At 33.4% G+C, this 72089-nt stretch overlaps 4 protein-coding genes and 1 long non-coding RNA gene across 5 annotated transcripts in view; 4 read left to right on the top strand and 1 right to left on the bottom strand.

Annotated features, from left to right (window-relative positions):
- Positions 1-1757: 1757 nt before the first annotated feature.
- Positions 1758-4098, bottom strand: LOC105952670 (uncharacterized). The gene is made up of 2 exons (XM_012976251.2): positions 3661-4098; positions 1758-2362 (listed from the first exon to the last, which is right to left on the bottom strand). The coding sequence occupies exons 1-2, from the start codon at positions 4035-4037 to the stop codon at positions 2122-2124; spliced, it is 618 nt and encodes a 205-aa protein (XP_012831705.2). The 5' UTR covers positions 4038-4098; the 3' UTR covers positions 1758-2121.
- A 4328-nt stretch (positions 4099-8426) lies between these two features.
- LOC148765686 (uncharacterized) lies at positions 8427-10553 on the top strand. Its single transcript, XR_016029066.1, has 7 exons — positions 8427-8605; positions 9064-9131; positions 9199-9372; positions 9495-9713; positions 9796-9888; positions 10007-10093; positions 10174-10553. It is a non-coding gene; the product is annotated as an uncharacterized LOC148765686 (long non-coding RNA).
- A 25554-nt stretch (positions 10554-36107) lies between these two features.
- On the top strand, positions 36108-43038 carry LOC105952669 (protein kinase and Mad3-BUB1-I domain-containing protein). The gene is made up of 15 exons (XM_012976250.2): positions 36108-36363; positions 36470-36620; positions 36933-37090; positions 37212-37302; positions 38324-38434; positions 38524-38611; positions 38979-39082; positions 39179-39250; positions 39346-39435; positions 39531-39688; positions 40584-40644; positions 40732-40866; positions 40958-41079; positions 41265-41494; positions 42859-43038. Exons 1-14 carry the CDS (start codon positions 36281-36283, stop codon positions 41452-41454), a joined length of 1614 nt encoding a protein of 537 aa, XP_012831704.1. The 5' UTR covers positions 36108-36280; the 3' UTR covers positions 41455-41494; positions 42859-43038.
- An 18251-nt stretch (positions 43039-61289) lies between these two features.
- LOC148765685 (uncharacterized) lies at positions 61290-62288 on the top strand. Its single transcript, XM_088812299.1, has one exon. It carries the CDS (start codon positions 61290-61292, stop codon positions 62286-62288), a length of 999 nt encoding a protein of 332 aa, XP_088668425.1.
- Positions 62289-71605: 9317 nt separating this feature from the next.
- The window catches only part of LOC105952607 (ADP/ATP translocase 1, mitochondrial), a 7079-nt gene continuing 6595 nt past the window's right edge, over positions 71606-72089 (top strand). The window contains exon 1 of the mRNA XM_088811982.1: positions 71606-71666. The gene's annotated coding sequence lies outside the window, so the exon portion shown is untranslated. The remainder of the gene's footprint in view (positions 71667-72089) is intronic.

The following is a 72089-nucleotide window of genomic DNA, read 5'->3' as shown; positions in this document are numbered from 1 at the left end:
TTATTATTATTATTATTATTATTATTATTATTATTATTATTATTATTATTATTATTATTATTATTATTATTATTATTATTATTATTATTATTATTATTATTATTATTATTATTATTATTATCATTGTTATCATTGTTATCATTGTTATCATTATTATGATCATTATTATGATCATTATTATTATTATTATTGTTATTATTGTTATTATTGTTATTATTATTATCATTGTTATCATTGTTATTATTATTATTATTGTTATTGTTATTATTATTATTATTATTATTATTATTATTATTATTATTATTATTATTATTAGTAGTAGTAGTAGTAGTAGTAGTAGTAGTAGTAGTAGTAGTAGTAGTAGTAGTAGTAGTAGTAGTAGTAGTAGTGGTAGATAGAGAAATTGAGAGGAAAGAGAGTGTAGATATTAATGAAGAGAGATAAATGAGAGAAGAGAGAGTGTGAATATTAATGAGGAGAGAGAAATGAGTTGATGGAATAAAATATATATGTTAGTAATAGGTTTTAGTAGGTTTGAAAATTGAAAAAAAATATGAATAGTGTATTTTCAATAGAAATTTGATACGAAAAAATGGGATTTTCTGGATAATATTATGAAACAAACATAATCTCGATTTTATGAATAGTATAGAACTGGAAATTGGTTTTGGAAATGAAACCAAACATCCCAGTATCTCTCAAGCTAAAAAAACACACATCCATTTGGTGGGAGCACCTGAAAAAGCAACATGCCCGAGACGGCAAGAGCCAGATTGTCACTTGGGAAAAAGTGAGAAAAAAAAAATTATGCCGGATAATATCGGCAAGATACCTTCCTCAAGTATCACAACTTGAGACAAAATGAGTTGTCAGTGGAAGAGTTTACAATAGAATTTGATAATGTTCGAATTCTATGTGACCACATCGAGCCAGAAGAACAAACAGTTGCTCAATATCTAGCAAGATTACGCCTGGAGATTAGTGATATTGTCCAATTGCAACCACATTGAACTTACAACGATGTAGTGCTGCTCGAGGTCATGGGCGCGTGAGGAAAACAAACCTCGAGGAGTTGTTTCTTCACCTAATTCAAGTTCAACTAGCAATTACTACAACTTCAAAACCCACAAGGCAAGAGGGATCATCTGGTGCAAATTAGATTCTCTAATACATGTTGTTTCAAATGTCAGGGCCTAGGCCATATTGCTTCCGATTGCCCAAATAGAATGATTGTGACCCTGGTAGAAGAGTCAAATGATTTTTTTGTGCAAGAAGACGCTCCAGATGATAGTGGGCCTATTTTTTATGAAGAAGTAACTTATGGTGATGAATGAGAAAGCTTAATCATTTGACGACAAAGCTTAAATGCTATCCACTTAGAAGAAGATAAATGGCTTCGCAATAATATTTTCCATACCAGGTGTACTTTCCTAGGAAAAGTGTGTAACGTAATAATTGATAGCAATCCCGAACCTTTCAAAAGGATGAGGAAACAACAATTTACTATCAAAGACATAATTTTTTGCCGCCGTAGACGAAATAAAAGAAGCTTATGTTCTGGTTGGTAGTTATTGAAGAGAATAAAGAAAGACTTCAATTCCATCCACTGGTACAACCTCTACTTTAAGAATTCGGAGATGTTGTGCCAAATGATAGAACACTGGATTTGGAAACCAAACGAGGCCTTAGGATTAGAATCGACTCAAGTATTTCATATCTACGTAGTCATATCCCTCATATCAAACGAGACTTATAAGTTATACTTATCGACGAGAGGACGCACCCAACCCTATATATATACGATGAAGTTTAGACCACATCAACTAGAATACTTGACAACATTTTTTGGCAAACTAGCTAGCTAGGTAACAATATTACAATCAAATTATGCCAAAATAAGAGATGGCTTATTGGAGAATGTTTATATATGACCAAGTCAATAAACACAAGGAGTACTTGTAGCTACAAATGCTCCAATTTTTTTTATTTTTTTTTTTTTGCATGGCCTTAAATAGATATGCTACTAACTAAATATACTTTAGCATATATATATAAATTGCCAATGAGGATGACAGAAGAGAGGGAGCTTAATTCCACTTAGCCATAATTAATCGATTGTAGTCATCTGATATGGAAGTGTTTGTTGTAATTATTTGCATTTTCTTGGACGTGACCGCTGCTCGTGTTACTACTGCCGCCTTTGATCCGGCTGGTGGTGGTGGTGGAGGAGGAGGAGCCGCCACCTTCTGCTGCTGCTTGTGAATAACTGTCGGCGGGGTTTTTCCTTCGCCTCTCATTGTGACCTGCCAAACGCCTTCTGCAGCTTCTTTTGCTTTCGTCGAATTCCAAAATGTCATGAAACCTGCAGTACATGCATATCCAAGTATTTATTCTAATATAAAGTATCAAGAGACAATTAGCTAGACAAACAAATTAAAAGAATCCATCCAAATAATTGAAGTGTTTCGTTTTTTTAATTTCAAGACTCGAAGATTAGTTGTCGTTACGACGGCCCTCATGAAACTAATGTTAGTTGAATTCAAAACAATCAGGCACTAATAGAAAAATGGTTTTTTACTACAACCAATATTAACCGTTGCAAAAGGTAACAATTCGTAGTAAAAAAAAATTTGCTACGAATTTGCCCCGTAGCATATACGGGCGTGACAAAAACTTTGCTACGGTAAATAACTGTAGCAAATACTTTTTTTGCAACGATAAATCCTAGCATTTACTACGACTCCAAGTTGTTCAGTAGTAAAAGATACCTTTCAATATTACTGCTTTTTACCATAGCAAAAAAAATTCGTAGTAAAAAATCATTTTTCTACTAATAATGGTTTATTGCATTCCAGTAACCTTTGTGTTATATCGAATTGCTAAAAGCATAAAACACTACTCGTGTTATATCTAATATTAGCGCAAAAAAAATCAAAAACAAAACTTATGATGTATTTTTTACCACAAGTACCCCTTAAATGGTGAGTTTATAGGGATACCAGAAAAATTGAGTGTGTGTGACTTTTGCTAATATTGAAAACATACGGGGTTTTTTTCCAATTAGAATAAATAGAGGGTAGTACATGCAATAAACCAAAAAAGACAATAATGTTTAGTTGGGCATCATGATATATTTAGTTAAATCTTGTCTTTTCCTTTAGCATTTTTGTGTCATTTTCTTTTTGGTTTTGGGGGGGACTGTGAAATATACTGAGTGATTTTGAACACTTAATCTAAACAATAGTACATAATCATGAATATGTGTGTTTGGCCGATAGTTATTTACTTATTTATATAGATATACGGTTCAAAATCAGCCGATATGTTACATCAGGTGCAGCATCTTATAAATTCGATCGAGACAGAAACAATAATTTAACTATTTATAATATGAAACTTTATTTGTGAACACTAATTTTTTAATTAAAGTAAAAAAAGAGAGCCGATTCAAAGGATCACGTGTGTATATAAAAAAAAAAAAATGGACCAATCATCAACTCGACTAGATCCAAACAAGAAAAATAGAATAAGAATAATCAAAATAATAATTATTTTTCAAAATAATAATTATTTATATACTAAAGATCAAGAAATTAAATCAAACAGTAGTCAACTAACACACTCAAAAAACAAAAATATATAATTAATATATTTTAAAACCTGCTGCATTGCTGGCAGAACCTCTGGCGGATTCCGGCGACAACCACCACCTGGGCCTTGGCGTGGTGTTCGCAGACCTTGTGCCGCCGGTGGTAAGTCTTTGCATCGCTCAGGTCGGCGGAGCACTTCTCAGCCTGGCAGCTCTTCATCGTCGAGCTCGCACCGCCGCCGCCGGAGCTTTTCTTCGTATTAGTGGCGCCGCCGCCGCTCGCCGCTCTCTTTCTCTTGTCTTCCTGATCAGGCGCACCACCACCGCCAAACAGGTCATGGTCTTGGGACTGATGATCTGCGGCGGTTTTCTTCATATTTTCGTTATTAATAATGGGGTTTTGCTGAATCTTCAGTTGGTTGTTAGCTCTATTAATACTGATTTCCATGACAGTGATGAAGAAAACGAGAGGGGAGAATATATATATATATAAAGTGGTGGTGGAGTGGTGGGGTGAGAAGAATTTTGAGAGAGGTGGAAAGGTGGAGAGGGATATATTGTATGACTATGAGGACCACATTTTAATTTCTTTCTTTCTTTCTTTCTTTCTTCTTTTTTTTTTTTTACATATATTTTGTTTTAAATATAGAAGGATATCTTATTTTTATTATTTAATTTCATTTAATATAATCAAGGTTAATAAATCCATGAAGTATTCATATTTTTTTACCCCAAATTCAGGTATCTTATCTTATTAATAAAAAAAGTAAGGTTACACCTGCTAAATCCGAGGAAATTTTTTCCCGCTCATTTGATAGTTAATTATAATTTTCATTTATTTATTTAATTATTTATTTTTATTATTTAATTTCATTTAATATAATCAAGGTTAATAAATCCACTAAATATTCATATTTTTTTATCCCAAATTCACGTATCTTATCTTAGTAATAAAAGTAAAGTTGTTGCTGATAAACTCTTGAGATTTAATGGTATCATTGATTTACAGTAAATTTACTGAGGCCTGTTATGGGTGATAAAGAAGAAGATTCGTCAAAATTCAACATTAACTTAGATAAGATAAATATACAACCATATTACATCAAAAATATACAGTTAAATTAATAAATATGGCAAAACAAGTGGATGGGGGATTATCATCAATATATATAGCAAAATATCAAAAACAAATTGAAACTTCAATTTGTATTAATTTTACTTTAATCCCGTGCATCGCATGGGCCAAAAATCTAGTGAGATTATAATAATGAACTTATTTTACATAGCCCTAGGTACCAAATAAACTAGGGATAAACCCAAGCCAAAATCATCCGTTGACATACCCCTGGAAAAGTAAAAGTGCTATACTACCCTTATATGTAATTTTCGGCCAAACTGCATTCAACATTTCTGGTCATGCATTTAACATTTTTGCAGATATATTTATTATTATTATTCTTTTTTTTTTCTTTTTTTTTTATATATATATAAACTTGTTTCTTTAATTTATATATATTTTTATTAATTAGTTTTTTTTTAAATCAATATGTTTACTGTGTTGAAAATAACTACATGTAATTATATGTAACTGTGGTAAACTATAGTAATTCGTAGTTATGTTTTTTTTTACCCCATATTTTTAGTCGATCAATTATATATACACATGAATATTGTCTTACACAAAAGAAATTCATAACCCCAACAACAAAAATTTACAAATTTCAATATTTGTATTATAAATCACCTCAGAACCAATAAAATACAAATCGAAAATACACAGATTTATGCATATGTAACTACATGTTACTATATGTAACTTGTAATGTATACAGTCTGTTGAATACTGTAACTTGAAGCAGATGTAACTTCAACCAATTTTTTCACACCTTCAAGGAAAGGATCAATGACTTTCATTTAGATGCAATTGCAAAATCAAAACAAAAAAAAATATTTTAGTGCAAAAAATAAAAATTGAAGGAAAATCAAAACACTCAAAAGTTAACAAACACTAAGAAAGAGAGAGAGAGAGAGAGAGAGAGAGAGAGAGAGAGAGAGAGAGAGAGAGAGAGAGAGAGAGAGAGAGAGAGAGAGAGAGCCATAGCTGCAAAATGCTACGAATTTTAGACCAGACCGCCAATGACTCCTCACCCCAATCGCCTCTTACCAAAACACTAGCCGCCGCTAACCACCCAAGGTTACGCGCTCACAAATGAAAAAAATATAGAAATAAATCTGACAATATAAAAATGAATAAAATTGCCATCAAAATATAGATCTCGACGAGAGGAATCCAATGGTGGGTAGCCCGTCAAATTCCGACTGGCGGAACACAAAATACACCGACGGCAAGACCTACCGTCATCGAAATACGCGCCGACTGAAAAAAAATTGCACAAACAGATCCAGCGCACCAAACTGAATGAAATCACCACCAAAAGAAAGAGCTCGACGAGAGGAATCTAACGGTAGGTAAACCATCGAATTCCGACCACCGGAGAGAGAGTTATGACTTCGGGAAGCAACTTTGCCGGTTGGAAATCTATGGGGGCGGGATTTGAATCTGAGAGTTGAGAGAGGAAGAGAGAGACGACTGTGAATGACTAGGGTTTAAAACTGATTTTAAAAGGGCATTTTAGGTACTTTAGGATGGGCTAGGGGGTCTGTGAAATTAATTTTAAAATAGAAGGGATATGCACAAGGATGTAATTAACTTGGAGTTATATATAATTTCCATATGAGGGAGGTCTCTAAAATAATCCCTGTAATAACCATGAGATTATGACATAAATATGATTTGTATTATCCTGCAATGGATGGTATGATGGTTGAAGCAAATGAGCACGTGACAATTGATTCGGATTCGAATTTTCTTACTAATTAACAGCCGCTTGGTCGAGTTTGTTATACATGGTTAACCTAGTATAGTTTACATCTCTCGTATGGTTTGTAAGCTATTATACGAGAGTGCAGGTGTATGTATAAATTTTAGGTTAAATTACATCTACACCTCTGAGGTATGCTAAAATATATTTAAGATCCATATAGTATTGGTAATTACAGCCGTACCCCTAAAACAATTACCGGAGCCAAGATTTCATCTCACTACAAAAAAAAGCATCTTTTGTGACAAGTTGTTATGACGAACAAAAATATCGTCACAATACATGCTAGATAGTGTGACAACATACAATTTTGTCACATATTTTTGAGTTTTATGCGACAATCTTAATTTTATCGTACAAATATAGTTTTATGGGACAAAAGTATTTAATCGTCATATAAACAAACGCGGGCTTGAACAGGGGATAGGCGCGCACTGTGTCGTGACAATATATATTTATTCGAGACAAAATAATTGCGTCGCAATTAAATTTTACGTGTGACAAAACTTATATCGTCACTATAAAACAAAATTATATAAAAATAATTATTTTCGATAATTATTGTATTCCCTCCAGAATTTCCCTCTAATTTTTCCTCTTTTTTTTGTGATAAATTTATTTTTGTCTTTTAAAATTCAAAACTTCGTAGTTTTAATAGTTATAGACTTCTAGGCAAATTATACCTCCACTTTCACGCATAAATCCTAATATTATATTTCCAAAAGTTTTTCTCCCAAATCAAAATACTTTTCCCCCAAATCAAAAGACCTTTCCACAGTAGAATTTGGAAGACGAAAAGGAGGACTCCACCCTGCTAATAGCCGTCGACAATCTATGCCGTAAGTTTACACTGTAACACGACCCTCGTCGTTTTTTCTCTTTCTTCACTGCCAGTGTTGATTGTTCGGCATATTTTTTTCCACAGAGTTTTGAGAACGTCGATTAAAGAGTGACGAAATAGCTGGGAATTTTTTCCCGAGAGTTCTGGATTTTAAGGTAAAGTTTGAGAAATTTGGGAATTATAATTGTTTGTTTTCTTTTACTCGCCCTATTCTTTTATGTTGGTGCGTCTCTAGGTTATTGATTGGGTTTTTTTTTTCCGATACAATTTTTCATAGTGATATTAATGCTTTTTTTTTCCTAATTAACTTCGTGGCTTGCGGATTTGTAATTCTATATCCATGCCTAAGATGTTTTTTCATATTTTAGAAAAATCATGTTTATCTTAAATGATTACTTGATTAGTTTATGAGCCTTGAAATTTGTGTTCTGTTAAATGGCTGAGTACTAGGATTTATATGGAGAATGAGATTTTTTTAGTTTTATTTCCTTCCTAATTCACATCTGTAACAGTGTGAAAAAAATATTTCTAACAGTCTATAAATAATTTGTTTGAAGCCTGCCATCTGCAAATGTTCTATTTTCTATGTTTTTAATAAAGTAATATATTAATACTCATATACTTGTTTATGCAACTTTCTAGTTATATTATATTATTCAATAAGAAGTTGAAGAAGAAGAAGAAGAAGAAGAAGAAGAAGAAGATTAAGAATTCATTTGCAAGGAAGTATTTAGATCCTGATTTATAACTTTATCTTTGTTGCAATTCATGTCCTATACTCTTGCTTTGGTTCTTATTTGATTTTCATATTGCTGCAATGTGTTAATGTGCATGTCTATTTCCTTTACTTTTTTTGGCATTATATATTCTTTTTTTAATTACGAAATATTAAATGCATGTCAACTGTATTTAATTTCTTATATTATGCTTTTCAGATGTCGTCAGCAACAAAATTTAAGAAGGTCCGTAAGGCACAAGGGCTCGGCAGGGTTGACTGTGCAAAAAAGACTACTACAAATGGTAGGGCGTCAACAAGTTCAATGCCAACCACTATAAATAGAAGTGCATCGAAGAGCAACGCATCTGCAAATGCAAATCCACCTGCATGAGCTCTACAAGTTTCATCTCGTTCAGGTTCAACCTCAGGGAATGGTTCAACATCAGCAACTTCAGCATTGAATCATAATTCAGAAGGACTTATGAGCCCTACTAATAATACACCACCACATACTGAAGCAATACCTGATTGTGAGGCATCCGAACCTAACTTTGAAGCATCAACAGCTATTCCTGGTAATCATTTCCTTACTTTTTTTTAAGAGTAACATCATAGTTGTTTTATTTTTTTACCTTACTTTTATTCCTATTATTGAGTTACTGTTTAGGTAATCTTTGTATGCATAACAACCTTTTGATCTGTTTATGTTATTTGAAGTGCATTGTTTGATTGGAATTAACTTAACTTTGATGAAAATTTAACAAAAGACTGTATAATTTGTTGTTTATTCACTTTTTGTGTGAATACAGAGTTCCAAAATATTCACGGCTGGCTAATCTCTGCTATTTTGTGCGTGGAATTTGTTAAATGCATTGGTGTTGATCATGAACTAATGAAGCTCAAAATGTTGTTTTTTTTCAATTTTCTGCTTTTTTGGTTTTTAATTGGAAAATATTCATATAACTTTTCATTTAACTATTGTATCACTATTTTCTATATGATATTTTTATTTCTCATTTATTTCCTTGGTTAGGAACCATTGTTAAACGAAGTGGTCGTGGTGTAAGCAGAGGCTTAAATCTGGGCAAGATAGTGAAACAGGTAAGGCTTTATAATGTTGTCAAACTTGTAATAATAAGTTCTTGAAATGCATGATCTTTTTTTACAGAGCGGAAAGATGAAGATTGTGTTCAATCCTCATGAGAAAATACCATCTCAATATGAGGAAAAATTTTCTGAGGGTATATGAATTGCAGTAAGAACATGTGCAGAACTTGAAGGCGTATCTAGGTGGAGACAAATTCAAGACACAAACAAAGAAGTTTGTCGTAGAAGATTGTTGGTAAATCTTTATTATTACTTCATTTCTTTAAGGTTTAATGGAAAAATATATCTGTTTTTAATAATTATTTATTTTTGTTCAAGTATAATGAACTTTATCTTTTTTTTTTTTTTTCTTTTAAGCAATGGTTTGAAATTGAGGAATGGAACTCGGACCGTGTTCAAAGAATTGTTGATCAAATGTTTCAAACTGCATATCGACATTGGAGAAACAGATTGAGTGGATGCTACAAGAATTTGGTAGAAGAAGGAAAAAATTCAAGGGATATGAGTCCACGTGAGGAAGTACTAATAGCAAAATGGCATGCAATATGTGATTGACTTGAATCCGATGAATATGAGGTTAATCATCTGATTAAACAAAACAATAGTGTGTACTTGCACATTGGGTAAATTAGTGAACTATATATACATATTAATGCAGGAACGATCGTTGATCAATATAAATAGTAGAAGTTGTTTGCCTTTCAACCATACTTCAGGGAAGATTAGATACCTTTCTCGCTATAGGAAAATGGTATGAATTTTTTTATTCTCAATATTATAAGCCTGCTTCATACTTCAAATATGTAATTATATAATAATGTGTTATTTTACTATTGTTTATGAGCTAATTATTGTTTAATTTCGTACAGGCTACTCCGAGCAAGATTGAACTATGGAGGAAAACTCATGTTGACAAAGCTGGTCAATTTGTTAACTCTGAAGCGGCAAAGAAATTTGTAAGATAATTTACAATTATGTTATATATTATTTCTATACAATATATTTTATATATTTGATATATATGTTAACGTTGTAGGATAAAATGATGGAATTAGAAGAAACATCTATGGACGAAGGAGAAACTTCCATGTCTGAGGATCAAATTCTTGTAACAACACTTGGTCGTAGATCAGGATATCAAAAAGGCATGGGATATGGGGTAGATTGTGATTGTGATGGTGTTCAGGCAAAGTAGATGGTTCCACGTATTGGATTTTTTATTTATTTTTTTTGTTTCAATCAGAAATTTAAATTTGTTTTGAATGGTTTTTAGTTATGCACTTGGATATATAGTTTATTCATTTCAGATGTAGATTTGAACCTAGTATTCAAGTATTTTTAGTTTCAGAATGACTCTTGATTTCAATGGAATAGAATTTTTAATTTTTATATGTTTTTGACGAAGCGATTGTGTCAATAAATCATTTTGTTGAAGTGACAAATATTTCTTCATAAGACTTTCTTATTATGACAACTTATTTAATCTTTGGGGACGAAGCAATTGTCAGATAGATTATTTAGTTGACGAGACAAACTATTTCGTCACATAAATAACTTATTGAGACATCCTATTAAAGATGTTGGGACAAAATGAATTGTCTCAAGAAATCATTTAGTTTACGTGACAAAACATTTTGTCATATGAACTCTCTTATCGTGCCAATCTGTTGGATATATTGGGACGAAATATATGTCTCAACAGATTGCTCAGTTCATGTGACAAAAACGTTTGTCACAACAACGAAGCAAGAGACCGATGTGTTGTGACGAATTCAGCTTGTACGACAACATTTATGAGTTTATATGACACAACTGTCGTCACGAAAGCATGCACTGTCGCGACGAATTGAGGTTTTGTCACAGTCATTCGTGACGAACGTACAATTCGTCACTTCACACCTTTCGTGACAGGCCTTATGCGACAACCACTGTGACGAATTATTTTGTCACAACAAAGTGTTGTGACGAAATTGAGACTTTATATGACGATTTTCTGTGTCACATAAGATACATTTTTTTGTAGTGTCTCCTAGGGACCGATATGTACTATATTTGTTTTCCGTGGGCCCGTTAATGCTACCATACATGAAATTTATAAATATTATATAAAATAGTAAAGATTTAAATTTTTTTAGGAGAGTCATGTCATCCCTTAGCTCTATGTTGTCTCAACCACTGTATGAAACTAATAGTTCGTTAGAACCCTAACCGAATAACTTATCCAATGCATTATTCCGTAGGGTATCTATCAATGTTTCAGGGGGTGATTGTAATTACCGATACTATAGGGACTTTAAAGTTATTTTAGCATACATTAGGGATGTTGGTGTAATTTACCCTAAAATTTATTATCGACTCACAATGTAATCAAACAATTTATTCGATTTGATGTAATAATAATAGAACATGATAAATGAACTTGATGATGTTGCATTCACTATAATATTTCTTTAAATATTAGAAATGAAAATAAGAAATGTTACAATCCATGATTATAAATAGACAAATTAGGATAGAAAGAAAACTACAATTTCAAATTCTAGCAAACAAAAATATAGATACAGCAACACATGACTACATATCTAATACATATTCTATGTAACCACATCCTTGTTGTCAAACTAGGTCCAAACTAGATAACATTTAACTGTTTATTGCATTTAGCGCCCCTATGTTTACTCTAATTAATTGCCAAAAAAACCCATGTATTATAAATATTAGCAAAACGGTACAATTGTTCAATTTTATTACAAAATTATCCCCTAAAAATGCAGTACTTAGCGGGGTTATGTAGGGGTGTAAATGAGCTGAGTCGACTCGTGAGCTCGATGAGCCAACTCGACAAAAACTCGAATTCAAACTCATGTTTTCCGAGTTCGAGCTTATTGTTAGTGGGTTATAAGCTCACGAGTTTTTTTTTTCTTTTCATTTTTTATTATAAATATAATTATATAAAAATTAATAGTAAATTGATATAAATAATTAAAAACAAAGTTAAGCACAATTCATTTTTTTAATTCGTAATTTTTTATTATAATTTTTAATAATAAAAACCTAACTATAATATCAATAAAATAAAGAATAAAGAATGTAAAAAAATATATAAAATAGGATCATGCCCGAGCTAAAAATATAAAAGTCGAAGAGCTCAAGCTCGCCAGAAAACCTAGGGTTGTAAGGGTTTCTTTGCTAATATAATAGATGCTATCATTTAAATAAATAAGTATCTGATAAGTTTGTAGTTTTTAAATATTGGAAAAAAAATTAGTAGCTTGTGGAATATTTTCATTACATTATGCATGTTATATTATGGTATTCAATTGTTTAAATACCGTGTGTGTGTCTATATATATATATATATATATATATATATATATATATATATATATATATATATATATATATATATATATATATATATTACAAAATAAAATTTTCAATCACAAAATATACCCGCATAAATCAAGATTCCAAAAGGCACTTTTTTCCAGCTCATTTTTATTTTCATTTTCATGTATATATATGCTCCTCCCAACTTTCTCATATTCAAACAAATTGAAACGAGTCTTTTCAAAAATCCAACTAAAATACAGATGACTTTTTCTCTTAAAACAAATATCAAAAAAATCATCCACAAAAATTAAAGTGACAACTAAAAAGAAACCCAAGACAAAAGTGGGGGATGATCAAAGTTAGCTAGCTTGGTTTGTTCCCGTGAGTGGAGTAGCCCCACACATAATAATTAAGGTTAAATTACGGTCGCCCCTGAGATAAGATCAAATTATATAAGAATCCTTTTTGTTTGAGTAATTATAGTCACCCATCAATTATGTATTTCCTTACACATTCATTCTTATGTTGTCAAATTTACATTTGGGGTGTTCATTCGGTCAGTAAACTGACCGAAACGAACCGAACGAAAATCCGTACATACCAATTACCGAACCGGTAATTCGGTTATATATATATATATATATATATATATATATATATATATATATATATATATATATATATATACATATACATATATAAGATTTTTTCGTATTTTGACCTTACATTAGGGGTGGTTGTAATATGCCCAATAATTAATAACTAAATAAAGAAGAAGAAGAAGAAATCCATGTTGCATTATTTAATTTAATTTATAAGTTAACATAATAATAAGGATAAATTTCGGCCACACTCTAAGGTAAGGTAAAATTACGAAAAAAATCCCTCATGTATGGGTAATTACAACCATCCCCAATTATGAGTCTTCTTACACGTCAACCCTTATGGTTTCAAAAGTCAACATAATATTCTAGATATCTTGGAATGTTTTCTAGTTTGTAGTCGTTTTGTGCAAAAAAACCGTTTCAGATGCAGCACAATTTGATATTTACAAGTCAAAAGACACATCTTATGATCCATCTAACTTCAAAATGTGGAGCTGGAATAGGATGAAACGTGTACAAACTATAGAATATGACACAACATTTTGAACATTTCACTAAATTTGATACCGCAAGAGTGGATGTATGTATAAGAAGATTCATATATAGCATGGGGTAGTTGTAATTTATCCAAACATGAGGGGGTTTATATATATATATATATATATATATATATATATATATATATATATATATATATATATATATATATATATATATATATATATATATAAATTCAACCACGTTTCGATCTTTGATTGAATACTCATAAGAATTTCAAGAAAAAATAAAGGGCAAATTACCAAACCCCCCTGAGGTAAGCCTAAATAACGAAAATCCTCCCCATGTTCTCGTAATTACGAAAACCCCCCTTGACTAACGGTTGACCGAATTTTTTTAACCGAAAACGTGAAATGTCTATTATATCCTTCTGTTAAATATGTAAAAAATAAAGGGCAAATTACCAAAACCCCCCCTAGGTAAGCCTAAATAACGAAAATCCCCCCTGACATCCCTTTCAGTTGATGATTTATTGCTTTTATAAATTTATTTATTACTTTGTAATTTGTATTGATAATTTGATATTATAATTTTTTATTTTTTTTATTTATATATTTTAATTGATTTTATTCATCCAGAGGAGTATTCATACGGATTTATGCTTTTAGCTTGAATGATGCATGGTTGTATTTCTCGAATTGTAAAATATTTAATTTTATATATAAAAAATAATTAAATTTTGAAATCTCATTCATTGATTTTTTTAATCCAATAAAAATACATTGTACATTCATAATGATTGATTATATTTGGGTTTAATTTAAGAAAAATAAGTATTTTGCAGACACTTATATATTTTTTTATTTATATATTTTAATTGATTTTATTTATCCAGAGGAGTATTCATACGGATTTATGCTTTTAGCGTGAATGATGCATGGTTGTATTTCTCGAATTTTAAAATATTTAATTTTATATATAAAAAATAATTAAATTTTGAAATCTCATTCATTGATTTTTTTTAATCCAATAAAAATACATTGTACATTCATAATGATTGATTATATTTGGGTTTAATTTAAGAAAAATAAGTATTTTGTACATTCATAATGACCCGTCATTAAATAAAATGCTTACAATTACCCCCCTAAGGGTAATTTCGTGTACAAGGGCAAAATTGGTATTATCGGAGGAATATTCGGGAGAATCAAAAAGATTCTATCGAGTCTAACACCGTTAGAGCGATTTGTAAGACGTCTGCATACCTCAGGGGGGTTTTCGTAATTACGAGAACATAGGGGGGATTTTCGTTATTTAGGCTTACCTCAGGGGGGTTTTGGTAATTTGCCCAAAAATAAATAAGTATATATATATATATATATATATATATATATATATATATATATATATATATATATATATATATATATATATATATATATATATATATATTAAAAACAAGATCGTTTAATATATCAGTAGTATCCTGTTGGGTCTTTTAGAAACACAGATCGGATATTACTGAGGACACCCATATGTTAGAGTAGGTGACCAACAAGCCAACTTGTGGCTGTGGTCTTTCGTATTTATTATGGTAATAAACGAACCTTTATTCGTATTAATGATAAAACACCTTGGCATTCTATATCTTTGTCCCTTTGTCACAAGCATAGATATAGTCCTTACAGTTATTACAAGTACTAGTAATTGATCGTTAGGATCGTGAGATATTTACTTAAGTATTATAACTGTTAAACGTGTTCCTAGTCGAAGGGTTACGCCACCAATGAGGATATCGGCCTTTCCCATTAGAAGACTAGCACTTAGTGTATGTGTACTGCATCTCATCAGTAAACGGTATTGTGATATCGGCATGCATAAGTGGGTGCTCGTAAGTTGACGAGTTCACTGAACTCCCTCACCCTAGAAATCTCTAAGTGGTTCCCACTAATCGAGTAGAGATATCTATGGTATAGTTGTACACCATTAGTCCTTATGACCTAGACATCACCGTGACTTCACTAGAGGACCAGCTGTATCGTGACCTGTCTCTGAGTTCCACCGAGGACCATCCCAAGGGCCAGTGTTCGTGCAGTCCGAAATCTAGTGGGAGGTCTGTGCATTGTAGTCGGGGATTCGATCGCTAGAATAGTCTTGGATGTCCTGTGTGTTATAATAGTTTGTAATCATTCTAAGTCTCTGGCCAGAGCTGACTAAGTGATGATTAGAGAATTTGATTCTCTAAGTCATGCACGTGACGATTACAACACTTGGAACGATCGCACCGTCATTGAACATATAAAGAGGTCTCGATGAACCAATGCCTCTAGTTCGATCGGGACATATGAATCGAAGGGACCGTACTGTACGTTAACTATATCTGAAGGTTCTTGCAGGCACTTCATTTGTATCTAGGGAATCATGACGCGTAGTTGCTAGACGCCAATCTTGATTCGTTGGGTGATTAAGGTGAAACGAGCTTCATCTTAATCGTAACTCTAAGGGGACGAGTTTTGACCACAAAGGGTTGTGGGCCCACGGCTAGCTTACACCTGAACCATCGAGGGTCACACTGCTCGTGCACATGAGATCTTTGAATAAACGGTCAAAGGTAAAATATGTTTATCTTTGCATGATTGGAAGTCAATATGATTGGGTCCAACATTCGTAATTTGGAATTACGAATGAGAATAAGAAAAGGAAAAGAATAGGCGAACGTATTAGTGAACCTTCTAAATCGGGAAGTTTCCAAATTTAGAAAGTGCACTGAATTAGGGTTTCCACTTTTGGAAAGTTGGAAATCGAGAGTTGGCACTCGTAATGACGAGGACATTATAATGATTCCGAAAATGTAATCGTTACAGTTTTCCGATCATCGAATTGAGAGAGATGAGCAAGTAAAAGAACTAACGAACTTAAGCTGTTGGGCCCGGTCCAACTTAAGCCCGTTAGGGTTTTATGCAAGACATATAAATACTTGATTTATAGGTCTTGCACACACACAACTAAGAGAACACACGTTCATAACCCTAGCCGCTCCCTCTCTCGATCAGCCACCCTCTCCCACGGCCACCACCACCGCGCCGTCGCCGGAAATTCGCCGAAATCGGCCACCCGTTGGCCGATCTCTTTCGGTATTCCTTTCCTTCTTTCTTTTCTTCCGTTATTCTGACTATTACGTGTCTAGTGCCACGTGTTTAGTAGATCGAAGTATACGAGGTGAAATCCAAGAGGAGGAAGATCGAAGAATCGAAGATGCGAGAAGGTAATTCCGAAAAACTGCTCTCGGGTTTTCTGCGCTGCCCAGCGAGAAAATTCGCCATAAATCAACCGGTCATCCGATGGACGTGAAATTTCGACAGCAGCTTCACGACTCATAAATCTACCATCGTCCAGAAGGAATTGTTCATCCAGTAAATACGCATGGAGATACTGAAGTCGGAGCAAGGCTGTAATTTCAGATCAGCAAACAGGTTGGATCAATAGGAGTGGGAAGAGCAGCTAGCCATCTTCTCTGCGCGTGAATCACATGCGCCGCCGTAGCTCGGATCATCGCCGTTGCTGCCCCGGATTGCATGGATTGGTTTCCGTGGCAATCTAGCTTTGCTTAGTGCGCCTACCTCACGCTTCAAGAGGTAATGTTTCGAATCTATTGTCATTCGATTCGGTTACGTTTAAATTAATATATGCATGTTCGTTTTAATAAGAAACTTGTATGATTTTATGTGACTACATGAAATTGGTTTTATTATTGCGAGCATGATTATTTGATTTAAACGCGAGCATGCTAATTGATTTAATTTCGATTAAGTAATTAAGCATGTATGTTGTTTTAATTTCGCTGGAAGCGCAAAGGTACGCAATGTATGTTGTTTTTTAATTTCGCTGGAAGCGCAAAGGTACGCAATTAATTGTTATCAATTATCGGGCATGTGTTTATGTGTTTTAAAGTTGTTTAAATCGCATAAAATTTTTGTTTTCCGCTGCGTACACGTGCCCGAAACCCAACAGTGGTATCAGAGCTCGTTGCGCAATTAATTGCGTTCGTTATAATATGCTATGATTTTATGCATGTTCGATTTATTAAAGTAGTGATTGTTGTATTATGTAATTGAGAGTTTTCGTAAGTTTAAAATATTTTTGAAATATTGTTTAGAATTTTTCCAGCTTTAAAATTGTTTGAAATTGGAAAAACGGATCTGAAATTATTTTTTAAACGTCGGTTTTTAATTATTCGGATTGAACCGGTCGAACCGGCCGGTTCGATGGTTGTGCACGATCCAATCGACCGAATCCAAGTGGATTCGGGTCGGTCAGACCGGTTCTCGGTCCGACTGACCCGGCCCACTGATTTGGGTCAATTGGACCGGGCAGAACCGGACCGTTTCGGTCCGAACCGGTCAGACCGGTCGGCCGAACGGGTTCACTGAAAATAAAAAAAAATAAAAAAAATAATTATTTCAGATTTCTAAAATTAAACTTAAAACAAATTGATTTTAATTTTTGGAAAATTAATTTCAATTAATCCCAATTAGATAATCGAATCAACAATCATCTATTTTAGTAAATAGGTGATAGATTAATTAATTAATTTAAATTGTTAAATTGATTTCAATTAATAGAACACATATATAATATTGATTATAGTTCAACTTAATTAGTAGTACCTCAACATTATTTGAATGATTTATGCTAGTTGAGGTTCTATAATTATTTTGAAAAACCCGATAATTAATTAATGTAATTAATTATATAGTTAGGTCGTATGTTCCTCTGAGGACAATATGCGCTTCCATATACCTTTAGAGAACATAGATGTAGGAATCACATAGACCAATCCAAACCTTCTGATGAGATAAAACATTTTAATAAAAATCCCTCATTCTTAATTCAATTAAGAATCATTTCAAGCTATAAAGAAAAACCCAATCTGTTGAGTTATTTCTTTCCTTCTGCCAACGGTTGCATTATGTGTAGCCCTTTACTATAGTGCAGTAAGCCGTGTTAGCGGGGAGTGTTATGGTAGAGTAAGCTGTAATTCAATTGACATAGTGATGAAGGTAGCCATAGAAAAGGGTTATGTTGAATTAACGTGGTCGGCTAGATTAACTAGGGACTGCGTTAGTTTGGCATAATCAAGTTCTATGAGCATATTTGATTGGTAGGTTAGACTTGACACACAACGATTTTGATATTCGCGAGATTAACTTAGGTCATTATCAACTGTGAGGAAAATTAATTTAGGGTCATATTGTGGATATGATTGATTGTGATCTACCTTTGGGCAAATATAATCGGGCTAGATTAACTACGGGTTATATTTGTCTATTGGACCTAAAGCCCATTAAGAAAAATCAGTTTTCTCGTTTGTCTACTAGAGGTAAGTGGAACTCGATAAAATTAGTGGGAGAACAATTAAATAACATAAGTCCAAACATTTAATTGTAACAATCATTTAACGCGAATCTCTAATAATCCTCTTCTCTATACCTCTCAGATAATCATGTCTAAGAATCCCATAATGTCAAACCTCGACAATAAACTCAATGGCCCTAATTACCTAGATTGGTTGCGTAGTCTTAAGCGTGTGCTAACCGTTGAGGGGCGTCTCTATGTTTTGAACGAGAGACTTCCCGCCACTATACCTGCCACAACGACTGATGCTGAAAAGGAAACTTATGAAGCATGGAAGAAAGATGACACACATGCTAGGTGCTATATGATAAGCCGCCATGGAGCCCGCGCTTGCGAGGAAATATGAGTCTCACATGCATGCTTTCGATATAAAGGCTCATCTCGATAGCATGTATAGTGAGAATATTAGGGCATCGAGGTACGCTGCTACAAAGGAGTTGATCACGGCGAGACTGCGCGAAGGGACTTCGGTCCACGAGCACTGTCTCAAAATGATCACTCTCCTTGAAAAGCTAGTGAATCTCGATGTCACCCTCCCGGCCGAGCTCTCGTTGGATTTGATCCTGTTGTCTCTTCCTAGTTCCTATGAATCGTTCATAGTGAACTTCAACATGAACAAACTAGATCCTCCCTTGGATGAGTTAATGAACATGTTGGTCAGTTTCGAGTCCACCATTAAGAAAGAGAAGTTTGTTCTCATTGCTGCTACTTTTGGAAAGAAGAGTTCTTCCCAAAAGAAGATAAAGGAAAGAGTTCCCTTCCCAAACAGCAAGTTCGAAGTGGGTGAAGGTAGTGGGGGCCCCTAAGGCGAAAATCAGCAAAACGTAAGGAGATAGATCAAAACCCCACTCAACTTTGGCACGCTAGATTAGGTCATGTCTCTTTAAGAAGGATGAACGATTTTGTTAGTGAAGGATTGTTCTCTTTGGAGGACGTGAAATCACTACAAACTTGTGAATCTTGCCTTAAAAGGAAAATGAACAAATCACCCTACAAAGGGAAAATGGAACGAGCCGAGGGTCTTTTGGATTTGATCCATACAGACGTATGTGGTCCACTAAGTGTTAGTGCGAAGGGTGGATATGACTACTTCGCTACCTTTACCGACGATTATTCTAGGTATGGGTATGTGTACTTGATGAAGTACAAGTCTGAAACATTTGAAAGGTTCAAAGATTTTAGACACGAAGTGGAAAAGCAACTCGGACGAAGTATTAAGAAGCTGCGATCCGATCGTGGTGGAGAATACTTGAGCATCGAGTTCATTGACTATCTAAAAGAAAATGGGATACAGTCCCAATGGACTCCACCGGGAACTCCTCAACTTAATGGAGTATCCGAACGTCGGAATCGAACTTTATTGGATATGGTTCGATCAATGATGGGGTTCACAAACTTTCCGGCATACTTGTGGGGTCATGCACTTCGTACTGCCGCGTATTTGCTGAATAGAGTTAACACCAAAGCAGTTAAATCCACACCTTATGAACTTTGGCATTCCCGAAAAACCAACTACAAACATATTAGGATATGAGGTTGTCCCGCTTATGTGAAGCGGTTAGTGGGAAATAAGTTGGATAGTAAATCCGACTTGTGCTATTTTGTGGGGTATCCCGAAGACTCAATGGGATACGAGTTCTATTATGTCAAAGAAGCAAAGACGTTTGTTTCAAGAAATGCCACCTTTTTGGAAAGGGAGTTTCTATCCGATAGAAAGGGCAGCATGATAGAACTTGAAGTAGTTCAAGAACCACAAAATGAAGTTCAAACGCAAGAACAAGTAATCGAACCAATACAACAAACCACTAATATACCTCATGAACCTATGGTACGTAGATCCGAAAGAGTTCGGAAAATGCCGGATAGGTTATTCCTCCTCGAAAATGATGAAGATCATGTTGATCTTGGACGAGATCCAAGAACATACAATGAGGCCGTATCGGATGCGGACATGGGACATTGGCTAACTGCCATGAAATCCGAAATAGACTCCATGTACTCCAACAAGGTGTGGACCTTGGTAGATCCACCTAAGGGAATTGTTCCTATAGGCTGCAAGTGGATCTATAAGAAGAAAATTGGAGTGGATGGAAAGGTATCGACCTATAAAGCTAGATTGGTAGCGAAAGGATACACTCAAAGGCAAGGTGTTGACTATGAGGAAACCTTTTCGCCAGTCGCGATGCTGAAGTCCATTAGGATTTTGCTGGCCATAGCTGCGTGGTACGACTACGAGATATGGCAAATGGATGTGAAGACCGCCTTCCTTAATGGAGATATTGAGGAAGAAATTTACATGGCGCAGCCGGAAGGCTTCATATCTTCTGGAAGTGAGCAAAAGGTTTGCAAGCTCCAGCGATCCATTTATGGATTGAAACAAGCATCCCGAAGTTGGAACATTAGATTCGACTCAACTATGAAAGAGTTTGATTTTGAGAAGAATCCGGAGGAACCTTGTGTATACAAGAAGGTTAGTGGGAGGGCAGTGATATTTTTGGTGCTTTACGTTGATGACATTCTGCTCATTGGGAATGATGTAGGAATGTTGCAGCAAACGAAAGCATGGTTGTCCACACGTTTCTCAATGAAGGATTTGGGAGAAGCATCTTATGTATTAGGAATACGCATCTATAGAGATAGAGCGAGAAAGATGCTTGGGTTATCCCAAAGCCTGTACATAGACGCCGTTATGAAACGGTTTAGCATGGAAGAATCCAAAAAGGGATTCTTGCCAATGTCCCATGGGGTTCGTCTCTCGAAATCTATGTGTCCGCAAACACCTAGTGAAGTCGAGGAGATGAAAAGGACGCCCTATGCTTCTGCCATAGGAAGCATAATGTATGGCATGCTATGTACGAGACCCGATATTGCGTATGCTGTGAGTGTCACAAGCAGATATCAGTCTAACCCCGGCCCGGCTCACTGGAAAGCCGTGAAAGATATCCTCAAGTACTTGCGAAGGACTAAGGATATATTTTTGGTCTATGGGGGTGCCGAGTTGAAATTAGAGGGTTTAACCGACTCTAGTTTTCAATCGGACGTGGACGACTCAAAGTCGAATTCTGGATTTATATTCACGCTTAATGGTGGTGCCGTGTGTTGGAAGAGTTCCAAGCAGAGCACGACGGCTGATTCCACTACCGAAGCGGAATACATTGCAGTGTCCGAAGCTGCAAAAGATGGGACTTGGATAAGGAAGTTCATCCAAGAGTTGGGTGTCATTCCTAATGCTAGTGATCCAGTACCGTTGTACTGTGATAACACCGGAGCCTTGGCGAAAGCTAAGGAGCCGAGATCTCATCAGAAGTTGAAGCATATTCTGAGAAAGTATCATGTGATCCGAGAGATCATTGATAGAGGTGAAGTTAAAGTAGAACGAGTCACCTCGGAAGAGAACGTTGCAGACCCCTTTACGAAGCCTTTACCGAGATCGGTCCATGAGAAACATCGAGAGTCGATGGGATTGCGATTCATGGGTAGTTGGCTTTAGGTCAAGTGGGAGATTGTTAGAGTAGGTGACCAACAAGCCAACTTGTGGCTGTGGTCTTTCGTATTTATTATGGTAATAAACGAACCTTTATTCGTATTAATGATAAAACACCTTGGCATTCTATATCTTTGTCCCTTTGTCACAAGCATAGATATAGTCCTTACAGTTATTACAAGTACTAGTAATTGATCGTTAGGATCGTGAGATATTTACTTAAGTATTATAACTGTTAAACGTGTTCCTAGTCGAAGGGTTACGCCACCAATGAGGATATCGGCCTTTCCCATTAGAAGACTAGCACTTAGTGTATGTGTACTGCATCTCATCAGTAAACGGTATTGTGATATCGGCATGCATAAGTGGGTGCTCGTAAGTTGACGAGTTCACTGAACTCCCTCACCCTAGAAATCTCTAAGTGGTTCCCACTAATCGAGTAGAGATATCTATGGTATAGTTGTACACCATTAGTCCTTATGACCTAGACATCACCGTGACTTCACTAGAGGACCAGCTGTATCGTGACCTGTCTCTGAGTTCCACCGAGGACCATCCCAAGGGCCAGTGTTCGTGCAGTCCGAAATCTAGTGGGAGGTCTGTGCATTGTAGTCGGGGATTCGATCGCTAGAATAGTCTTGGATGTCCTGTGTGTTATAATAGTTTGTAATCATTCTAAGTCTCTGGCCAGAGCTGACTAAGTGATGATTAGAGAATTTGATTCTCTAAGTCATGCACGTGACGATTACAACACTTGGAACGATCGCACCGTCATTGAACATATAAAGAGGTCTCGATGAACCAATGCCTCTAGTTCGATCGGGACATATGAATCGAAGGGACCGTACTGTACGTTAACTATATCTGAAGGTTCTTGCAGGCACTTCATTTGTATCTAGGGAATCATGACGCGTAGTTGCTAGACGCCAATCTTGATTCGTTGGGTGATTAAGGTGAAACGAGCTTCATCTTAATCGTAACTCTAAGGGGACGAGTTTTGACCACAAAGGGTTGTGGGCCCACGGCTAGCTTACACCTGAACCATCGAGGGTCACACTGCTCGTGCACATGAGATCTTTGAATAAACGGTCAAAGGTAAAATATGTTTATCTTTGCATGATTGGAAGTCAATATGATTGGGTCCAACATTCGTAATTTGGAATTACGAATGAGAATAAGAAAAGGAAAAGAATAGGCGAACGTATTAGTGAACCTTCTAAATCGGGAAGTTTCCAAATTTAGAAAGTGCACTGAATTAGGGTTTCCACTTTTGGAAAGTTGGAAATCGAGAGTTGGCACTCGTAATGACGAGGACATTATAATGATTCCGAAAATGTAATCGTTACAGTTTTCCGATCATCGAATTGAGAGAGATGAGCAAGTAAAAGAACTAACGAACTTAAGCTGTTGGGCCCGGTCCAACTTAAGCCCGTTAGGGTTTTATGCAAGACATATAAATACTTGATTTATAGGTCTTGCACACACACAACTAAGAGAACACACGTTCATAACCCTAGCCGCTCCCTCTCTCGATCAGCCACCCTCTCCCACGGCCACCACCACCGCGCCGTCGCCGGAAATTCGCCGAAATCGGCCACCCGTTGGCCGATCTCTTTCGGTATTCCTTTCCTTCTTTCTTTTCTTCCGTTATTCTGACTATTACGTGTCTAGTGCCACGTGTTTAGTAGATCGAAGTATACGAGGTGAAATCCAAGAGGAGGAAGATCGAAGAATCGAAGATGCGAGAAGGTAATTCCGAAAAACTGCTCTCGGGTTTTCTGCGCTGCCCAGCGAGAAAATTCGCCATAAATCAACCGGTCATCCGATGGACGTGAAATTTCGACAGCAGCTTCACGACTCATAAATCTACCATCGTCCAGAAGGAATTGTTCATCCAGTAAATACGCATGGAGATACTGAAGTCGGAGCAAGGCTGTAATTTCAGATCAGCAAACAGGTTGGATCAATAGGAGTGGGAAGAGCAGCTAGCCATCTTCTCTGCGCGTGAATCACATGCGCCGCCGTAGCTCGGATCATCGCCGTTGCTGCCCCGGATTGCATGGATTGGTTTCCGTGGCAATCTAGCTTTGCTTAGTGCGCCTACCTCACGCTTCAAGAGGTAATGTTTCGAATCTATTGTCATTCGATTCGGTTACGTTTAAATTAATATATGCATGTTCGTTTTAATAAGAAACTTGTATGATTTTATGTGACTACATGAAATTGGTTTTATTATTGCGAGCATGATTATTTGATTTAAACGCGAGCATGCTAATTGATTTAATTTCGATTAAGTAATTAAGCATGTATGTTGTTTTAATTTCGCTGGAAGCGCAAAGGTACGCAATGTATGTTGTTTTTTAATTTCGCTGGAAGCGCAAAGGTACGCAATTAATTGTTATCAATTATCGGGCATGTGTTTATGTGTTTTAAAGTTGTTTAAATCGCATAAAATTTTTGTTTTCCGCTGCGTACACGTGCCCGAAACCCAACACCATAGTCCATAAGTTAACCTGAAAAAAGCTTAACGCCCGAAAACGCCAGCGCCTCACATCGGCATAACGGCAAACAAGGCAAGCCCACATGGTTAACTTATGAATATCACTGGAAACCTCATACCTTCTGGTTAAACCAAACTCTACCTCTGATATCTTAAGTAAAATAATTCTTACACTTCACAAATGCACATGATAGTAAAGTAATGTTGAGTCAAGCCATGATTTAATACAGGAACTTTAGCCGACCATTGAGGCGGCGATCATCGAGAAAAAAATAAAAGACTGGAAAAGAAAGAGTACCTTGAAGAACACCAAGAACTTCAAAAACTTAAAAAGCACACAGTAATTATACAAGAGAGAATTTTAAAAGAGAGAGAGAGAGTCTAGAAAAGTGGTACTTAAGGAGTAGAAAACTCCAACTATAAATAGAAAAAGAAAGAGCCGGACATCAACCCCGGATTTCAAAAAGATAAAAAAGCGTGAATTGTAAAAAGTTGTGAATAGTGTTTTTACTATTCATAAACAGTGCTTGGTCTGCTGGCGTAAGCAATGACGAAATTTAATTTGTCGGGTACTGTAGAAGCATCTTGCTGGAATGCTCTAAGGTTGAACCTTCCTTAAATCGTCATTAAAGAAGCTTGTTTCTTCAGAAGTCTTAGAGTCTTCTTAAAATCATCTAAGGACTGGACAACAAAATTGTTTCTCCGTCTGATCCTTTCTTCAATTAGGAAAAAATCTTCAAGGGCCGCAATCTTCTTTTTAAGAATCTTGAGATAATTCTTATCTGTGATCTCGTTAGATTTTTCATCGAACCTAACATGAAAGGGAACTTTCCAGATGTTCCAACCCGGTGATGAGCTGAAGCGTACGAGATAAATCTCCCAGTCTTCCATCAATCCTTTCTTTTAATTTTCTCTTTAAGAGAAGACTTAAGTAAGTCAAAACTTTCTTGTAAAGAAAGATCTTGATAATCCTCATTAGGATCCTGAGCATCTTGGAGATCAGTAACCGAACTCATGGAAGCATCTGATTTTGAATCAGAAAGATATCATCGAACAAGTCTTTCTTGATATGGTCCATATAAAGATCCATAATTTTATCTTTAGGGAAAATGTCTAAGTACTGCTTGGAGAACTCAGAGAATGAAGGAAGACTATATGAGGTATTCTTAGTAGAGATCTTTTTGTGATCTTCTATTTTGGATTTAATCCTCTGGATATTCTCTTGTAAAGGTGACTCATTGGAGCCAGGAGTGATGACATTTAGATTGTTCCAAAACCTTGTAGTATGGATTCTCCATAAACACGGTGAACCGTTTGTCGTGAAACCGAATTGTGGTTTCCACTTCCAGACCCATGGGATTCCGGAATCAACAAAAAACATACAAATAGTTTTACTACCTGTATTGTGTGTTTTAAGAGAAGAAAAACAAATAGAGTATTCTTCTAAGAGAGATTTAATCTCTTCAGGCAAAATGTCTGCCATAGCCCCAAAGATTTCCCACCACGAGAAAAGCCAGTTTGGAATTTGATTCCTACTGATATTATCGCAGATTTTTATAAGCCAAGTATGAGAATGCTTGGGATTCTGGTATAGAAGGGTTTTATAAAAACTCTGTAAGTAATCCCAATAATTATATTGGAAGGCTGACCTGGTAACTTCATTGGTAATGGTCTTTTCAGCAAAAGGGGAAGTACCCCATTCCTGGATAGAGATGATCTTCTTAATAACAAATTTAGAGTAGTTAATAATCTTACTCTTGGGGGGATAGTGCTGAATATCAACACTTCCTAGACTGATGAGGATATTCTCATAGAATCCTCTTGTCTTGTAGGTTTCGACTTTCCAATAATTTGTCGGAAGATATTTATCCATAAGAATCCATGGGGACTCTTTGAATGTTTCATCTTCATTTTCAATGACTAAGATTAACTCTTTCTTAGGGGAGTCAAAGAATTTGTATTCTTTTTGAGCCATTGAAGAATATGATTCTTCTTCTGATTTTGAGGAATTGTCCTCCATTGGTATATTTTTCTCTCTTTGTCTGAGGAATTCTTGGAACTCCTTTTGGACTTCTTTTGAAGAAGAACTCGCACCAGAAATATGCTGGTTAAAAAGGGATTTTTTCCCTTGCTGAACAATGGGGAAACCTCTGCCTCCCCTTCCTCTTTGAGAGGAAAAAGGGTGTCTTCCAGGAAAGCTCATATCTGTCATGAAGAAATATATTCACGAGTTAAGAAGTCTGGAAGATGATTATCTTTCCCTTGTTTATAAACAATGTTAAAATCAAAGTAAGCAAGATGCGATTGCCATCGGGCGAACATCTGTTTGGAAACATTATGTTCAAAATCTTTAAAGAGCATAAACGTAGCAGCTTTACAATCAGTCTTAATGGTAAACTTTTGATTGTATAAGTCATCCTGAAATTTAAGGACACATTTAACAATAGCAAGAATCTCTTTAGCTGTAGTAGAATAATTCTTTTGAGCATTATTCCATTTACCGGAATAAAATCGAATGATGTATTCAATCTTATTATCAGGGTTGATTTGTTTTAAAATACCCCCATACCCCAGATCTGAGGCATCAGTTTCAACGCATTTTTCCCACAAAGGGTTAGCAAGCATAAGACACGGAATGTTTTTAACTTTCTCCTTAATATTAATAACAGCCTTAGTGTGATTATCACTCCAAGGGGAAGGATTCTTCTTAAGCCTATCATATAAAATAGCAGAATCGTTAGCAAGATTTTTAATATAAGAAGAAACATAATTAAGGCTTCCCAAAAATCTTTGCAGCTGAGTTTTATCGGTAATAACATCGGGAAATTTATTTCCAAACTCAATACTTCTTTGAATGGGAATGATGTTTCCTTTTTCAATAGTATGACCTAAGAATTTTATCTTAGTCTGGAAAAGAACCATTTTAGGTTTTGAAATAACTAAACCATTTTTAATGATTATGTTTTTGAACATATCAAGATGCTTAAAATGCGTCTCAATGTCTTTAGAGAAGACAAGAATATCATCAATATAAACAATGATAAAATCACTATACGGATAGAAGATGTCATTCATGATTTGTTGAAACTCAGAAGGAGCATTCTTAAGGCCAAAAGGCATAACATTCCATTCGTAATGACCGAAAGGAACATTGAAGGCAGTTTTATACCTATCCGTCTGATTTATCTGTATTTGCCAGAAACCTGATTTTAAATCAAATTTTGAAAACAAAAGAGCATTGACCAATCTGTCAAGAAGATCCTTTTTATTAGGGATAGGGTGTCTAATCCATTTAAGAATTTTATTAAGAGGTTTGTAATTAATAACCAATCTAGGAACTCCACGTTCTTGCTCTGAATGTTTATTAACATAGAAGGCAGTACAAGACCAGGGGGACTTGGAAGGGGAAATAAGTTTCTTTTGCAATAAGGACGATATTTCCTTCTTACATAACTCTAAATACTCTGAGTTCATCTGACAAGGCCTAGACTTAGTAGGGATTTGACTATCTTTAAATCCTTCTTCGTAGGGAAGAGAAACAATATGTTTTTTTCTATCCCAAAAAGCGTTAGGGAATTCATTGCAAATGTCAATAGAGAATTTATTATATATAAGCTTTATTTTATCTTGAAGTTTTAAATTCTTCAATCTATCTTCAATAGTTAAAGAGTTAAATTCTTCTTTGAGAAAATTGACCTGACAATTTTTAAAATCAATTTGATCTTGGATAGAGTTAAGAACCTTATGAATAGGTTTAGTGATAAACTTAAAAGAAATAGGTTTACCATTATAAGTACCTGTAATCCCTCTTTCATCAATAAAAGTAAGAGGATAAATCTTATAAAGAAATGGGAGGCCAATAATCATTTGGCTAGTAATGTCTTCAGCAATAAGAAAGTCATTAGCAATACAACAACCTTCGATACATACATAAGCATTTTTAAGCTTATAGTTAATTTTTAAAGATCCTCCTCCTGCGTGAGAAAGAGAATGTGTAGTTTTTTCAAAAAACTTGGTGGGAATTTTTCCCATTTGAATAACACTTAGGTCAGCGCCACTATCAATCATAGCAATGAAGTCTTCCTTGTAAGAATTATTAATGAGGAGAGAAATCTTTGTATACCATTTTTGAGAAATAATAATATTAATGGTAGATAAATGATTTTTATTTAGAGTGTCAAACTCATCGGAGTTAATGAACTCTGTAAAAGTATCTTTTTCTTTGCCCTTTTCAATAATAGAAAGACGCGACGAAAATTCAGAATTATTCTTTTGAAGAATCTTAATATCATTTTTAAGATTATAAATCTCTTGACTCAAATCATTGATAGTGATAGGACTATTCTTGATACTCCTAAGTTTAAGAAGGTTATCTAATTCTCCCATGTTGTAATAATTATTATCAATTTTACTAGAGAGACTGGTGCTAGTATTACTAGTAGTGGGACCAGAATCATGTAACTGGTCAATGACCTTATCTCTTAAACTAGGATCCTTAATCTGTTTAAGAAAGTCAAGAATATTATTATTAGTTAACACATTTATATTCAGGTCTTGGAACTGACTCATGAGTTTGTAATATTCATCTTCAACAGGATTATCTGTATCTTTGATGCAATTAAGACATGGTTTACCAAGAGCACAATTATTGCATTCATCACTCTTAGTAGAGATATCATTGGAAAAATCCGATTCTTGGGAGGAATCAGATCTATTAGAATCTGTATCATCCTCAGATTTCATGACAATTTTATAAAGGGTTTCTTTTAAATCATCATCAATATCAAGATTTTTAATCTTATCTTTAGCATAACATTGATTAGCATAGTGACCTGTTCTACCACATTTTCTGCAAATAATCTTGCTAAGAAAATTACTATCCCTTTTATAGGACTTTTTTCTGTGATAACGATTTCTACCTTTGTCGTTATCTTGCTTTTCTTTAATCTGTTTACTATTATCATAATGTCTTCTCCTTTTCCTGTAATTAGGTTTATGATTAAATTCTCTTTTATTTTTATGAGAATCTTTTTTGCCAGGATTGTCTAGGCCAAACTGGTCACAGAAATGACCTAACTGTTTTCTTTCAAGCAGATTATCCTTACGGATCTGATTTCTTAACTTGATTTCATTACAAAGACTTAGTCCTTCTTGAATACAAGTACTGACAATTTGGCCAAAAGTAAAAGCCTCATATGCAATATGATCTGAGTCTTTTCTAAGGACCTTTTTGATCCTTTCAGCAAACAAGTAGGGAAGACCATCAACAAACTTGTTTTTCCAAATATCCTGATTGCATTCAGGAATATCGAAAATGCGTGATAGAAAAGTATCTTTGTACCATCTAAAATCAGAAAGGGTTTTACACTTCATATTTAAAAGAAGAGTTTTGGTGTTTTCAGATTTATTAGTAAATCTACCAGTAAAATGTTCGAGAATGGTAAGAACAAGAGAGTAAACCGCATTAGGTTTAGTTTCACCATCTTCAATTTTAACAGAATTGAAAATTTCTTGTTTATTTAAATTATTTAAATAATTATCCCACCAACCTTTAAGCTGGCCGGTAAACCCAACCGTAATGGCTTGAGCAGTTTGTAAATCATTGTTACCACTAATTCTGCAAGCAGAACCATACATAAGCATGCGATGGCATTGAGTAATAATATGTTTGTCACTACCGCCATCAATATTCCATTCATAGATGCTCTTTCCTGAATAGGAAGTATTGAAGAAGTTTTCTTGTTCTTCATGAAGAACATCCATAGGGGTGGGTCTATTATAATAGAATTTAGAAAGATTGGGCTTATCGGCCCATCTCATTTTATTAATACTTTCAGTATTATCATACTTTGTAGAGCTAGTGCCAGGACTATCTTCAAAATCATCATTTAAAGTAGAAATATTTAATTTGCTGAATTTATTTGAAATAATCTTTTCAAAATCAGAAACAGAAGGTTCAATTTTGAAATTGTCTAATTCAATAGGAGACTGTATAGAAGAGGCAGTCTTAACAACTGTACTTTTATCAAGTAAATCAGACTTAGTCTGAGTCTTAGTATGGAATAAAATTTTGTCAATTTTATCATGTAAAGATATAATCTCCTCCCCTATAATTGAAAGATAAAGATTGCCAAAATTATTTTGTTCAATCATTAAATTGATTTGTTTAACCGTAACTTGTAGAACATCATTTTCAATGATTTTAGAGAATGGAAGAAAATTAAAAACTCTACCATTTTTCTCAATTTGAAAAGGAACATGGGGAGGGTGGATAGATTTCTGTATACCACCAGAGATAATTTTAAAATCTCTTTCAATAACTGAAACATGATTAATGTAAAAAGTTTTTATGAACCAAGGAACATAATATGTAATTTCATTATGATAAGTGCAGAATTTATAAAAACTGTCAACAAAGTAATCTAAATCGGTTTTTGAAAAGGATTTAAAATACCAAACTCTGAAATTATCCCATTTGGGATCATTAAATTCATCATTAATCTGAGCTCTTATCGAAGAACCCTTAGAGAAATCAAGAAAGGTTTTAAAATCCATTTAAATCTTAAAATTACAATCCGAAATTGTTTCGGGATCAATCTCATCTTTGAGAATGATGTTATTTTCATTAATAACGATTCTTTCATAATTGTTATTATTAAAAGCATCTTCTCTATGAGCAGAAGTGGAAGCTCTAGAGGTACAAGGTAGTTCAACCTCATAATCTAAAGGAGAGATTAAGGAGTGGCTGGATCTAGATCCAGAATAAGAAGTCGAACTTCTTCGAAGTAAATTATTTGAACCAATATTAATGATTCCATCATTTCTTTGAGTGATGTGTTGAAAGTTGCTATTAATAATAGGGATCTTGGGAACAGATTGTTCTAAAATCCAGTTTTCAGGAAAAATAATTTCTTCCCATTTGATAGATCTCCTGGTAGTAACGTTTGACTTACTAAAATTTGTTTCAATTAAGATAGTTTCATTATTATCTTTTTCAATTCTTTTACACATAGGATTAAGAGTAAATAAAGGTTTATAATATAAACGATAGCAGATACACATAATTTCAGTACCAGGTATGTAATTATAACCATGAGTTTTAACATTTAATGTTAATGCTTCAAGAATATTACTATCTGATAAGGATAGGGATAAGTTAGGATAGGCGTCAAAATAGACCGGTCCTAAAGCTAAGCTAGACTCAATAATTCCCATAAGGGATTGTTTCCAGTTCAGATTTCTACCATCTCTAAGGGTAGCAAGGAAACTTTCTGGTAGTCCGTTTAAAGTAAGAGGCCTAAAGGCAACTTGAACACAACCAATATGTAAGAACTTATGAGTTCTTTTAAAAGGTAAAATATCATTTTTACTAAGTAATTTAACTACCATCTCAGATTCATGAAGAGGTATAGACGATTCAGTGGTTTTAACAATTTGTTTAAACCCTAATTTTTCGAAAGTACCTAGTTTATAAACCATATTAGGTTTAATGATAGGGATAGTCCATCTATTTAATAGATCAAGATTCTCAGGAACATCATATTCCTGGGTCATACTGTTTTTAACAGTATCATGATTTCTGAAGATATTCATCATCAATTGAAATGTATTAAATCACGACTTAGGAACAAAACATACTTTACTAATCTGGCTCTGATACCAATAAAAACAAGATCGTTTAATATATCAGTAGTGTATATATATATATATATATATATATATATATATATATATATATATATATATATATATATATATATATATATATATATATATATATATATATATATATATATATATATATATATATTTTCTTGAAATTCTTATGAGTATTCAATCAAAGATCGAAACGTGGTTGAATTCATTTTGCTTCACATGCATTCTGAAAAAACGTGGTTTAATTTGTGTCCTTTCAAATGGGGAAGGGTACGATTCATAGTGCAGTGGTGGGGATGAAAATCTCACTCAACGCAACCAATTTTTACAGAGCTTATTTAGTGCACTCAACAATTTGTACCTCTAGAGAGAGTACAAAACCTTAATGAGAGAGCACACGTAGAGCTTGATTTTATTTAATTTTGTTTTTTCATTAGGAAGGTTTAGGTAGGGGTGAGCAAAAAAATCGAGATATCGAAAAACCGAAACGAAGACCGAAAAAAATCGAGCCGATATGCACAGTCCCGACTTAAAATCGCATATACGGTAATTTTTTGTTTGAAATACCGAAAATATCGATTCGTGTATGGAGAATAAAAAAAATTACCGAACCGAACCGTTTTATAGAAAATGACGTCGTTTTGATATATAGTATAAATATTTACCGTCTTCCCCTAGCGCGTCTATATCCTTCAAACGCCTCCATGTAACATGTTTTTTATTAGTTAATTTTGGTTTTTTATTTGTTAATTTTCTCAAACAAATGTAATGAAAGTCCAAATTCACTGTTAATCAAATATCTATTTTATGCCGAACCGATAGATGAAACCGAAACCGAAAATAGACCAAATTGAGACCAAAACTGTTAACCGAAAACCGAAAACCCGATTAACACCGAACTGAAAAAAACCGATATGTCCGGTTCCTAAAATATGAAAAACCGATATTATCTGTACGCGTTTGGTTTATTGCAAAAATCGAGTTATACCGACCCGTGCACACCCCTAGGTTTAAGTAAATAAATCTTCAAGTTTTACATAAAATAAAGGGTTGCGATTAGTTAGGAGTAGAGATTGAACAGATCATATCAGAGTTTTAACACTTTTATAAAACTTTTAGTAAATTTCCGATTTTTTTTCGAAAGTGAAAAACTAATTTTATTTTAGGGATGGAAAAGAAAATGGAAATAAAAATGAAAAAAATTGTTCAAAAAAGAAAAATCAGATTCCAAATCAGTGGGATACTGAAAAAAAACTACATAATAATTTCGATATCAAAAGTGTTAATTTCGGGAGGGGGGGGGGGGGGGGGGGGGGGGGTCGGAAATTTTTGGAATTATTTTTGTAAATTGAAATCGGAATCTCATATTTATTTCAATTCCAATCCAAAAGAAATTAAAAAAAAAAATTGGAAGTCAAAATTTTGGAATTTGTAATTGAATATATTGCTCCAAAATCGAAATGCGGATCGGAGTATGAGGAAATCTAGCATCGAGGTCAATGACCACACCACCTCGTTCCAATAATTTTCATCTTCAGTTGTGATTATCAGATTGAACTACGGTTAAACATTTATAAATTAATACAATTGTGACCATCAAAATTTCATTAATTTAGTGAAATATTAACTTATCAATAAATTAATAATTATTAATTTACACATTAATTAATAACTTATTAATTTATGAAATTACTTTTATTATTATTTTCAATAAATACATTTTTTACATGTATATTATTCATTGTATCATTAGTTCAATGCATTATAGTTCCCGTTTCACAAACGGAAGCTCTTAAAGCAGCAATGTTATGAAACGATTTTATATTGAGTTATGAGAAAATTATACCAAAAGTTCTAAGCATGTTAAGAAAAGCGAGGGACGAGATTGATGGTAATGTGAACTTCAACAAGAAACAAGCGACGATTAAATTATATTGTATTAAGCCTTCATAGATCTATAAAATATGTACTCTACCATGTAATTTAAGAATTATTTTTATGCATTATTAATTTATATAATATATGTGGCTTCTTAAATTTTTTGAATGTGTATTATCTTATAAATTTAGCGAATTATAAATTTAGCACGTTGTCCTCGAGTTGGGACCGAGAAAATTTATTATTTAAGCAAAGTTATATATTTATCAGATATTAATTTATTGAGGTTCTACTGTACTAAGAAACGCATAATTTTCATTATCTTATCTAGAGAAGATTCAAGGTTTGCGAGGTTATAGGTTTTGTCAAATACTAAAACATCATCCGATAGTTATATTCAGCTCCTGAATCTCCACCACACCAAAAATCTTGAAATTGCATATTCTTCATTTATCGCATATATTTGTAAAAAAATACCATTATCTTTTATTTCAGGTCTTGAATAACGTGTTGATATCACCTCCTCGAATTATTTCTAGTCGGTCCTTCAACCAATTGTAGTATTTGTACCCATCTTCTAGTGTGAATTAAAGAAAATTTTCTAGCACTCTCTAACAAATTGCTCTAGAAAATCCATAATCAAGCATGGCCTAAATTCGATATATGTTATCAAACGGCTCAATATAGATTCGTTCCGCATTGAAATATATCTTACACAAAATTAAGTCATCAATTAGCATAAATTCTTACATGAAAACATAACAATTAAAGTAAACTTTGTACCTCTTTTTAAAATCTTGTAAATCTTTGTACGTACCTCCAAAACAAACTTTTATGCTATCGAAGAAAGTAGAGATGAACCCGCATGTGGATAACTTAACTGGTTTTCGGGTGGTAAGTTGGCGCAAGAAAGTAGAGATGAAAGGAGTTGGGTATGAAATAATTGGTTCCGGATTTTGACATATTGAATTGTTATTATTTTTTTGAACTGTAATTTAGTAGTTATTAGTTTACTTTTATCGGCGTGGGTGTTCCTATTTTTGGAAAATTATGAAATTGTCAGAAAAATCCTGCTAAGTTTTGAAATTTTATAACTCATGTGATTTCCGAAATTTTCGGAACTTTTGGGATTGAAATGAATTTTTAAATTCCAAACAAATTGGAATTGATCATGTACTTACGAAAATTTTCTGCAAAAATTAATTTCGATCCGATCTATTCGACTTTCACCCCTTCTTATGCTACCATGTTTTAATTGGGGAAAAAAAATACAGTTTTTGCCCCTCAAGTTTGCAATGATTCCACATCTGGTCCTCTATATTCACAAAAAACACATTTGGTCTCTCATGTTTCAAAAATTCAACATTTTTAGTCATTTTCCGTCAATTTTCCGTTAAAACTAACGGAATCAAGCATGTGCCCATCAATGACTTAACTAACGGTAAATCGATGAAAATGACCAAAAGCGTTAAATTATTGAAACACGAGGGACCAAATGTATTTTTTGGGAACATAGGGGACCAAATGTAAAATAGGTGTAAACTTGAGGGGTGAAAACTGTAATTGTCCCTTTAATTGGGCGTTTATCACCCAAAAGGAAAATGAAAAAGAAAAAGCCAAAAAAAAAAAAAAAAAAAGGAAAAAGGCCTGCTCAAATAGATCCCGCCTGCTATCAGAATTCAAAAAATCAAACGTACTGTTTGGCCTTCCACTTTTATAGAGAGAGAGAGAGAGAGAGAGAGAGAGAGAGAGAGAGAGAGAATCTGAGATATCTATGGCCGTCGTGTCAAGAAAAATCGCCGGAGTCTCCAACCCTTCCTTCTCCGGCGCCGACGATCCTCTCCTACCTTGGCTCCGGTACCTTTCAACTTCAATTATTTCTTAGTATACATGAAACAAAATTGCTCAAAATTAAAAGTCACATTTCTCTTAATTAATTGTTTGGATTTCTACCAATTTCAAGGTCAATTTACGAATCACTGAAAACTCAAAGTTCGAATCAGCTCAACGGTTTTACGGATTTCGATTTGCTCGTAGCCAATTGTATTAATACCTTCAAATCCGATCCCCGGTATCGAGATGACATCAGATTTCTCAAGATATGGTTCCTCTATGTAATGCTTTTTCCCCCTTTTCCAACCTTTGTTGTGTTGAAGTTCATTTCAATTCGTGAAAAAAAAAATTAATTTTATCAGTTGAATTGAATTGATATTCTATTTTGTGATTTTTGTGGATTGGGTTTGGGTTTCAGTCGAATTTTATGGTTTAATCTATTAGCTTTTGATTATGGTTGCATATTTTTTTTGTTATTATGACCTAATTTTACTTACTTTATGCTTTGTGATTTTATGAATTATGCTTGTGAAATTTTGTATTTATGTTTCGCAGTTTGATCAACTTCCTAACTTGTGATGTGTAATTGATAGATGGATGGTAGTTCGGATTATGAAAGGGTTTATAAAGAAATGGAGGAACACAGGATTTGTGTGCACAAAGCTCTGCTTTATGAATCATTAGCATTGTTTCTCGAAGCAAAAGGCAGGTTGATTGATGCTTGTATGGTTTATCAACTTGGCATCTCGAGGTTCTTGAACTTCTCTCAATATCGATTTTTTTTTTATTTTTTTAATTTTTTTTATTAAAGTTAGTTGGCAACTTTTTCTGAGTTATGATTCCATGGAAATATGGGTGTTTTTGCATTTCAGAAATGCTGAGCCACTGGGGAGATTAAAGAAAGCTCAGGTGCTATTTCTCGAGAGAATGTCCGAGAGAGTAACTAATGAATCATCTGAGAAGGTATGCTTGATTTGTCTTATTTTATAAGTTGAGAAACAAGAGACCTAAGCGAATGAACTATTATTTTGTGCGTTGTAAATTCCTAAGCAACTCATCTAGATTAACAATACATTTATCTGATTACTATGATGAAAAACTAAGTGAAATTTTTTCATATCTTTCCACAACTTCAATAACCAAACACGGCAATTAGAGAAAGAAGAATGATACTTATCACATTATAATTGACTATTTTATCATCTCATGGATAGTTAACTGCTCACTTCATCGTAGTTTTTTTTTTATTTTATTTTTATTTTTATTTTATTTTTATTTTTATTTTATTTTATTTTTGGAAGTGATACGAGCGAGCCAAATATTGTACATTGATTGGAATCTCGAAAGTTATGCTACTCAATATTTTTTCTAGTATAGTGCGTGGAGGTGTTGTCTAATAACCCTTTGTTCCAACTACATACTTGGCTCTGATTGCACATATTCTGATGCCTTAGCCTGTACATAAAAATCCATGTAATATCAAAGATTAATGCTGCTAGATACTCAAGGTGTGCTTTTTAGTTTTGAAGTACTTAGTCTATATGTGAGAGTTAATAACTGCTAACATAAAGGTATGCTGTGGGAAGAAAAACACGATTAGATGTAGTTGGAGGGAATTTTATTTTCATAGATAAGATGGTTAGTAACATATAATCGGCGAGGCCTATGTTATATTGTAGATTTGTGTGTGGAAAGAGGATTGTACGCATTTGAAGGACCAAACTCCTCATACATTATTGTCCTGGGTATAGTATGGTAATTAAAGGTACTGAATGTCACCGAATTGAAATTTGAAATGTGATTATTGTGATTTCGCCCATTTAAATGGTTAAATTCTGTGAAGCCACTGATGCAAGCATTTCCTTGAGTATCATTTGACTTCAATTAGTTGCAAATAATTCTACTTTGTTTTTGGTTCGGAGGTTAGTTTTGTATCGATCTTTCCTCTAATGCACACTTAAATATGATTTACACTTCTCTACAGGTTGGAAACGGCGTTTCTGCAGAACAGGGTGAAAATCTTGTTAGTCCGTGGTCTGTCGTAATCCTCAAAAACTTATTGCAGAAGATGAATGCTCAAGTTGTACAGTATGAGGTGAGTCAATTTTCTATTACTTTATGTATATTTCATGCATAAAATTTTGTTTAGTGTCTCTGATAAGAAGGTTTCTTTTATCTTTGTAGGGATACCATCCAAGTAACAAAGCATATCCCGGAAAAGTGGCATTATCCACCTTGCTGAAATCAGCTAGGAATAAAAGCATTGATATAGGTTAATAAATTATTATACTTTTTACATTGATAGCTCTGATGTCGACATGTCGGTGTTATCAAATGACCATTACTACTACTACCTTACATAGGAGGCTTGACATCATCTGTTCTTACAAAACTTTGAACACCTCATAGTTTATAAGCTTGCAGCCTTATTACATAGAGTTTATCTATTAGCAACTCTTAGAATTTTCTTGATCCAATTCTTACTTAGTCGTCATTAGTAAGATGAAAAGTGCCATTTCCCAAAAGTGTTGGGTGGTAATGAACTAGAATGCTAACTGCGGGTTCATTTAACTTTATGGTTCCTTTCGTTGTGCTCTTTCCATTGAATTCAATCTGGTTTTGATTCATGATGTCTGAAGGTGGAGAGAAGTACCAGATTAAAGGATGTGCAGGACAGGGTGGATTTGCTCAGGTGTTTAAAGCATCCGTGAACGGCAATACTGACGATGTTGTTGCTCTTAAGGTAAACTATATTTTGTGATAACTAGCTTCATGGTTGGAAATCCAATACATTAAAATATACTATTTTACTGATTCTGAACATTCCAAATTTGGACAGGTTCAAAAACCTCCCTTTCCTTGGGAATTCTACATGTACCGTCAACTTGACATACGGATTCCAGAAAAAGATGTACGAGCTTTACACCTGCGATATTAGTTTCGAATATTTCGATATTAGTTATAGACTTATAGAGCTCTAGTTTTATTCCGGTCTTTGTTATTCAGAGGAAGTGTTTTGGCTTTGCTCAAAGATTGCATCTCTATTCGGACTACAGTGTCATAGTCTCTGATTATTTAGCTCACGGGACACTTCAGGTTGGCATATAATTTTTCTCAATCACTGATTTTCTTTTTTTTTAATGAATTTAAATTTCCTCCCTTGTACTTAGTTCATATTGAATTCTGTGCAGGATGCCATAAACTCTAATGCAGTTATAGGTGGGTCTATGGAAGAAGTATTATGTATTTATTACACTATAGAGATGCTTCGAATTCTTGAAACTCTGCACGACGTTGGAATTATCCATGGTGATTTCAAACCTGATAATTTGCTCATGCGCTATTCCAGGTAACTAGTTCTTCTGAATGGCACTATCGTATATGAATCAATATAGCAACTAAATCTGGGAAATGACGTTGCCTTTTTATCAGAATTGAATTAGAGGTTCATGTCAATATAGCATAGCGGTTTGCAATTACTTCGTAGTTATTGATGGAAAAAAGTTGCCAATCTTAATGAAACATCTTCAGTTTTTCTTGGTATCTTCGACTTCTGTCTTTTCTACGTGATGTCTGTTACTTCGCTAGATTGCACTGAAGTTATCTAAGAACTGTCGTATTCTCTATATCTAAAGGTGCCCCTGCTTTTTAATCCGGGTTGTCTTTTTGTTCAATTTAGTCATTTCTTTTTCTTATCAATGGATTGTTGCAATACAAGTTGAAGCTCCTTCCCTTGAGACACCTTTAATACTCAATTGCCTAGAACTGATATTTTTACGGATTTTTATGGTTGTTTTAGCACTTACACAAATTAGTAGTTCTTGTGGTTTATGTGAGAAAATAGGGTAATGCTTGTCTTTTTCTGCATTTTATCTTCTTCTTCTTAGTCCAAGTTCCCCATAGTATAGTTTACTTGCCCAAGGTTTCGTTTTAGTAGGGTAGCTACTGGATGTTTTGCCAGATTTTGATTTGTTATTTCTGGTTACTTTAATGAGACAACTTCAAGAAATTTCCAAGAGTTTGAACAACCAATAGTGCAGAAGCAAACTTCATAAACTACAACACTCCTTCGATTATGTTGTTTGTCATTCAAGTTTTCTTTACAGTTAGTTGATGGCTGGTCAGTATTTGAAAGCACTCAGAATTGTTCTATTGTTTTATTATACTTGGAACTTAAGTCGATCTTTTTTTAGGGTTCAATATAATCCCATAGTTATGATAAAATCATGTATATATGATGGCAGGGACGATCCAACCGAAGATGAAAATGATTTTCGCCTTCGAGATGGAACGTGGCGTGATCAGGTAGTTTTTTTATATATCTACAAATTCAAGCATATTAATCTAAATTCGTATATTATTTAAATATCACATCTGAATAATGAAAATCAGGGGCTATGCCTTGTCGACTGGGGAAGAGGAATAGATCTAAGTCTCTTTCCCAAAGGCACCAAATTTATTGGAGATAGTCGAACTTCTGGCTTTCGTTGCATTGAGATGCAAGAAAATAAGCCTTGGACTTTTCAGGTATTTGCCTTTCTTGAGATAAATAACTACTTCTGATGACAATGTTTTTTTTTTCTTTTTTCGATTTAATAATTTTTCGATGGCATGTTAGGTGGATATGTATGGACTGTGTGTTATAGTTCATTTGATGCTTCACAATTCATACATGGAGATAGAAAAACGAGCATCTTTTGATGGAAACTTCGTCTACCAGCCCAAATCACATTATAAGCGGTTCGTTCTTACTCTTCATTACCTATTTTATGATTGGATCAAAGAATTTTGAAATGAGAAAAATGAAAATAAATTTTCTTTAAAGTATAAACTAAACATTTCCACCATTTTACCCACTGCTTTCGTTATTACAGTATAAAACCAATATTGAATCGTAATTGTTCATGGCCTCTTTTATATTGCAGATATTGGAATGTCGATCTTTGGAAAAAAATGTTCGAAAAGTTACTGAATACCGAACCAGCTGAAGATCACAAGAAGTTGCTGCAATCTTTGAGGGAGTCATTCCAGGATTATATGTGTTCTGATCCAAAGCTAATTAAAAAGCTGAAACAGTTACTAATGAAGCAAAGACAATCCCTCTTAGGCCAATGATATCAGTTTCTTCGCTGAATCTTTGTGCTACTGACCGTCGGTAAGATCTCTTACTACTTTACGATCGTATAAAAACTCCCATCGTACACACACACACACACACACACACACACACACACATATCACATACTTTTAGACTTTATAAGCTTACTTAGATCAAATAAGACCATAGTTATTAGTGACGATTTTGTAACCGGAAAATTACAGTTTTCATCCCTCAAGTTTGCATTGATTCACATTTGGTCCCTCATGTTCACAAAAAGCACATTTGGTCCCTCGTGTTTGAATAATTTAACACTTTTGGTCATTTCCGTCAATTTACTGTTTGTCCGTCAGTTAAAGCAGTGACGGGCACACACATGATTCCGTTATTACTAATGGGAAATTGACGGAAAAGACTAAAAGGGGTTAATTTTGGAAACATTAGGGACCAAATTTTTTTTTTTTTTTTTTTTTGTGAATATGAGGGATCAAATGTAAAATTGGTGCACACGAAGAAAGTTATAATTTTCCCATTTTTTAAACTATACCTTATGTTAGAAAAAAATATGTATACATATTTTTCAAAAAATAAGTTAAGATCTTGCTATATCTTATTTGAGAAGTTAAAAAGCTAACAAGTGTAAGAAACAATTTAAGGGAAATTACAGTTTTCATCCCTCAAGTTTGCACTGATTTCACATTTGATCCCTCATGTTTATAAATAAATATATTTGGTCCCTCGTGTTTCGATAATTTAACACTTTCGGTCATTTCCGTCAATTTACCATTAATTCGTATATTAAGATAGCGATGGGCGTAGGTTTGATTCTGTTAGTACTGACGGAAATGACTAAAACATTTGAATTTCTGAAACATGAGGGACCAAATGTGGAATCAATGCAAATTTGAGGGATGAAAACTTTATTTTTCCCAAACTATTTAGGAGAACTTAATAGGATATTAGATGAATTTCTTTAAGTTTAATATTCACATTCGAACTCGCTTGTTATTTACTTCATGTATAAAATAAAAGTTATTGGGAAAGATACAGTTTTGGTCCCTCAAATTTACACCGATTTCACATTTGATCCTTCGTGTTTACAAAAAAATACATTTGATCTCTTATGTTTCAAAAATTCAACATTTTTAGTCATTTTTATCAATTTTATGTTAGTAATAACGGAATCAAGTGTGTGTCCATCACTTTCTTAACTGACAGAGTAACGATAAATTGACGAAAATGACAAAAAAATGTTTGATTATTGAAACATGAGGGACAATATTTTTTTTATTTTTTTTGTGAACATGAGAGACCAGATGTGAAATCAGTGCAAACTTGAGATATGAAAATTGTAATTTTTCCAAAAGTTATTATTATATTTATTTTTGCTCATTTATATTTTATAAACTCTCGTTATACAGATTTGTGAAGGCAGTGGCAGATTGGAATGTTTTAGTATGGATTTAGACAATTTGTTAAAGTAAAAAATATTGTTGTACGGATGGGCTGACATAAACTGAAGTGCAAATACGTAATGTAAACTGATGTGCAAATATGTATTCAGACAACATTGTATCAATTTAAGTTCAATTGGCTTTGTACGTATTGCTTATTATACGAGAGTATAGGCTTACTCACGGTACCTTAATTTAAGAAAGAAAAAAAAATGGTAAGAAAAGAAAGATTAACTTGCATTGTGTTGATATTAAAGAACTTGACGATTCAAAGTTCAAATTAGAGGACTTGCCAATTCAAAGTTTCACATTCTCATCAACAAGGGTTTTGAGGGTTTTTATTTTGAATAATTTTGAGTTATTTTAGCTTAAACTAGATTTTTGGCCGGTGCGATGCACGGGATTGAAGTAAAATTAATACAAAATAAAGTTCAATTTAAACGATAAAATTGAAGTTTCAATTCATTTTGATGTTTGCTATATGTAATGATGTAATGATGATAATCCCCCATCTATAAACTTTTTTTTGCCAGTTCATGTAGAGGTTTATTTATGTTTTTGATGTAAATGGTTGTTTATTTATTTTATCTCAGTTAATGTAGAGGTTTGACGAATGTTCTTCTTTATCTCCCATACATGCCCCAATAAATTTATGGTAAATCAATGATGGCATTAAATCTCAAAAGTTTCTCAAGAGTAACTTTACTTTTATTAATAAGATAACAACCAAATGTTTTTCGAAATAATTAAATAATTTTTCTATAAAATTAATATTAAATAAAATGACAATTTTAGTGGGAAAAATACGAAGATTTGGGGCCAAAAAGTCCGATGACTTACCGGATTTATTAAACTTGATTATACTAAATAAAATAAAACTATAAAATTAATTAAATAAATAAATGACAATTATAAGATAACAACAAAATATTTTTCTAAACAATTAAATATTTTTCCCATAAAATTAATATTAAGTAAATTAACATGTTTAGAGAGACAAAATACGTAGATTTGGGGACAAAAAGTTTGGATACTTAACGGATTTATTAAACTTGATTATATTAGATAAAATAAAATAATAAAATTAATTAAATAATTAAATGACAATTATAACTATCAAAGGAGTGGTAAAATTTTTTTGGGGTATACGAGAAGCAACCTTACTTTTATTAATAAGATAAGTGGATTTGGGGTCAAAAAATGTGGGTACATAATGAATTTATTAAACTTGATTATGTTAAATGAAAAAAATAATAATTATATAAATAAATGACAATTATAAGTATCAAATGAGCGAAAAACATTTTCTTGGGTTTACTTGAAGCAACCTTACTTTTATTAATAAGATACTGAATTTCTTAAGAAACAACTTTGAGATTATATGATATTCAAATTGTCCTCGAACTATGGGTGTAAATGAGAACTAGCCGGTTTATTAGCCCAGTAAACTGGCTCGATAAAAGTTCGTTCCAATTCGACAAATTAGAGTTTGAGCTCAATGAGATTTAGAGCCCGTTTGGCTAAGTTTATTTTAAAGAGCTGATAAGCTCTTACGTCTGCTGTTACATCTTATTTTCAGAAGTAATTTTTAAAGTGTTTGGGTAATGAGCTTATTTCCTATTTTTACTCATTATAAGATCTTTTAAATAAAATGGGTCATTAGCAATAAGCCCCTCGTATAGCTAAGCAATGGTGATATGTCCACCCCTTAAATATTTCTTTGTGATAACCCTCTAGAATTTTATTCCCAATAGTACCCTTGTGTTAATTAGCTAATTCCTAAAAATTTGCCACCAAATAAATAAATAAAAATGATTTTTTTTTAATTTTTTTTATTATTTTCGGACATTACTTAGCATTTTTTTTTAATTCTTAAATATTTTTTAATAAAAATAATTTTTTTTAACAAAAAAATTAATTTTTTTTTCTCGACAAGTTTACTACGCCGAATATGACTATCGTCTAATATGACGATATGTGACTATATCAACTGTAGTCATATTCTTGCTCTATATTGCAGTTTTTTACATTTTCAACTTAAAAATTTCGATTATATAGTGTAGTACAATCATGTTTACCAAATTATATAAAACAAACGAAGATTTCCTAATATTTACAAAAATAATCGAATCAACATCCACACAAAAAATCACAATTTGAATCTTGTTATTACAAGTCAACTCGAAACGAGAATATAGAACATATTCGAATATGACTACATTCATATTCAACTATAGTCATATTCGAATATGACTATAGTCATGCTACTGTTACTGCTCAAATGTGAAATTGTATGTTCTGATCTGCAAAAAAAAAAAAAAAAAAAAGAGAGCGACATCGAAACAGACAGAAAAAATTACAAAACTTAAATATGACTATATATGATACCTCATACAACTATGTATGTATATGACTAAAAAACTCATTCTAGCCATTTGGCTTGCAAGCTGCTCCATTTTCATTAGTACATTTCATAGCCACCGCCACTATTTATTCAGAAGTTTTCTCATCGGATATGCAATAATGCTCATACGACATCCTCTCAACAAAAAAAGGCCTAATTAACAATAATTGGAATATCTCGTCCGTACAGAATATAGCAATTATGCTCGGAATATTCTGTCTAAATTTAGGCCATATCCAACGGTTCTGTTGCACGAAAAACCAGTAGCTGCTGGTTTAAAATCTGTTATGTAGTTAGAGAAGTCCGATTTCAATCTCCATCGTTCCAAAGTTATTGATATGTAATGCATTCTATATAAAAACATCAACACGATCCGACGGTTAGATCTTCCGATATGGCATCCGCACGAAAACTGCTACGCCTAAAAAAATAATTTTTTTCCTCTTTTTTCATCTGTTCTTTGAAAGGAGAATCGGAAGCCGGCGTCAGCGCCACATGCGGCTGAGTGGTCTCCATCGGTGAGCAATGGTGTACATAACTGCAAAAAAAGGGATAGAGAAATCGAGAAGAGAGAGATTTATGTGAAGACGAAAGAGGCAACATCGGCGGTGGCGGCAGAGGAGGAAGTTCGGATTTTTCGGAGAGAGTTGAGAGATTTAGGTGGAGATGTGAAGAATAGAGATTGAGGCAAATAATTATGATTTAGGGTTATAGTAGTTGATTGTATTTTTGTTTTCTCACACTAGTTCATGAGTATCTCACTAATTAAGATTAGATTGTCGGTGTAAACAAAAGTCTTGAAAGTCAAATGAATTTTACTTATAATATTTTCCATTTGAGAGGTATTGCACATTTTCCCTAAATAAAAAAGGTGGGTTGAAGTATTTAAAAAAAAAATTCTTATTTTGATCTCTAACAACGTATTTAAAAAAAATTAAGATCTCTTTTAAAAAAATTACCAAACACTTTGAAAGAGCTTATAAGCTCAGAGCATCTCGAATGCTTAACTCAATCTCTAATACTTAGAGTGCCACATAGGATATTTAGAGATTTAAAAAAAATCATCTTCAATGCAAATCTTAACAAAAATCTCCATATGATATGGCAATGAGGTGGTACTTGCGATATAGAGATTCTTATGATGACATTCTGAAATTGGATTGTCATCTCGAGGATCCTCAAAGTGCCAACTCATCACTTAAAATAAAATTTTCTTTCAATTTCTATTAAAAAAATCAAGATAATTAAATTATCTTCAAACCGGAAATAAATTTCACCAAAGCTCTACTATTTTCCCACTTTCTTCTACACTATTTTATTGGAGTTATATGTTTCTATAAGATTCCACTTTCAGGTAAAAACACTAATTATTACTTCATTTGTTTTAACAATAATTTTCCATACAATAATTTGTCCTAACAATAATTTTCCTCGAAATCTAATCAATTGAATTAATGTGATTCCTGACCTAAAATAAATGAATTATACGCGTGATCTATAGACATTGCTAGGTTGTAAACAATATATGTTCATGGTTTAACGAAAAGGAAAAATATCAATTTAAAATTGGTTCGTTAAAATATTTAACTATTGAATGTTCATAAAAAAAGCCTATTTACTTCTTTTTCTGTCTCCTGAAATAAATATGAATAAATCCTACTTGTATTAAATCAAGAATGAAATCGGAAATGGAATTTTTTACTCTTTTTGGCGGCCTTTTTTTTTTAATAAATTAATAATTTTAATTTAAAAGCCCAATAATAATTACACCAAATAAATGTTTTTGAGTCTTGAGTGTTGCATTGGAGAAGACTATGTAGTTGAGTATCTCAATCTTGCCAATTATGATATATAAAATTTTAAGTTGGTACTTGACACCTAGAATTTTTAGAGTTTTTAATTTTAGTTTAGCATTGGATATGCTCTCACACCCTCTTAATTTGGTATATCTATAATAAATTATTATTCCACCCGTTCTTAAATAAGTGTATTTTCGTACTTTTATCAAGGATTAATAAACTCAATGTGGCTTGATTTTAGAAAAAAATACATAAAAATGATTAAAACTGTTACGAACTCTAGGAGGTTATGGATGACCACCATTTCTCCCACCACTATTCCCACCATTTACTCACTTTTATAGACCTATAAGTCCTTGTAACTCATGAGATTTCATGATCTTGTACTATATATATTGATCCATTGTATTCAGTTGGACACATAAAAAGAACAAGAGAATAATATATTTGTTTCTGTCTATATTGCTATCTCAATTCCTCTTTACTTTATTCTTTCTTTATTAGTTTCCCAACACGTTATCTGCACGATTGTTCTACTTTAATTTTCGAGTAAAGATCCAAAGAGGATAACATCTCAGTCATATATGAAGGAAAAATGATACATTATTGAAATTGTTGATCACGCTCCCCCTGATTTCAGCATGAGACATTGGAGTAAGATCGCCGACGTATAGATTTGCAAACTCGTTATTTGATTGTCATCAATAAATGTCAATGTCGTCTTTCTTCTTTAACTCTCGAGTACTTTAGAAAATTCAATAATTCTTCGGCCACCTCCCTTGATATAGGCAAAATGTCGTTGGTGCAATTAGATAACATTATCCTCATATACTAGGACAAATGTTTTCACTATCTTCTCGACGACACAAATACATTTCTTATCTCCAAATATCGGATAATTATATGTTTACTCAATGAATGAGCTTTATCATATAAAAGAATAATGGATAAATATTTCATTCGACTAATGCTCGATCTGCAGATCAGGATAAAATTTATCCTCCCTAGATATTTTCACTTCGTATTCTTTCATCAAATAATTGATTGTCTTTGTGACCTTTTCATGAGTCTCCACAAGATTTAAGTTTCCCCAAATGATAATGGAAATCAATTTATTTGATTTATTCCTTTTGCAAACAAGATGTTCACTAAGGTGTCAATACTATATTCTTTTAGAATATTTGAATGGATCATTTGCATAGAATCCAACGTATTAGACCTTTTATTGTATGCTCTAAGCATTTTAAATTCATCATTAGTTTTATGCTATAGATATGCGGTAATTGCATCCATATGATGCATGTCAAGTAATTTGAATACCATAAATTGATTGCATCGAAAATATATATTTTTCAGAAGGTATTCAAATGTACCGCAATAATTTTAACCACTTATGTACTAAAGGTTTCACAACTTTATGTGTGTTGACCACAAGTCAATGTACAATTCATTTTATCACTAATTTCAAATACTCATGGTCAATTGCATTGTGAATGCATATACCAATGACCAATTAGATGTCGACATCTATTAAAATGTATGAGCTTCAAGCTCTTCACATTATAAGAATAATGGCACATATAATTATTCGATAGCATCTTTAGTACTCCCCATATTTATTTATAATCAATCAAGAGCTCAGTATTTCACTTTCCGGTATCGGATTCTCCTTAGAGAATTATATTCATATAAATGGGGATTGTAACCTTTGTGAGTACGATCTCTTATAGAGATCCATATCTTTTCATGTACCATATATTTTTCTCTTATAGAGAATTTTCTATGCAACATCTGTCTAGATACAGAAAGATTCACCGCCAATCGAATCTTTTTTCGCGGAGAGTTTGTGTTCTAGATTCAAAGTTTGCCATTTGATGATCAAATGTTCAACACAACGGATTGCTGGCAAAATTATAAAATTTATCTTGTAACCAAAGGTGGTCTTTAGATTTGATTTCTACAATTTAATTTTATTGCCAAATCTTTTTTACAGTCCACCAATAAATATTTAGTCTTACTTTAGTCCCTCGCCTTTAAAATGCATAAATATCATCCCTCATCTCTTGAAACTGTCACAATATGATCCTTCCCCTAACATTTTGTTGACATCTAACGGAATCTATCTGAAAAATGGAATATTCTTTTAAATAATGGTATTCTTTTGCAAAACAATGAGAGAACTAAAGAATAGAGAAAAAAAAAACATTTTCTTTCACTTTATGAGACGTGCTATTTCCACCCTCAAAATATCTTATTTCACCACCAAATTAAATGTATTTACTAGTTTATCCATTTCTTCCTGTTTCACACATTCGGTACAAATGCAAAAACTATCCACCATCAAACTAATTAGAATATTCACAAAAAAAAAACTCCACAATTTTCTACTAGAATCTTCACCGTAAAATTCCATCCTCTACACCTTAAGCGAAAGATACCTTAATTAGAGAAAAACATCTAAAGGTCAAAAAGAACAGGAATTCACGTTTGTGGAGAAATAAATTAAGGGTGACTTGTAGAAACTTAATAACAAAAAATACGAAAATATAGATTTTTGATATTGTTGTTTTTGATGGATTAAAGTATGAAAAATGGGGTTACATTTTATCTAGCGCGATCCACCCAAAAACTGATTCACACTGAACGATTATTAGAATATTATTTTACCCATTTAGGTTTAATGTTGAGAATGATCTACTGTCGGCTAACTATATAAAATTTTGAAGTTCACAATTTTGGATGAAATTGTTATATTGCATTAAAACAAGTTATATAATCTGCAAAGTCATCTGAAATGGATTTTTGGATATTTTGTCATAAATATTTCATTGCAAACGAAAAACAAAATTTTTCAAGGAGAATAAGTTAGAACAAAGGAGGATTAAGTGAGTAAGGGAGGATGGTGAATCGTAAATTTTAAGGGTATTTTTGATATTTTAAATAAATTTGGTGGTGAATTGAGATAATTTGGAGGTGGAAATAGTACCACTCTTAAAAAAAAGGGTCATCCAACTTTTTTGTTTTGAAAAATATATCCACCCATCCGACAGTTATTTGTTACTAAAGCAAACTTTCTCGTATATATCAAATTTATTCCTTACTCTTGAAACCCTAATTAATCCCCAATTTCTGATGTTAACTATAATTTAACCCAAATTTTTCTGATTAATCAATTTTGACTACCACCGGCGTGAACCGCCTGTTTCAGGATTGACCTTTTATCTTTTTTTTTTTTTTTTTTTTTTTTTTTTTTTTTTTTTTTTTTTTTTCAGTTTTCCTTTTCAATGTTTTTAGTCATCGTCGTTAACTTATTCGCCCCCCCCCCCCAAAAATGCATTTTCCAACTGTTTGATCGGCATTGACTGCCACATTAGTGTATAACAGAGTAATATTACCATGTTAAGAATAGTAAAATTGTGTCGAATTGCAATATTATTGTCTCAGACAATAAGACAATAATACTGTTGTTAACATAGTACTATGATTAGTGTGTTGAACTAGATCTTTTTGACATATATATAATTTTAAATAATTGTTATTATGGTAAATTGGTAATACATTACAAATTAAATTGAACTAGAATATTACTTTATCAGACAATAAGATTGTTGCTAACACGTAATATACAAAAATATTACTATTAACTCATAATATTATTGTTGGTAATATAACTGTGCTAGACAATCATATTAATATGTTTGATAGTAGTTTTACCGTGTTGGTCGCTCAAAAAAAGTGATTTTTTTTTTTTTTAATATTACTATGAACACAATATTATTACTATGTGACACGAAAGACTACCGTGTTTGCCGGTGAAGGGTGGGAAAAAAATTGAAATTGTTTTTAGAAGAAAAAAAAAGGTCAACGCTAGATGATGGGAAAAAAGTTCCACGAAAAATAATTTAGAAAAAAAAAATCAACGAAGGGACTGACGTTAAGAAAATGTTAGATTTTGTTTTATGAATTTTTGTTCTTCAAAAAATTGGGAAAATGGGCCGGGGGTTAATGCATACAAATGAGTCAATGTTCAATATTGGTTAAGTTTGGATTTCATGGATGTAATTGATACAAATTGTATTTTGAGGGATATTTTTGACAAAAGTACAAGTGGATGTGCGTTTTGGCGGAATTATTAATTGGTCTGGATATATATGCAATTAAGTATGTTAAATCAATGTATATATACTAGTATTTTTAACCGTGCGATGTACATGATAATATTTTAAAAATAGTAAAAAATGATTAAATATAGGACAAAATGCACTTTTGCCCCCTATAAATTTCTGTTTATTGCACTTTCCCCCTTAAAAATTTTAAAAAATGGATATTCCCCTTCGAAATATTATATTGATTGCACTTTGTCCCATAAGCCAATTTTTGGAGGGCATTGTGCAACAAAATAACATTTTAAAGGGGTAATGTGCAAAAAAGTAATGTTTTTAAGGGGTAACGTGCAATAAAAAATATTTAAAGGGGCAACATACAACAAAAATCCTCAATTCCGATGAATAATCCATCGAATTATTGTTATTGGGGCAATGTGGAACAAGAATACTATTTTGAAGGGACATTCACTATTAAAATTTTTGAGGAGATAAAGTGCGAAAATTAGAAAATTATAGGGAGTGATGTGCATTTTCACTTAAATATATTACACTATTATAATAAAATTTATTAGTGATATTTAGTGAACATCAATATTCATATACAAATCGGATATTTAATAAAACTCATTCATCAAGTGATTATGTAAACTTAATTGTCAGAAATTGACTTTCAGATAATTTAAACAATTAATAAAGCAGTTTTTTTTAATAATTTGTAAAATTGTCCTTTATTTCTTTAAAAATAAGAATAGTAACTGGTTCCCCAATTGTGTCTCGTACCCGTAACTACATATGTCCTAGATGCTTACCAACATGCTACATTGTATTGACCATAAATATGTCATTAACAAAGAAAACGGAATAACATAAAGCTAAATACAAAAAGAACATTAGGGTTACTCAGGGTTGCCAAAACGTTTATTCCTTTGATATATATATATATATATATATATATATATATATATATATATATATATATATATATATATATATATATATATATATGGGATTATTTGATATAACCCCCACATATGCTTTTTGCACTTAGTATAAGCCCAAAAAATATTCCTCTTTTTGCGATAAATTCAAATTATATTGTAATAGATTTTTTTTTTTTTGCGATATTTCTATATTGCCCCTATGTATATATGGACGATATAAATTTTCTCTTATTTGGGTGTTGAACCATTGAATACCCATTTTGTAGGTTTGTTTTTTTGTGTGTAAGATCCTTATAAAAATAAGACATGTACTAAATACCGAAAGGTGTTTGATTATATGCGCAAACCAGAAAATTTTGTGTGACTCGCATATCTCGCCGCCAACAAGATACGTGGAAATCTGTTCAGACGGTCTCCAACATCCCTTTCGACGAGTTCGGTTTCACATACTTGAAGACGACCCCTGACCGCACACGCTGCTGCCGGGGCTGTTATGCCGAGATGGCAACACATTTTCTAGATAGGCCATGGCATCTCAACAACTATGAGGAAAAACTGCCTCGACCGTCGTTTTCTATTTTCCAGTGGCGTTAAGGTATCCTCTTTGTCGTTCTCGTGAGAGACAATTCGTTGATAGCTTGGGATATGGCTTCGGGTACAACCGATCGATCGCCGAAATTAGCGGTGGCGTAAGCAGTGCTCGTGAAAGGAAATGTTTTCTTAGTGAATTACGTTAACTTTTAGTGTCTCACTTTAATTTTATAGTGGATTTTGATAAACTTGTAGTGGATTTCGATAATTTCTTAGCGGATTACGTCAATTTCATAATAATAAACTTGTAGTGGATTTCGTTAATTTTGTAGTGCGTTACGTTGATTTCTTAGTGGTTTTGCGTTAATTTCATAATGATAAACTTTTAGTGGAGTGGGGGTTGACGGCGCTTACAGTAAATAGTGGATTTTGAAGGATTTCAAAATTTCACTCCATTTTTTTTCATGTGTTTAGTATGAACTGTTAAACCATCACGTAATAGTGGAATATATTACTTGTGGTTATAAACCATATTATTATTAGTATTATAAACCATATTACTTGTGGAGTTACAAGTGTGTAGTATAAGTAACATGTAAACATTAGATCCAATAACAATTTTACATGCTTCAATATCATAAAATTACATTTTATAGAGTAGTAGTTTTAATGCCTTACGAGCAATAATAGTGGTATATGCGCAATACCCATATTTAGACAATAGGAGAATAAATGAAGCACTATTTTTGCTAGGTACAATTTTAAAGAACAGTGGTTTAAAGAATTGTAGATCAAAATTACGTAACTCTAAAGAATAGATGTTCTAATGCTTCAACAACAGTGATAGTTTATAGGATAAATTACAAACACCCCCTGAGGTATGGTCAAATTACAAAACCCCCCCTCTTCTTTGGATAATTACATCTACCTCTCAACTATAACTTCTTCTTACACCTCCGCCCTTATGTTGCCAAATTCAACACAATCATCTAGATTCCGTGGAATGTGCTCTAGTTTGTACTCGTTTTGTGTAAAAATACAGTTTCCGATGCACCACAAACTGATATAGACAAGCTAAAAATCACATATTATGATCATCTTGCTTCATAATGTAGAGTTTGAATGGGATAAAACGGGTACAAAAGTGATAATATTCCATATAATCTCGAAGATTCCACTAAATTTGAGGAGTTGAGGGGGTGGTTGTAATTATCCAAACAAGAGGGGTGTTTTTGTAATTTGACCATACCTCAGGGGGGTGTTTTTGTAATTTAACCATACCTCAGGGGGTGTTTGTAATTTACCCTAGTTTATATAATAGTTGTTTTAATGCTATCAAGGAGGTCCAAGACCCTTCAAATTTAGGAGGCCATGTGTATTGTAATGACATATATAATACAAAAAAATAGTGGAATGATTACACATTAGTCGAATTTGAAATGCATTGTGGAATTAGAATGGAAAAACATGTTAATATGTAAAAAATGAAATTTTTAGAACAATATCCAATTTATTTCTAAAAAAAAGTACAATTGGTAGAGGAAAATGTGAATAGTGACTTATAAACAGAAGAACAGATAAACAATGTAAATACTTAACACAGTAGCTAAACTATATCTTAGATAGTATCTTTCATAAACATCACAAAAGCTATCCCACTTTGTGTCCCTCTCACTGACCCGTGTAATGCGACCTCGAACAAACGGCATCACAAAATGATAACATGAGGTCTTCTCGAGGCATTCAATATGCACTTGTCTGAGAGGCATATTACGAAAGAACGTACGTCAATGGGCGAGTTTCTTGATTCGAGCTGCGTAAAGAAATTGGAAAAATATGTTTCAAAATAGTTATAACAACAAACAATCTACTCTAGTTGCAAATAATGTTTATGTTAGAAACAACTTCTGGTTAAGTGGTTCAAACAAACATACATAGCATACATTTTCATATAAACGTAATCCACTAAGAAAAAATTTCCTTTCACAAACAAGAATTTGAAAATCATCATCCAGGATATTTTCTTCACGTGCATTGATAGTAAGTTTCTTCAGCTCACCCAGGGCCGACCCTGGGGTGGGGCGAGCAGGGCCCAAATTTTTAATTTTTTAATATATATATTATTCATTTTTATGTGCAAAAAATGTTTTATTATTTTAAAAAAAAAATATTTTTCTAACATTTTAATAAAAAGATTTCTATTCTTTTATTCTTTTTTATTTTTTTTTATAAATTTATTTTAAAAATAGATTTGAAATTTAATGTTTTTTTTTAATTCTAAGTGTTTTATCTAGACCTTAATATTTTCAAACTTCTATTTATGATGTTATGTTAACAAATAATTTAATTATATTATTTTATTAAGCTTAAGATGCCGGACGTCGCCCCCGAGTTAGCGAAAAATTATATTCTCGCCCTGGACCTCTGAATACGCCGGACCGGCCCTGAGCTCACGTGTGTAAATTAAGTGGAACACAATGTTTTGAGTAACATGTGTAACTACAAGAACTACTACATTTGAAATACAATATCAAATTAATCACCAAAAACTACTGCACAATTTATTCATTAATTAACAGTAGTCTACCGCGTAACGTATGGACATTTAGCACGACTTAAGCATAATGTTGCCATGCGTACATTATTGCAAACAATTATTTGTACAAAAAAAAATATAGGATGTTTGATTCACATAATGCACTATTTGTACAAAAAACTACTATTGCATTATAAAAAAATACTTATTTGTACAAAATACTATACAAGATGTATGACTCAACTAATTCACAATTTTCAAATAGTGGATTAATAAAGTTCCCTGTTTTGTTTAATAACATTACAAATGCATAAAGTCCCCTGTTTTCAAATGCATATATTAATAAAGTCCCCTATTTTATTTAATAACACCTCCTCTTAATTAATTTTTTTACAAAGTCACCATGGTTAAAAGAACAACACCATGTTTACTGCCCGATTATTTTTCGAAGACAAAAAATTGAAATCAATGCGTTATCAAAATCATAATGTAGTAATAGTACCAAATAATTAACTCGATCGCTCAGTGGCATATTACTTGATGTATTCCTATTTAATAGATTTTACTACATATGATATAGCACAAACAAAACACCTACATAAAATTAAATCCATCCGATGCTTAATTTGCAATGTAGTAATGTCAACCTAGATTTGCTAAAAACAAATGTTGCAATATAAAAATCTACTAGTTATACAACCCCATTAACGATTACATAAACAACTATAAAATAAACTATAAAATAAACACCGATCACAATATTAATGAAAAGTAGTATCCCACAATGTTTAATACGTACCAACGTCCAAACTCATAATATCATTGTTTGCTATTGATTTTCTTTTCCCTGCTCCCGTATATTGTCCAAAAGAAGTACATGCAGATCAAAAAGTAAAACAAAATTAGCAGCTTATATAAACCAAGGGATCTAAAAGTTATTCATAAATGAGAAACTTACGTTTCGAGGTTGTCTTTTGCACCATTTTATCTCTTTGGTTGATATAGTGCTGCATTAAAAAAAAAATTATTTAGCAGTATGCTGTTTAAATCAACACATAAAAAATTTAAAATAGCTGTTTTTAAAAATTAAATTAGAACCCGTCGTCCAGTTATTTTTTGTTCAAAGGGCTGAAAATTTCATAGATACAGATAGAGGGATAATAAACTTACGTTTTCAAGGGGATTAATAGGCCGTCCGATTGTAAAAAATGCTTCAATAATCTTATAAAGGGGTTTCTAGCAAACCCACTATTTTGTGATGCCTACGCAATTTTTTTGAGTTCTCGGGGCAGCTATGGAAGCTGCAATGTGGAAATCGGAGAAGAAGGGTTTTTTTTTCTTGGGAGATATTTGATTTCTGTATACAGAGATTTGAGGGGAGTTATTTTGGGAGAGAGATTAGTAGTGGACTCCACATTAGCGGGATTTTATTATTTATGCAAAACTAATTTAATTATATATTTTATGAATATAATAAGGGTAAATGGGATATTATGATCGACGAGGAGGTTATCCCTAATTGCGAATTAAAAGTTGGATTTAAGCCTCTAAGAATCTTGCATCAGAGGTTTATCTCATATAGTCCCCCTCTCTCTCTCTCTCTCTCTCTCTCTCTCTCTCTATATATATATATATATATATATATATATATATATATATATATATATATATATATATATATATATATATATATATATATATATATATATATATATATATATATATAAACACACACACATAGTTGTCAAAATTGCGAATTGTAAATCGTAAGATTTTTTAATATTCTTTAAAAATATTATCAAATTAGTAAATTAAATGATGTACGTATTTATGAGAGATTATATAGCATTCACACTTTACAAAAATTGAACAAAATCAAAACAAAATGTTAATATTAAAAGAGTATGATTTATTTCATTTAATTTAGAGTATTCATCAATGAAAATATTTATTGTTATTAGATTGAATGAATATAAAAATAAATATTCAAGATGTCATTCAAAATTGTGTATGCGATTAAATGATAGGCAATCAACATGTTCGAATAAATCAATTAAAAAATTAAAAAAATTAATAATAATAAAACTCTCTTAAATATATTTTCTACTTTTAAAGTATAATTAAAGCTGATTGTAAAGCAAAATCCAAAATATTATTGAAATTATTTATTTCTTTTCAAATACAATTGGAGATTAACAATATTAAAATATTAATACGATATATATATATATATATATATATATATATATATATATATATATATATATATATATCCGCATGCTTAACACGCATGACGGTATCGAAGATGTCGAGTCGGATGGAGAGTCCAGTGGATCCATTTCCGAATGATATAAGTAAGGAAACATTTTCACTCCTTGGACAATCCTTTATTCAATAGATATGTAGCGGCCAAACTCGATTCTTCTTGGGAAATTTGCCATTGGAAATGATGACAATTTTCGAAGAACACTACAAGTTTATATTCCTGAAAGACGCTTCTATGTATGATGCATAATGCGTTCTTTCGGCACAATGTGAGATGATAAAATTCAAATGCATCATATGGCAAAAAACAGGTAACGAACACAATGTACAATTCTATATTCCAACAACTTTTGATTCTTGGAATAACGAATGATGCCACATCATTTCGAGCATTTCATCATCAGTAGTAAATATATATTGTGCATATAATATAATTTATTTCTCAAGAATTTGATCATTAGATACAATGCTTTGTTTTCATGCTCATGCATATTACTTCATTTCCGATCAATCCTTCCGTTTGCGCTTTCGTCAAATTTTCATTGTTTGACATAAAAAGGAATCTCACATACTCAATAACTTCGGTTTCAATCTGCTTGTTTGCCATTTTTTTTTTGCTATTCGATAGAACTGGTTGGGTTGAGTTTTTGGGTTACATCATTGATTGATTCATCGAATTTCAATTTTAATCTGATCCTATTGATCAGGGGTCAGTTTGACTTATTGATTATCGATAATCCATTGAATATGAACCATAACTATGGACTTTCACATAATTATTACAGCAGGGCATCAAATGATATCTGGTGAACACGTCCACAAAAAGTTTGGTGAATGTGGATATAACAAAGATGATACTTGGAATATGAGTCATTTTGGAATATCTTTAACTTTAGTTGACGAAAACTTTGCACGATATTTATTATTATATATTGCGACTTTAATATTCTTGTAATATTTTCTGTTTCTAAAAAAAAGAAAAAAAAGTACAAATTAATACAACCACATTATTTTCATCAAATCTATATACTTTTCAATCTTGATTTCATGTCTATGTGTTTAAAAGAATATGAACTACATAAGATGATGATATACAACGTGGTTCAAATTGTGCAATTTAAAAAAAAAAAATATGAATTATCACCATCAATTAGTATCACCTATTTGTCATTCAATTAATTTTGTAGGGATTGACTAAAAAAGAAAAAAATATAATTTTATCCTTGAAACAATATCTTAATTTTGTTATTTAACTGACTTTTTAGACAATCACATTTATTACTATAATCTTACAAATTTAATACACGATTTAATCTGAGTAACCAAACATCTTATCGACTAAATATAGTTTGTCAGTGAATAATTAATCCATTTTTTTTGTTAATGGGAGACAAATGTAACAATGTTAGTTGATATTGATTTTTTTTGTTGTAGTTTTTTTTTTCTTTATTATTGACTATCCAATTTTCACAACTATAATTATTTTTAGTAGCTTCTAGGCTAAACTGGCATAAAACACTTCACATCTTGACACAAATTGCTTACGCTATTCGAGTTTTGGTAGAACATAAGTACATCGTGACGGATATCAAACTCGATAATATCTTGGTGGATAAGGTATTATTCAAATAATGTATCAAATAAGGTAGAAAAATGTTGTCACGTAATTGCTGCAACATCGTGTCAAATAAAATATGGTGAAATTGTGCTTGTTGAATGTGGATGCGACAAAGATGATGCTTGGGTGACGAGCCACCTTGCAGTAGCTTGTACAAATGATAAATCATATAACCGTTCAGAATAAGACAAGATCCTTAGTAAGCTTGAGACGATGAGAATGAAGAAAGAAGTAAGGAAATTGAAGATATCTGTTTTGGAATATGCTTGTTGGGGGACTACTAGTTGAAGAAAAATATTACACGGTATGAATTAGTATATATTGCTACTTTATGATTCTTAGAATGTATTTGTTTCTAAATAGAAGAAATAAACCTCAAATTGGAACAACTGCTTTATTTTCATCATTTCTATGTGTTTTCCAAACTTCATTTCATGCGTATGTGTTTTAAAAGAAAAACGAACTAAAACGAGAATATGAGTTACCATGATTGCGGTTCAAACTATTCAATTTCAAAAATAAAATAAATTATATATCACTATCAATTAGTAGCACCCCTCCTCCTCCAAATTAATTTCTTAGGGGTTGCTAAAAGAGAAAAAAAAAAGAGAGATCGTTTTTTCCTTAAACCAATTTTCAAATATTATGTATTATAATAACCTTTTAGACAGTTCACATATAAGGCTAGAAAATTAGAAAAAATAATACATACTTTAATATAAGAGAGGCTTTTTTCTCTCTCAATGAGAGGCTCTTTCGTTCTCCTTCGATTTGAATTATAGATCTTATCTCAGATTTTACACAGATTTCCAAATCGTCGGTTTTATTCCTATCGATCTGATCGTGGCATTACTGTTCTTATTTTTACTCTATAATTATTTCGGTTTTTTAGGGTTTTCTTGTTTTGTGGTTTTCTCTTTAACCTATTTTTCATAATAACCGTAACCCGATCTCCCTCTTTGCCTTTTTCCAGATCTGCATCAGACCGGCGGTGTTGGAGGATCCTCACTCTGCGTCTCTCATCTCATCTATATTTTCTCTCTCACGACGATGGAAGACATCACAGAAACTTTGGCGAATAAGTTTCACTTGACTTCCGACGAAGCGGAGGGTATCACGATTGGCAATATTCAACCTGTCAATACAAATCTCACCGGGGGGCTCAGCCTAGTGGGGAGACTTGTCTCAGATAAGGAACTGTCAGCACACTCCATCAAGGCCAATGTGATCCGCCTCCTTCAACCTGTTAAGGGATGTGAGATCCAATCTCTTGGTAAAAACAAGTTTCTGATTGTTTTTAATCACCATCTAGATCAGAAACACGCACTCGAAGGTTGTCCGTGGTTAGTGGATAAGAACGCCCTCATCTTCTCGAAGTTAGACCGTGAATCAGATCCAACCACTATGGTCGTCAACCATATGCCTATTGTGGTTCGTCTTCACCATCTCCCGATGAATCATAGATCTCTTGAGGTGTTGGCTCAGATTGGTGGTAAGATTGGCATCTTGCTCGAGGTTTTAAATCAAAACCAGATCCGTTTCGCGCAATTCATTCGAATTAAGGTTGCGGTTGACGTTTCCCAAAGCATTAAACGAGGACTGTATCTGCATAAGATGGATGGGAGCAAAGTATGGGTGGATTTTACCTATGAGCGTCTTCCGAACCTCTGCTTTCTATGCGGTTGCCTTGGGCATAACGAGAATAGATGCCCGTCGAGATATGATGATAGCTTTAGGGACCCTTGTGAGAATCTACCATATGGTACCTGGCTCCGAGCTTCCAATCTCAGGGAGGAGGAGAGTTCGAGGCTTCCTCTGCATGTACTAAACTCCAATATTCAGAATCCTCCCAAGAACTCGAGCACAAATAACCAAAGAGGAGTGAACATCTTCGCCTTTTCTGCACCAGCTGTGAACAACTCACTCCAACTAGATCGCCACGGAAGAAAGGAAAATAATCAGGTACAAGATGTGGAGGAAACAAATCTATTCAACACCACGATCGAACTACATTCCGAGGGAAGAATTGAATCTACACCACGCAAGAGAATAGTGAAATCTGTTAAGAGCCGGGGAAACAAACGGTTGGCTACATCGGGGCAGGATTATAATCGACACGGGAAGAGGCAGATGCTGAACTTGGTTGATGAAGATATTATTTCAACGGCGGAGACTGCGACGCAGTCCCGCCGAGGACAATGAGTTGCCTTATATGGAATTGTCAAGGGCTCGGGGTGCCTTTGACAATTCACACTCTCGGAGATATTCTCCGAAAATATAACCCCGATCTGGTGTTCCTCTCGGAGACGAGATCTACACGACAGACTATTGAACGACTTAAGAGACGATGGAATTTGTTCGGTATAGCCGTTGAGAAAAATGGCAGGTCAGGTGGGTTAGCATTGTTATGGCGAAGAGAAGTTACAGTTACATTGTCGAGTTATTCACATAATCATGTTGACGTTGAAGTTCTCTCTAAAGATGGGGTCGATCGGTGGAGATTCACCGGTTTTTATGGTTTCCCAGAAAAGGATCAGCGGCATAAATCATGGGAACTTATGTGTAATCTCCGACATCAGAGTGAGCTGCCTTGGGTGGTAGGTGGCGATTTCAACGAAATCCTCTCCAATTCGGAAAAGATTGGTGGAAACGCTCGCTCTCCAAGTCAAATTGAAGCTTTCCGAATTGCACTTGAATCATGCAATCTGTCCGACATCGGGTTTAGGGGTACACCATTTACGTGGTCAAACAACAGAGAACATCCTCTCACGGTCAGATGCCGACTTGATCGATTTTGTGCGGACACAAGATGGCTGAATCGCTTCCCCCATGCCCATGTCCAGCACTTGGAGTTCTCAGGCTCAGACCATATTCCGATTATGCTTAGGTTCGAAACTTTCCCACCTCGGCATAATCGTAGGGGTCGAAAACCCTTTCGTTTTGAGTCTATGTGGATTAGAAGAGATGATTGTGAGGCAATTATCAACCAGCAGTGGACGGATAACTCAGGGTCAAATCCAATGGAAGCTGTGTTAAGGAAGAACGATGGATGCCGACTTGCTTTAATGGAGTGGAGTAAGAATACAGTGAGAAGTCCACAGCATCGAATTGAAGAGATTCAGAAACGAGTTCACGCTCTGCACATTGGAACCCAATCAGAGTCCAGCAGAGCCGAAACTCTCTCCCTTCGAACCTAGTTGGAGCGCTTGTATGTGGAATCTGAGATGTATTGGCGCCAAAGGAGTAGGGTGCAATGGATGAGAGAAGGGGACCGCAACACTAAATTCTTCCACGCCAAAGCGACGATTCGACATAGGACGAACAAGGTGGACAAAATTCAGGATAATTCGGGGGTTTGGAAAGATAGAGTGGAGGATATTGAACAAGTGATCTCGAACTACTTTCATGAGATTTTTCGTACCAATGAACCCAACGAGGAAGAGATAGATGAGGTGATGAGTCACATTGAGCCAAGGATTTCCGACGACGCACGTCAGGTGCTTTCCCAGCCTTTCACAACTGTTGAGGTAAACCGGGCCATTGCACAAATGGCCCCTCTTAAATCGCCTGGCCCAGATGGGTTACCTGTCTTATTTTACACCAAATACTGGCACATTCTTGGTGCTGATGTTACCTCTTGTGTTCTTGAGTTTCTCAATAAACACACCCTTCCGTCTTTATTAAATTTCACCTATATTGTTTTGATTCCAAAGGTGAAAACTCCGGAGAAAATCACCGATTATAGGCCCATAAGTCTTTGCAATGTTATATATAAATTTGGGTCCAAAGTGATTTCTAATAGACTGAAATTGGTGTTGAATGACTTGATCTCCCCTACCCAATCAGCTTTCGTCCCTAAACGACTTATCACGGACAATGTCCTTGTCGCTTTTGAGATAAACCATTTTATTAAGTTGAGCTCTAATAACCGAAAGAATTATATGGCTATTAAATTAGATATTAGTAAAGCTTATGATCGGATCGAATGGATATTTCTCAAAAAAATTCTTGTCCAATTCGGTTTACCTTTGTCCTTCATTGAGCTTATTATGCTTTGCATATCTTCTGTGTCTTACGCTTTTCTATTTAACGGAATACAGTTTGGCTCGGTTCAACCATCGAGAGGGCTTCGTCAAGGCGATCCACTCTCCCCCTATCTGTTTATTTGTTGTACGGAGGCATTAATTGCAATGGTCAATACAGCAGTGGAAAATGGTGAATTACATGGAGTTAGAGTGGCCCCCACGGCACCACCTATTTCCAATCTTTGTTTCGCAGATGACACCCTTTTCTTCTGTGAAGCTTCAGAATTGGAGGCTCGCACCTTGAAGGGAATCCTAGAAAAATATGCCCGGACGTCTGGCCAAGTGATTAATTTGGATAAATCAACAATGGTGTTCAGCCCGTCTACACCACATGGTCTCAAAGAATCAATTCACAACAGACTCGGTTTCAAGGTGGTAGATAGACATGACAAGTATTTGGGAATGCCATGCTCCATGGGCCGTACCAAAAAAGAGATATTCGGCTATCTTAGGGACCGCATTTGGACAAGAATTAAAGGTTGGGGAGAGAAGCAACTTTCGAGAGCGGGAAAGGAGGTTCTAATCAAGTCGGTATTACAATCAATTCCGACTTACATTATGAGTTGCTTTTTGTTGCCAAGTGGTTTGTTAAAGGAAATCGAGCTAGCTATTCGGAGATACTGGTGGGGGAATGGGAAGAGTAAAGGCATGGCGTGGGTTTCGTGGAGGAAATTGTGTTCTCCTAAGACAGAAGGCGGCATTGGATTTCGGGAAATGAAATGTTTTAATTTGGCTCTTCTCGCGAAGCAGGGGTGGCGAATCACTACCGAACCAAACTTACTGTTGACTCGAGTTCTCAAGGCGAAATATTTTCCAAATACAGATTTCTTCTCAGCAGGCATTGGTTCCCGACCCTCGGCAACGTGGCGAAGTATCCTAGGTGCTCGCAATTGCCTTAAACTGGGTACCAGGATGAGGATTGGGGACGGTAAGTCCACATCACTTTGGGCGGATCAGTGGTTGGTCGATGATGATTGTCTTCGAGTAATTACGAAACGACCGTTTCACACTTCGTTTCCCGACACGGTGGCAGATATTATTGATCCAGTCTCAAATAATTGGAATATTCCCCTTATTAATTCCATTTTCTGGCCAATTGACAGGGACAGAATCCTATCGGTGCCGATAGGAGGTCACCAGGTCAATGATAAAGTGATATGGCACTTTACCCCACACGGGAGATTTTCGGTCAACTCATGCTACCGTCTAATTTTTGCTCGTTTAGAGGAAGTGGGTGGGAATCATGATCAAGCGGGTCAAGCTTCAAGCGGAGGAGAGTCTAGTCTATGGAGAACAATCTGGAAAATGAACACTCCCCCGAAAATTCGCATATTTATCTGGAGAGCAGCCCTTAATTCTCTTCCGACTGCATCAGAGCTTTACAAACGAAAAGTCTCTGCATCTCCGTTGTGCCATCTTTGTGGGAAAGTTGAAACTATCTTGCATGTATTTACTGAGTGTAGAGGAATGGACGTAGTATGGCAGCAGCCCCCATTTGCTGGAGTTAACATCGGGCCTGCTCTCAACTTTGTGGCTTGGTTTGAAGATCTCAATCTAAAGCTCCAGAAGGAACAACTTTGGCTAGCGGCGGCGGTCATGTGGAAAGCTTGGGATACACGGAACCGCGACATGCACGGAGAAAATAATGGAGCGACGGGTGATATCCTTACCTGGAGCACAATGCACTTGACACTTTACCATGAAGCAAACACGAAACAGCGAGCAAACCAACGTTCGAGCCATCCAGCAAGTTGGTTACCACCTGGCCAAGGTACTATTAAGATTAACATAGACGCGGCGTTTCCGGTGGGCAGAGATTTCTATACCACTTCCATGGTTGCTCGGGATTGGATGGGAAATTGTACTTGGTGGTGTGTGGAGAAGTTTCCGGGTCGGCCTAAACCGATATTCGGAGAAGCTAGGGCTGCCCTACAAGCTCTGAGGAAAGCTACAGAATCGGGCTGGCGATCGGTTATAGTGGAAGGTGACTGCTTACAAATTATCGAAGCTCTACAAGGAGGTGACACTTCATCGACCCCATTTGGCGCTATCATTGAGGGGTGTTTAACTCTCGCTCGTAATTTAGATTTTGTTTCATTTGTTTTTGTTAAACGGACAGGAAACAAGCTAGCTAATGCTATTGCTAAATCTCATGACTTTTCTTGTACTGAAGGGTTTATCCTTCCTTCAAGTTTGGCACCGTATACCTAATAAAATTGCCATTTCTTCTTCAAAAAAAAAAAGTTAGTGAAAAATTAATTCAATCTCATCTAATTCAATATAATTTGATGCAGGCAAGCAAATGAGACGTTAAAACACAATAAATTTCACAATGTACCTCATATTGAATTTTTAAAATTAATGAGGCAATTTAATATGTTAACTGGTATTTAGTTTGGATGCAAAATATCAAATCAAAACATTATTTTTCTTCACCATTCACCTAATTTTGAATGCACAAAATAAAAATAAAACTAAAAGTCACTGATTGATTACTTGACACAATTATTTTTTCTCACACAAAAATTCCACATATACCTTTTCTATGAAAATATTAGGTTCATGTATTTGTTCTCTTTCGCAAATAAATGCACTCCTTTAATTGTATTACTAACAAAGACAAATGTAATATTTATGGCAAAATTACCCCAATCACTTAAGTATACTCAATTCATGATTGAAATCACAATTCAACCATAATTCGCCAATTTTGACCCCGATTTTGACAACCACCGCCCTTGACCGACGGCGTTGACTTTAAAAAGAATTCATTTAAAAAAACCAATCTTTTTGAAATTATTTTTCCGCTGTTGACCAACGATCAAAACGGCAATATTACTATGTTACTCAATAATATTACTATATCACAAGTAATATTAATTTTGTCAACACAATAATATTACTAACTATTTTTACTGTATTGATCGGGAAACACAATAATCAGAAAAAAAATCTAAAATCAAAGAAAAAAGAAAGAAAAGAAAAGAAAAGAACAACTGATCAAAGACGACCACGTACGGCCCAAATTGGGTTCATTGGTTAAATTTGGTCAAGTGATGAAATTGAAATCAAATTAGGGTATGAGATATAAGATTAGAGTATATTAAAATTTGAGGGGGTATTATTATCTTCAATGGTCTTATAAGCCTTTCCTATTCGTTGGCTTTTGAGATCCTACACCGGGTGAAATACACCGGGTAGATCTTTACTATTAATATACACACAAACACACACACACCCACATTGGTGTGTGTAGATCAACGGTAAAAAATCACCCGGTGTAACCTTCACCGGGTGTAGGATAGATAAAACCCTATTCGTTTATGGTTTCTATTTGTCGATGAGTAGCTAACTATTAGCCTAATCATGGAAGGGTCCAAATATGTATTGTACAATTACGATGGGTCCAAATATTCTTTCTCATTTTAAGTTAAATCCATAACATTTCTAATCAACCATAAATGACACAATGTTCCCACAATATCATTTCTCATTTTTTAACTTAACTAATAGCCATCTCTTCTCAAGTTTCTCTAATTCTCCCTTCTTTCCACAACTCACGCCCCCACCCACACCCACGCCGCACAGCCGGACGACCACACCCTTCCTCTTTTCTTTGATAGACTTTTGGTGGATTTCATAAGGAATGACCTGATAGCCGACTTGTTTTTTTTATGTGTTTTATGATCCTAATCACGATGTTTTGTGGTTGCATTCTTGTTCATCATTCTTGCTAAATTTTGTTGTGAAGTTTGAATTCTCCATTTGTGTATTTTGATTGGATCTTAAACTCTTTAGTGAGGTACGACAACTGATGGAGATGGTACAACACTAACTATAATTGTTTTTTGCCCTCTAAAATGTCTAAACATGTATTGAAAATCTAGAGAGTAAACCAATTGTGGGTATTGAGACATTTTGAGTTTAAAAATTTTCATGTTGAGATTGATTTGGTGACACTTGAGGGGTTCAATTATTTTCATTGTTTTTATAGTATATCAAGTCTATTTTATAGTGGATAATGATAAAAGGGTAAATAGCACGTAACCCCCCTTGTGGTTACAAGCTGTTGGATGACCCCCTTATCCTCGTAATATCAACATATAACCCCCTTGTGGTTTATAGGGTAGCTTCCGTTAGTTTTTTCGTCAAATTTAACCGCGTTTGTTAAACTTTAAGGGGGTCATGTGCAAAAATGGAAAGGAAAATGAAGGCACAAAAGGGTCATCTAAAAAAAAAATTGACGTTTGACACTGGCGCTTAAATTTTTAGTGGATTCGATATAATTTGAGTGGATTTTCTATTTGAAAAGAGATTTTTTTTTTGCAATGAATTACGAGATTTTCATTTTCAATATGGAATTTTTTTTTGTGAATGAATTAAATTGGAACATTATTGATTTTTTGGGCAAATTAACAAAACCCCCCTGAGGTAAGCCTAAATAACGAAAATCCCCCCCATGTTCTCGTAATTACGAAAACCCCCCTTGACTAACGGTTGACCGAATTTTTTTAACCGAAAACGTGAAATGTCTATTATATCCTTCTGTTAAATATGTAAAAAATAAAGGGCAAATTACCAAAACCCCCCTGAGGTAAGCCTAAATAACGAAAATCCCCCCTGACATCCCTTTCAGTTGATGATTTATTGCTTTTATAAATTTATTTATTACTTTGTAATTTGTATTGATAATTTGATATTATAATTTTTTATTTTTTTTATTTATATATTTTAATTGATTTTATTTATCCAGAGGAGTATTCATACGGATTTATGCTTTTAGCTTGAATGATGCATGGTTGTATTTCTCGAATTGTAAAATATTTAATTTTATATATAAAAAATAATTAAATTTTTAAATCTCATTCATTGATTTTTTTAATCCAATAAAAATACATTGTACATTCATAATGATTGATTATATTTGGGTTTAATTTAAGAAAAATAAGTATTTTGCAGACACTTATATATTTTTTTATTTATATATTTTAATTTATTTTATTTATCCAGAGGAGTATTCATACGGATTTATGCTTTTAGCGTGAATGATGCATGGTTGTATTTCTCGAATTTTAAAATATTTAATTTTATATATAAAAAATAATTAAATTTTGAAATCTCATTCATTGATTTTTTTTAATCCAATAAAAATACATTGTACATTCATAATGATTGATTATATTTGGGTTTAATTTAAGAAAAATAAGTATTTTGTACATTCATAATGACCCCTCATTAAATAAAATGCTTACAGTTACCCCCCTAAGGGTAATTTCGTGTACAAGGGCAAAATTGGTATTATCGGAGGAATATTCGGGAGAATAAAAAAGATTCTATCGAGTCTAACACCGTTAGAGCGATTTGTAAGACGTCTGCATACCTCAAGGGGGTTTTCGTAATTACGAGAACATGGGGGGATTTTCGTTATTTAGGCTTACCTCAGGGGAGTTTTGGTAATTTGCCCTTGATTTTTTTAGGCTTTTGAGCAGGCAGAGCGATGGCAGCAAAGTTTTTGAAAATAAAACATAGTAATAGTGGTAGTTTTGTTAGAATTGTTAAAACTATTTGTTTTTCTCCTTAGCACATTTTTTTCTATTAGTACCGATGAGTTGCTTATCTACATTTAATGTGGTTGACTACGAAAAAATGTAGTTCATTACATCAACTTCATAGTGAATTCCGTTAATTTTATATTGAATCACATTAACTTCATAGTGGATTTCGATAAATTTATGGTGGATTTTGACAAGTATGTAGCGAATTTCAATTTGATAACTTGGTAAAAAAAATTGAAAAAAAAACAAAACAAAAAAAAAGATTGTTTCTTAATCGAAATAAAAAAAAACAATTAAATATAACATTTTCTTTTTCCAATAAAATTGAAAAAAGAAATTGAAAAAAACATTTAAAAAAAATCAATATTAAAAAAATCCAAAATAAAAATGAAGCTATTTTTTTAAATAAAAAAATGAACAATATAAATAAGAAAAAAGAAATGTAAAGAAAAAGACAAAAAATAAAAATTAGGACAAAATGCACTTTACCCCCTAAAAATTTTCCGTTTTCGCATTTCCCAACCTAAAAATTCAAAATAGACTACCTTATTCAAAATAAACTAAGGATTTAATTGTACTTATACTTTATGGGCACGTCAAAGGATTTCTTATGCTATGTCACCTAAAAGAAACCTATGTTTCTGTCACGTAAAACCCTAGTTTCTTTACCTTTTATTTAAGTTTTGTTTTTAGGATTTTGACACATTGAATTGCTGTTATAAATTTTATGGATATTATGATGTGGTTTATTTTTATTTAATTTGTTGAACTGAAATTTGATAGTTATTAGTTTAATTTTATATTTATCGACGTTGATATTCTTATTTTGGAAAATTATGAAAATTTCAGAAAAATTCCACTAAGTTTTGAAATTTCAAAACTTATGTGATTTCCGAATTTTTTTCGAAATTCCGAAATTTCAGGGCCTTTTGGAATTGAAATGAATTTGCTGATTACGAAAATTTTGGAATTGGAAATGGAATTGGAATTAATTTTGTACTTCCGATTTTTTTTGGAAATTTTCTGGAAAGACTAATTCATATCCGATTCATCCGACTTTCACCTCTATACCTAGTGTTTATTATACGAGAGTATAAGGTTTACCCGCAGTACCTTGATTTAAAAAAAGAAAAAAAAAATAAATGGTAAGAAAATAAAGAAAGAAATATTAACTCGCATTGTGTTCATATTAAGAACTTGACGATTCAAAGTTTGAATTAGAGGACTTTGACAATTCAAATTTTCACATTTAGATAGCTTTTGTTTAGAACAATTTTAAGTTATTTTAGTTTAAATACTAAATTTCACTAGTAACAACTTTGAGATGATAAAAGCTCGTTCCAATTCGACGAACTTCAGCTTGACATCATGTGACTGAGTGTAGTATGTCTATAATAAATTATTAATCCATTCGTTCCTAAATAAGTTTGTTTGTTTGTTTGTTTGTTTTTTTTTTTTTTTAGGATTAAGAAATTCAATGTGACTTGATTTTAAGAAAAATATATAAAAATGATTAAAACAACTATAAATCATTTAAGGATAAATTACAACCACCCCTGAGGTATGGTCAAATTACGAAAACCCCTCTTCTATTTGGGTAATTACATCCACCTCTCAACTATAAATCTTTTTATTCGTCCACCCTTGCGGTTTCAAATTTAATGCAATATTATCCTTTTTTTACCCGTTTTATTCCATTTGAGCTCTACATTTTGAAGCAAGATGATCATCAGATGTGTTTTTTTACTTGTATATATCAAATTGTGGTGCATGAGAAAGTGTATTTTTACATAAAATGAGTACAAATTAGATCACATTCCCCGGAATCTAGATGATTATATTGAATTTTACACCATAAGGGTGGAGGTGTAAGAAGATTTATAGTTGCGGGGTAAATGTAATTATCAAAACACGAGAATTTTTTTTCTCGTAATTTGACCATACCTCAGGGGTGGTTGTAATTTACCCATCATTTAATGATTCATAAGAGAAAATATGCTTAAAGTTAAATTAATAAGGTTAAATATAAAACATACATTTAATGCAATATTGAAAATCTAAAATGACACATATTTTAAAAAGAAGAAAGTAATTATGGAACAAATAGAGTATATAATTACATATTAAGTGTATTTACTATTTACAACACCACCAACTATTTTATTATTTAACAAAGGCTGCCTCACAAATCCCTCCTGCAATTGACTAATGGCAAAGGATGGTTCCATTTAGGGGTGGAAATTAGAACAAAATTTTCAATTTTCACCGATATATATTCGAAATTATCTTATAACTGGAATATATACGAGATTCCGAAAATCCTGATTTTTCCAGAATATTACACTTAAATACCAATACTATTACGTATTTTATGTTTTAGATGACAAAAAAAATGGAAATTTGCCAATTCTGTCAATTATGATCCACAATTTACCAATTCTAGAACAACTTTTTTCATTGCAATTCCAAAATTCTTATTTTCAAAATTTTGGAGCTTAATTCGAATTAGTTTGTAACTTTTGAAAAAACTCGGAATTTTTCCAAAAGGGCTAATTTCATTTAATGAAAACGGAATTTTATTCGATTGATTCGATTTACTACACCCTAGTCCCATTTAATTTGATGAAATGTAATTCATCACCAAAAGCCCCCAGTCTTTGTCAAACTAATTACACTCTAGTTAACTGTTCAACTCAGACTTTTCCATTTCTAGATCATTATTCAAGCCCTAATTACTTGTTGGAATTGCCAACTTTAAAGAAATTTCTTCCTCTTTTACCCAACTTTCTCAGGTATTGATTTTTACTATGAATTTTCATTTATTCCCTTTTAGATATCTTGTTTACAAATTGGTGACTTTTTCTTCTGAATACTTCGACGTGTATGTTAGATTCTTGAGTTCAGTTGATTTCATTGACTTATGCTCCGTTTTGTTGTCATGATAAGTCATGATTAACTAAATAGTTGGATTTAATTTGATGTTTGGTATCTCAATAAATTGTCGGGTCGACCCGCCAAAATTATATAATCCTGACTTATCTTTGCCTTCTAATGAGTTTTTTTTTTTATTGGACGTTGCAAGCTCCAATAAAATAATTGGGTTTCATTAGATTATTTAATTTTATCTTGACTAATCTTATTTAATTGTAGTTAGAGTCTACCCACAGGTCCGACGTCTCCGTTCAGAACCTGATATTAAGAGAGCATTTAGGTCAAATCCTTAAAGGCTACCCGAGGTGCATCACGTCTCCGTTTCCACAACCCGAGCTATGTTTTCCTAAAATCAAACGAAAAATCCTCTCTCGAGTTCATCCCCATTTAGAATCAGTTCAACTGTTGGCCAAACAATCGAAAGCAT

Source organism: Erythranthe guttata, chromosome 13 (assembly GCF_056151865.1).
Source record: "Erythranthe guttata isolate IM_541 chromosome 13, IM_541, whole genome shotgun sequence".
Classification (NCBI taxonomy): Eukaryota; Viridiplantae; Streptophyta; class Magnoliopsida; order Lamiales; family Phrymaceae; genus Erythranthe; species Erythranthe guttata.
The sequence above is the reverse complement of the archived record's forward strand: the minus strand, read 5'-3'. Positions and strand labels throughout refer to the sequence as shown.

Excerpts from the sequence above, each read along its gene's own strand:
- LOC105952670 (XM_012976251.2), bottom strand. The coding sequence starts at position 4,037 with ATGGAAATCAGTATTAATAGAGCTAACAACCAACTGAAGATTCAGCAA. Across the intron at positions 2,363-3,660 it reads TTCTGCCAGCAATGCAGCAG|GTTTCATGACATTTTGGAAT; the intron begins GTTTTAAAATAT and ends CATGTACTGCAG.
- LOC105952669 (XM_012976250.2), top strand. The coding sequence starts at position 36,281 with ATGGCCGTCGTGTCAAGAAAAATCGCCGGAGTCTCCAACCCTTCCTTC. Across the intron at positions 36,621-36,932 it reads TCAAGATATGGTTCCTCTAT|ATGGATGGTAGTTCGGATTA; the intron begins GTAATGCTTTTT and ends TGTAATTGATAG. Across the intron at positions 39,689-40,583 it reads TTGCTCATGCGCTATTCCAG|GGACGATCCAACCGAAGATG; the intron begins GTAACTAGTTCT and ends ATATGATGGCAG.
- LOC148765685 (XM_088812299.1), top strand. The coding sequence starts at position 61,290 with ATGAGTTGCCTTATATGGAATTGTCAAGGGCTCGGGGTGCCTTTGACA.